A 60,468-nucleotide genomic window follows, 5' to 3' on the forward strand; every position below is an offset into this window, starting at 1 on the left:
GGTAAAAAAAAAAAAAAAAAAAAAAAAAAAAAAAAATCACATATCATGCCAATGTCTGCATGGCAAGGAATCTTGATACATCCGCATCCATCTTGGTATACATGTACCGCGTACCCGGACAATGCACTCCCGTTATAACGAACACGATTACCCGGTAGTATAATGAAACTCGTTGCAACAGAGCAAAATGAGAGAAAAGTTCATATCCTCTTTACATGAGGAACTGGTTGACCATTTTAATAATTTGTCGGGTCCACTCATCTTTTTTCCTGATTTGTTACATTTTTTCCTCTCAGATTCACCTTTGCCATTGGAAAGACATTTTAATGAAATGAAGGAAAACCAGAAAATCAGCCTAATTGACTCTATGATGTAAATATGTCAAGACTCTTTCCGGCGCTCGGCGGTTGGGTCCTCTACGTTACATTTTATTTTCTTCGCTCAAATGTACACACGTGCAAGAATAATCATTTTGGGTTTTTCATCCCTGTTCAATGAGAAATTTCGTCAGTTTGCAAGAGCCGATCCCATCAAGCGTGAGTTAGATGCGAGACAGCAGCATCGCGGAGATCACGTGGGATTCGCAAACTGGTATGTATCTAGGAGGGGCACCATCTTCTAGCTGCAACCACACGTTCCCACAATCATGTCTTCGATTGTTTTCAGCACTGCATTCTCCTCGTCATCAAAGTACAGGAAGCTGATTGGATGGAGCGTGGCGGGTACGCAACATGGTGGTGGCGTCGTGTTATCACCCGCCCCATCCACCATATTCATGATACTCTGGATCACCGCGTGGTTTGTGACAGGATACCCCTCCGGGAGGGGGAAAGGACATCTCCCCGTGCAGCGGTAGGCGTTGTATCTGACCGGCATGATGACCCTGTTCGACCAGCCGATCGCATCCATGTCTACGTGCATGTCTGCCCTCGAGCATTGGCTCTTCTTTTGGGTCGTCAACCCTGAGTGACCCGTCCGAGGTGTCGGGGACACCCACACCTCTTGTTGCTCCAGGGCCCGTTTCCGTCTCAAGATGACCTTGTCACTGGGAGCGAGATGGTATTGGATGGTGGACAGTGAAGGATGACTAGTGTCCCCAGTTGTCGGCGCTTCCCCGTCAAGCTTGTATCTGGCCAAGTCTTTCCTCGGCTCACGTTGAGTAGGACCTGGAAATGAGACGGACGAAGATTACTCAACTTAGATGGACAGTCTTCATATACGGTGCCACTGTGTATGTATGTATGTATGTATGTATGTATGTATGTATATATGAAGAGTTTGTTTGCAAAAACCAATAAGTCCATATTTGCCAAATGGAGATATTTGCGATTAAAGGTCAAGAAAAATAAAGAGAATAATAAGAAAATTTTTGCTTCTTTTGACCATAACTTCAAAAATATACCTTTTACGTAGTGCCCGATATATCATTTAAAAGGTATTATTTTGTACTTTATGACAAAGATCGTACTTCAAAATCTTCAAAAATGGACTTATCGGTTTTTGCAAACAAACCCTTCATATGTATGTATGTATGTGTGTGTGTGTCAGTTTGGGGGAGGGGGACTCCACCTCCCTCCCTAGGTATGTTGACATATTTATATGTAGGGCCTATTTTTGTATGTACTTATAGTGCATTTTCATGGTACACCTGTATGTGTTTTTGTGAAGGGGGCGTGGTTGACGGTTCTCAAACCTCACCCTCCAGTCTTTGTTCAGATGCTGTACATTCCTCATCTCAGAACAACGGACTTGCTCTACAAATAAAGATGTAATTAGTGATGCTCAACTAAATAAATGCCCCGATGACGAAGATCTCTGCAACATGATTAACATGATACACGTATAACTTATTCATTTTCAGAAACAATCTCCATTGGTGGCATAGGGCCTGTATGTGTCAAAGAAATATGTTCAAGACCATAGTAACTGTTGACCTCGCTATAAGAGAACGAACAAACAGCAGAAAGTCGTTAAAGTCAGATAATAAAGATGTTTCTTATTCTTGAATTCCATACAAACAATTACATTTAAATATTTCTGTGCACGAGAATGGAGACTTGTGAGGCCATGAGATACCATTACCTCATGTAATTTGCATGTCTGACTGCGACTGACCGCTATTTTCGTGGAAAATATGTGAAGCGTTACAATGAAATAGCTCCATTCTTTGTCCATTGTTGATAACACTGTCTCAATCGTTGTTGAATTTGCTTTAGTAAGTCAATCTTAAAACTGAGTATTTTCATATTGATTGATCTATTATTCGCTGCGACCTGAACCAACCTTCCTGTGCTGAGGCGATCTCGGGAGATTTCGTGAATCGCGAATCCTCGCTGAAAAGCACGAGGATCGGCTGTCGGCTGTCGTCCTGTCGCCCTCTTTTGACGAAACGCAGTAGAGTGTTGGGGAATGGTTGGCCCGAGAGTGACGTCACGGTTATATAGATGCCATGATTTGATGTGCTGTTTGCCAGCCAGTCTTGGACAGCTGAGGTAGAAATTTCACAAATTGGTAGACATTTAGAAAATAAACCTACTTAATATATTTATTTCCAGAAAAGTAATCGTATTTGGATTTAAGGGTCAGAGTCGTTCACACGTAGGTCAACAGAATAAAGGAAAAACATTTAAGCACATTGAAAGGGGATGGCTAGTAACTGATCAGTGGGAATCAGTGGGAACGCTGGAGGATGATTGTTCCAATCCTTGTGGGATTCATTTAAGAGTACATTATAATTATATCTATTGTTGTATAAAAATTATTTACTTCAGAATGGTCTCATATTCAAGTAATGTGCAGTTTAATGTTTCCAGGTTAGCGAGCCTGGTCAGTGACGGGGCATTAATCTGCACATTACTTGAATATGAGACCGTTCTGAAGCAAATAATTTTCACACAACAGTAGATATATAATGTACTCTTAAATGAATCCCACAAGGATTGGAACAATCATCCCTCAGCATTCCCACTGATCGGTTACTAGCCATCCCCTTTAAACACTAACAAGCAAACCAATATGAAGTTTTAATCCCCGTGTATATATGCTATCAGGACATGATACACTTTTTAAAGACACAACCTCAGTGTCATTGGAATTTAAAAAGCGACTTCTTCTGTCACGTGATCATCTGTGACTTTATCCATTCATCAGTGATAAAATTACTGTCACTATTTCAAGTAATTTGATGGAAATGAAAACCCCAAACAAGCAAACGTCGATCAAGGCCCGATGACACTGCCCAAAAGTCGCGTAAACGCATGAATCACGTAAGAAATTCGAGCCTTACGCGATAGATGCGCGATTTGCGCATTTCATGAGTTTGACGTTGAACCTTCGTATATTGTCCGCCTATGTGCGCCGGATCGCACGTTTTGAGCAGCTCAAAATTCGGCTTCGCGTAAAAGTTTACGCAGTGTTGCGCTGTTTTACGTAATTTTTGCGTAGCTTGCGTAGTTCTTGCGCGAACAATGCGCGAAATATGTGTGGAATATTAGTGATCATTCGCGAAAATGTTGCAGTTATCGCGTTCATGCGCGAATCATGCGCGATTCATACGCAGTTCATTAGTGAAAATGCGCAGATTATGCGTGGTTTTCCGTGGACCTCAGTCGTCGCGCACAACCACGAATTCGCCCTTTTTGGGGCCTTTGCGTGCTTATGCGCTGAAAGTGCATGGTTTGATAGTGATTTTTGCGTGATCTTTCCGTAGTTCTTGCGCAATTAATCAGTGATTTTCATCGCGTAAATCAGCGAAAATTCTCGACGGACAAGCACGCGAAAACCAAATTTCTTGCGTGATTCATGCGTTTACGCGACTTTTGGGCAGTGTGACGGCCGGGCCTTCAAACTTACCGTCTCTTATACTGAAAATCTCCCATCCAGTTCCACGAGCCGACATGAGTCGCAGTCCGATCAGTCTGGCTCCCTCTAGTGACGATGGATCCTTCGACATCAGTTGATACACATGCACCTGGAAATAGCGTTTGATTGGTATGACAGTGTATAACAAATGATGATAACTTGATCTGTTCTTGAGAGTAAGATAAAGAACATTCTATCATTTCACAGATATTTTTGTTTATAGGTTACCTCATATTTTTGAACACAGGTTACTTTTCGTATGACATTATTGACAGACGAACTTTAATTCACTGGTGTAAATGACCGACTTGCCAAAAGATCATAGCCATGTATGTACTGTGTATAGCTTGTTTATATGCATACATTTTGTTGACTATATTATGTATGTCAATATACTAATTTTACGTTTAAAAAATGCAATTTTCAAATAAGGATGTACCGCGAGTGCATGCATTATTCCATGAACTATTAGGCCTATACCGCATTTTATTTAGTTAAGAAGTAATGTCCTTTGCTTTCGAAATATCTGTACGACCCTTCGGGATAATGATGGTTTTTAAGACCTATATTCTGTTGAGTTCACTGAATGTTAGTAACTTTAATTTACAGAACTTTGGATCCAACAGAGCAGGAGGTCGTATAGACGTTCAACTCAAAATGTCCATGGATTATTGAAAGTGAAAGTTGTTTGCAAATTTCTTAATGACTTGATAATTTCTTCATGAAAAAGCATAAAAACCCCTAATTTTTCCATCTTTCAAGTCATTTTGATGGCACGCGTCGTCTTTATGTACCGCATTTTACTATATTATCATCATTATTTTGAAATTGCCTCCTGGTGACTTGAATACATAATTTCTGCCTGTGGTTATTCCAAATAAAAGGAAATGATCTTCACCGCTCAGTTTATATACTGAGCCTATGTTAAACTTGTCCCGAGGGACACATTTTTCAAGAAAAATACACAAAAGCACAAGAAAGTTGTGATCGAGAGACACCCAAATCTAGTATATCCCTTGATGTGAACCAGCACCATACTCTGTGTAGGAATAATGCTCTTCTAAACCAATTTTACTTTCGCAAAGTTTATTCCCCTTTATTGACGACACAGCAAATTTTCCACCGAGTCCTCCAATGGGTTGGAACTAAGAAATTCAAGTAGCCCCATCGTTCGAACTGTTTATCTTTTTCTTCAGCTAGCTCTCATATTCATGAAATAATGATTTTATGGATGTTGTCATGTAAAGATTACTCTAGAGAAGAAAGTTCGTGGATCTTTTCAGTGTTTCCATAAGTGAGTTATTTCTTTTCCTCCGGAGACCTAATGCTTTTTCAAAATTGTTGGGTGGAGGCAGTGTCTGTTACAAGCACTCCCACTGAATAGAATAATATTGATGGTTTAACGACGAGAATGACTGTTACTGCACCTTTTTGGCACTCGCTCTTACGCATGTTTGTAGAATTATGGCTCCCGTAGCAACTTGTCTGGAATCCGGCCAAAATTCACACATCTTCGGTTATGTATTGTTTCACACGTGATCGTGAAACTGTTCGAAATAATGTTCGAGTAATTAAACGCGTGGGGGACATCCAGGGATTTAAAAATGTCTGCTGAGGTTAGGGTATTCCTCTTTTTTGTGTGTCTGCAATGGGAGTTATTCAAAAGTGCAGGTTTCTGACTCCAGACGAGTTAGCTTGAAGGGGCACATAAAACTGTCACGGAAAAACTCAGTTATTATAGTTTCGTGCGGCGCTTTCATTCACTCTGACTGCCTCAATTTCCATGTTTCTACTCTTTCTCGGCCGACACGAACATTGAGAAGTGAAAGATTGTGTCTCTTCCAGTAGATGGTCCCTTCCTCATACTGTAATCTCTAGGCAATGAAAACCACCGACCTCATTGCCTGTTTCGAATAAGATCGACCAAAACAAGTGACTTTGCTAATGCGAATCAGGCGCATTTTACGCACGTTCACGAGCAACATCCTCGAAGAAAAAAGAAGACAGATTCTCTCGCTTTTTTTAAAGTAATTACTCTTGTCTCATTTGTGTCTTATTTTGCCAGATGTTTCAGGGTTGATTTGACGGGAGGAATATTTTGTCATTATTTCACTGTCTACGTGTCGAAATCCATGTACTACAACTCGACATAATTCATTTCCTTTGCTCTCGCAGTCTACACAGGTCCAGGCACTCGCCGCGGGTGCCCCGTAGGCCTACTACATGCATGTATAAGTATAATTCCTTGACGCTACATAAACTCGCCAATTTTACGTGACGCAAGTTTCCAGCCTTGGTCGTCTCGACGGGTGATGTAGCAAAGGAGACAACTGGAGGTTTTACGACTTTCCCTTATAGATAAACTTTATTGCAGCAAGGACTTACATCCTCTTCAAAAGAGCCTTCCAATTACCCTTCATGTTCACCCCGCAAAGACATCTGTTATTATGAGCATGCGCCAAATTTTGAACGCAGACCGCTGCCGGTTTAACAGGGATAATTAGTTTATTTTCCAACATTCTTCTTCAAGTGCATTATTAACTTAGATAATTACCAGTCGTCCTTAGATGAAAATCCCTTGGTAACACACGCAACGTTTCCACTCTCCAGGAGTGGAATACATGAGGTGTATGGAAAACAATTGAGTCCGTTTACTTTGACGTTTATACTTCCTTCTTACATCAAGATTTATAAATGCGGGTTCCAAGCTACAATATTATTTCACTAAGCTGGTTTTGGAATTCAAGGTATTTAATGATCATGGTGATTGCCAAGTATGACTGTGTTGCCCCCTCTCGAAAGCGCTGTCTATATTAACATCCCTATAAATATACGCTCCCCACATACGTTGAAGGTATATTCCAATATTGTTATCATACGCAAACTGGAGTATTGGATTATTTAAATAACGTGGATGTAATGTTGAGGGTTAATTAGTTGATACCAATACATATTGATTATTCATGCTTTACCAATATGAATATATACATAGTTTTAATTTCATTTCCGCTGTATTATTCCTACTAGCTCCCTCACATTGATTTAATCAAAGCTGCGAAAGGTTCTTACATTATGGTCTAATGGTTTTTTAATGGTGAGATTAAATCAATACATACAGCTCTGCCTATCATGTCGATGAATAATAAATGCTTTACTGAAATAAAACGCTACTTTATTGTACTACTGCATTTAAAGGAAACAGGAACGGGGTTAGTGGGCCAAGATATATTTGCAGTTGAGGCAAATGATATAAATAAATCTCACTCACCCCCCCCCCCCAAAAAAAAAGAAAAAAAAAAGAAAAAAGTGTGGCATTCGTGAGAGGAGTGATGTGCAGTCTCCAGGCAACGCGTTTAGCTTACCTGGAAGAAACTCGGCCGACGCCCAGTCATTGTCTTCCACCGAGGCTTCAAGCGAAACAGGTGTAACTCGGCTTGCAGCAAAACTTCAGTACTCTCCACCCTCGAAACGTCAAACTTGAACCACAGTCGGTGTTTACGTGCTGGAAAGAAAAGAATACACGACAGAGAGAGAAAATAATCAGTTATATCATGACTTGGGGAATAATAAAACGAAAAGAAGAGTAAAAAAAAATATCGATATTGCGAAAAAAAAGAAGGATGAATTGATTACCCCTTATATCGACTGACTGTCAACCATACCGGTTCCATTGATCCATGAGGTTCTACAGAGTGAACATCTAATCCATACGCAAGGAATCTGATAGTAAATTCATCAATCTCGTTACAGTCGGACAAATATATCGATGGCATATCTGACTTCAAGTTACAAGTCTTTTATTGTGCTTATTATAGTGAAACCTTTTCTGCCTTGTCTGTGTCCTTAGCATTACCTGAACACGACGTGGAATTTTCCATTCAATGTCGTTCGGAAACACAAAATTGCATTATGACTGAACTAAGAAGAATTATATTTTTGTCGTTCTCACCTTACAATGATGCAAAAAAGAATATACAGAATATGCGCCCCTGCGAACGTATAACGTTTGTCGGGCCGTCGGGACTGCTAATATAATATAACAACTGTTTGTGTGTGTGTGTGTTTTTTTTTTATATAGCTGTTAGAGACCTCATTACTGGTTTTCAGCCTCATGCGAATTTGTCTTGCCAACGCTACACTAACCTCTAAGTGATGACTTTGACAAAATGATATTCATACTCCATTGTATCAACTATTAGACGTACAATAAATATACTTACTTTGTTTGTACATCGTTTTAAGGAAGGAATTGTGGTGAACGCATTGAAAACAGAACACATTAAAGGGATCATATAGTTTTGGTTGAGACCTAATTTCAGGTTTCTAATATTTTTTGGTGAGATAATGAGAAACTTCTTATGAAATATGAAAGAACATGTAATTCTATGAGGAATTCAACGTTTATTTGAAGAAAATTGGTTTTGAAATGGCCGAGATATCCAAAAAAGAGCGATTATAATTAAGTGTGGGACCCACACTTTATTACGATTGCTTTGTTTTACTTTGTTTTTTGGATGTTTCAGTCATTCCAGATCCGATTTTCATCAAATAAATTTTGAATTCCTCTTAAAATGGTATGCACTGTACTATATCATAAGTATTTTCTTGGTATCTCGCAAAAAGTTTAAAGCCGAATTCTCATCTCCACCAATACTGTACCATCCCTTTAAGATATAAAAACCTCTTGGGTGCTAGTCGTTAATTTATCTGAAACTTAAGGATTTTAGGTCTATGAATCTCGCTTTGATGAAAGACATTTTTGCTGAAGACAATAATGTACACTGGAGGATGGATAACTGTGACATGCACACATGTCAGCTCAATTATTTTGTGGGAAATACCCCATGTGTATAGTAGTGTCCATTTCACATTTAAATGTATATCACTATATAGTACATCCCCATCTCCAGACCACAACAGGTGGCAGTCCTCAGGAGCTTGATGTAAGATAAATCCCCTGTCCAGGGACAAACATCTCAAAGGTCAGTTGGTCTTAACCCTTAGGGTAGGAGGCTAGCAGGAAATAGAGATATACATTGCTGGTCCAGACAGAGAGATGATTGGTTAAAAGTAATTTTCTTTTGTGTTCCTTTGAATAGGTTTTCAGACAATGAATAACATAAGTTATGTAAGAATGACCTTCTCTATGATTGGTCAAGAGTGAAGATACTATATAACTCTTTATTTCTTATTCCAGACAAGAGGTAACATAAGTTATGTAAGAAGGGGCAGTGGTGTGATTGGTCAGGAGTTATTTTCTATTTTATGTCTTTGTGTGGAATCGAGACAAAACAAAAGTTAGTAGCAGCAATGTGCTGACTTGACCAAGCTAGTATTCTTTTTGTTTCCCTTAATGTACCCTTCCCCTTTTGTAAATGGCTGACTTGTCCAAATAGGACTATTTTACTCTCCCTTTATTCATAGTGGTTTTTCATAGATCAGCAATTTTGTAGGGGACAAGAAATAGAAATATTGTCTTCAGTCTTCAGAAGATATCTAGACGTCGCTAAGTGCAGACCTAAGAGCTGCTAGGCACCTCTGTGTGATAACTCTTCTCGCAATAATGTCCATGTCGAAAGAACTCTCTCAATAAATCCTGCAGGAATGGGCACCTAAAATCATGAATGGATTTTGCGTGTACTTTATTCTCTGTGCCTATGGGCTTAATGGTGAGAGCGTTTTGGAGTGGCATCTCTTTGTACTGCGACGAAACAAGTTAACTCGAACAGAGCTATAGTTTTCGTCACATCTTGGTGGCAGCAAGTGGGATCTGGAAGCCAAGCGCACCAGTCCATCAAATCAAGTCTGTTAACTTCGAGACGTAGGCTGTGGAGATTTCGACGGAGCCAGCTATAAACTGTACAGTGCTCAGTTCTTCGGTATTGCATCTGGAGCAGTTTGCTGGCTGGAGAAAATAAATTTAATTCTCCAGTCTTCGGTTTGGGAGCAGTTTCAACTTGAACTGATCCATAGAAAGACGCTGTCCCGGAAGCAGTTTCAAGCAAAAAGGGGCAGTTCAAGTTGATCCACAAGTCTACAAAATACTCATATTTAAAGCTGAGTGGAACAATTCATACTGATCCACTGGAGCACGCAATTTTCGTCTGGAGACGAGTGAATTGTTGGTGTACACATCCGGATGCCTGTGGCAGCAGTTCCATTGGAGGGGAGCAGATTCATAATCCAGGAGGATTTGGATGCTTCATTTTGCTGGATCTGGAGCAGATCGACGGACGGCAGGAGCTGTGGAGCTGACTGGCTGCGAGAGGCAGGAGGAGCATTTGACGAACACCAAAAGGAGCTAAGTGAAAGTAGAACTGGAATTGCAAGGGTGTGGCTCAATTTACATTTATTTCATGAACGCTAAAGTAAAATATGATAATTGAGGTGTGTGGCTTAATCTCAGTGCAGGCTAATCACAATACAAATTATCCTAATATCCTTAAGCGTTAGATACATGGGATTATAGTATTTTATGAGCTAAGGTAATTCTATGACTTTAGAGTATTTTGAATTATTGGTCACATTTGTCTTTTGTTAAGGTTATCGCATACATTTACTAGTGAAGTATATTAAGTATGAGTGACTTGCGACAAATGAGGGTGGCCGAGTTGAGGGAGAAGTGTGATGAGTTGGGCTTGTCCCATGACGGGCTTAGTAAGGCAGAATTGATTGAAATGCTACAGCCTCATGTAAATTCAGCAGGGGCGGGGTCTGAGACAGGATCTAGCAATGCTCCCCAAACTGAAGGTAATGTAGAGCTCGAAATGATGCGTCTGCGCGTTGAGAGCGAAAGGATGCAGCATGAACTACGTCTGGCAGAAATTCAGGCTGAGACTAGGCGCGTAGAGTTAGAGAAGGAAGAAAATATTGAAAAAGCTCGTATACAGCTGGAAAGGGAGGTGCGATTAGCGCAAAATGCTGCGCAGAGGCAGGGGCCAGCGACCCATCATAGGCCAGATAATTTGAAAGAATTGCTGCTCAGACTCAAAGAAGGAGATGATGTAGATGCGTTTCTGCGCACTTTTGAAAAAGTTGCGAAACTTCACGGTTGGGAAAAGGAGTTGTGGGCAGGAAGACTAGCACCCCTACTCACAGGGAAAGCACGCGAAGCTTATTCTAGACTAGACGATGATGTGTGTGGCAACTACGATGTGATCAAAAAAAGCAATTCTGCTTAAATATGAGCTAACGCCAGATGCCTACAGGCAAAAATTTCGGAGAATGAATAAACGCGGGGATGAAAGCTACGTAGAGTATGGAACGAGGATGCGCGATGCATTTGATAGGTGGGGAGAGGGAGTAGGAGCAAAGGGGAACGTGAGGAAACTTGAGGACATGATCCTACAAGAAAACCTGCTGGATCACGTTCCTCCTGATTTGAAGCTGTGGTTACTCGATAACCATGCAGCTGATTTTGGGCAATTGATTAGTCTAGCCGACGAGTATACCACTACCAGGAGGAGCCTAAACCATACCTATAAGGGCCCTAGGACTGATAGAGGGAACAGCAATAACCTCCCATCAGGCCAGGCTGGGAAGGAAAAACCAAAGGGGCAAGTTCAAAACTCCCAGAACAATAGAAAGGATCGGGAAGCAGTAAAGTGTTACAAATGTGGTAAGCCAGGCCACATCGCCCCTAACTGCCCTAATAAGCAGGGGGGAGGGCCCTCTGATAAGGGGAGTGGCGTAGCTAAGGGCTATTTATGTCGGGCAGATCAAGTGGACCCTAAACATAAGCCATACATGAGCGAGGCTGATGTGAATGGGAAGAAAATACAGTTGTTACGGGATACGGGTGCGACCCAAACATTAGTGAGGCCAGAATATGTACATGCTAATGCCTACACAGGGCAGAGTGTGAGGATAGGGGGTGTGACAGGGAATGAGGTTGATGTCCCATTAGCCCTCATACATCTTGTGAGTGAGCCATACTCCATCTCGGGATACGTTGTGGTAGGAGTAATTGACACTCTCTCTGTAGACATGATACTAGGCAATGAGCTTTTGAATGATAGATTGCAAGAATTGCAACTGCAGGACCCTGTTATGGTTGTCACAAGGGGGCAGCAAGCCAAGATGGCTGAACAGGAAACAGGGAAGAATGAGGGAGGAAGACCCCAAAATGACAAAGACGTAGGTAGTGATAGGTGTGCTACTCCAAGCCTACTGATGCTCTCAAAATCTGAGCTAGGAAAGGACCAAAGGGAGGATGGGACTCTAAAATTGGTTCGGGAAAAGGCCCTCCCCTCTGACACAGATGCAGGGGACGAGTGCTATTTCTACTGGGAGGGGGGAATCCTCTTCCGGCACTGGAGGAAAAAGGGGGCAACCCAGGGGCAGGAGTTTCGGCAAGTAGTAGTTCCAAAACAGTACCGGCGGGAGCTGCTGGGGATGGCCCATGACAATCTCATGGCGGGGCACCTGGGCGTCGAAAAGACAAAAGATAGGATCCTCCGGAATTACTACTGGCCAGGGCTTTTTAGAGACGTTTCAGAGTATATTCGAACATGTGAGCCCTGCCAGAAGACTAGTAGCAAGAGGGGTGGTAAAGTGCCCATGGTTCAGGTGCCCATCATAGGTGAGCCATTCCAACGAATTGCTCTAGATATAGTGGGGCCCCTGCCCAAATCAAAGAAGGGCAACATGTACATTCTAGTCATTTGTGACTACTCGACGAGGTACCCAGAAGCAATCCCCCTTCGTTCCACCAATGCTGACAAGATTGCTGATGAGCTCATCAAGCTTTTCTCTCGGGTGGGGGTACCACAAGAAATTCTCACCGACCAAGGTTCCAATTTCATGTCAAAACTGATGGTTCAAGTGTGCGAGAGCTTAGGAATCAGGAAGATAAGGACGAGCCCCTATCACCCCCAAAGTAACGGGCTAGTAGAACGATTCAATTCCACACTGAAAGGGATGTTAAAGCCGTACATGGATGAGGGAAAATGCAATTGGGATGAGCATCTTCCTTATGTACTGTTCGCATACCGGGAGGTTCCCCAAGAGTCCACGGGTTTCTCCCCATTTGAACTTCTGTATGGTCATCGTGTGAGGGGGCCCCTAGACGTGTTAAAGGAGACACTGACAGGCGAAATCACTGAGGGAGAGGGAATCCTGTCATATGTAATGAACATGAGGACTAGATTGGCAGAGAACCTAGAGCTAGCACACAAGAATTTGTCGGCAGCGCAGATGCGCCAAAAACTGTGGTATGACAAAGGAGCGCGTGCTCGCACGCTAGAGGTGGGGGATGAGGTGTTGGTTCTTCTCCCAACTTCAAGCAGCAAATTGTTGGCAAAGTGGCAAGGCCCATACAGAATAGTGCAAAAAGTGAGTGATGTAGACTATGTAGTAGAGGTAGGAGAAAGAAAACGACACCAGGTCTTTCACATAAACATGCTGAAGAAGTGGAATGCAAGGCAGGGGGTTGTAATGTACACACAGCCCAGGATAGTAGAGGAGGAAACTGATCCAAGTATACCTGTTGCCCCACTAATTAGTCCAGGCGCAGATAGTGAAAGTGAAGTAGAGATTTCTAACCGCTTGAGCGAAGAACAGGCCAATGACGTGAGAGCAATCACTTCTGAGTTTAGGGAGACCCTAAGCAGTATCCCCGGTAGGACAAACATCTTGCAACATGAGGTTGAAACTACTTCTGAAAGGCCGGTCCGCCAGCGCGCATACCGTTTACCTCATAGTGTCAAGGAAACAGTGAAAAGAGAGTTGGATGAGATGTTGAAGATGGGGATAATTCAAGAGTCTGCATCACCATATGCATCCCCAATCGTACTAGTGACGAAAAAGGATCAATCCATGCGACTGTGCGTAGACTACAGAAAGTTGAATGAAATCACGGTCTTTGATAGCTATCCAATACCCAACATCGAGGAACTTATAGACAGGCTAGGCAATGCCAAGTATGTATCCACCCTTGACCTCACAAAAGGGTACTATCAAGTCGAATTGACGGAGGCAGCGCGCAAGAAATCTGCATGCATTACGCCCTTTGGGCTATATGAGTTCACAGTGATGCCTTTTGGAATGAAGGGGGCGCCTGCGACATTCCAACGGCTGGTAGACAAAGTTTTGCGTGGCGCACAGGCCTATGCAGCAGCGTACATTGATGACATAGTCGTCTTTAGTGAGACATGGGAGGAGCATGTAGAACACTTGAAGGATGTGCTAGGGAGGTTGAGAGAGGCAGGCTTGACAGCCAAGCCAGCCAAGTGCAAGTTCGGCGAGAGGGAGGTATTGTACTTGGGTTTTGTGATTGGAGGGGGGAAGGTGAAGCCTGAACCTGCGAAGATTGAGGCTGTAGTATCATATCCTAGGCCAGTCACAAAAACAGACGTTAGAGCCTTCCTGGGACTAACAGGATACTATCGGAAATTCATCCCGGAGTACAGTGAAATAGCCTCCCCACTCACTGACCTTACGAGGAAATCAGAGCCAAAATTGGTGAGATGGAACCCAAAATGTGAGGCAGCCTTCCAAACACTCAAAAGTTCACTGACCTCTGCCCCAGTTTTGAGGAGCCCAAACTACTCCGCTCCCTTCATTGTGCAGGTAGATGCTAGTGATAGGGGCATAGGGGCTGTGCTCGGCCAGACAGATGAGGAGGGGGTTGATCACCCGGTCGCATTCATTAGTCGCAAGTTGCTCCCCCGCGAAGTGAACTACCCCATCATTGAGAAAGAGTGCCTAGCCATAATTTGGAGTGTCGAGAAATTTCATCCATATTTGTTTGGGCAGTCATTTGTCATTCAGACAGACCATAACCCCCTGAGCTGGCTAAAACAGCTCAAAACCAAAAATGCTCGACTTATGCGATGGAGCCTGGCACTGCAGTCTTACCCGATGGTGGTGGAACACCGCAGTGGAAGAATGAACGGCAATGCAGATGCATTGTCCCGCATCTAGGAATAATACCATCATAGTATGATATAATGCCAGGGCTTATACACATGCTGTGGGTATTATAAGGATCAATGAGTGAATTCTGAAAGAATGTTCTTATCTGAAGAATTAAGTGTGTGTCTTAACGTTGTATACATGTAAAGTACATTCCGATTTCCTTTGGTAGGAATTAAAGTCGCAGTTCAGGATAATTTATGTTGTATGTTATACCTGTAGTGGTATATAGAATAGTAGAACTGTGATTCTGCCCACACCAGTATGAAAAGTGTTAGGATAAAATAATCGCATAGCCACTCACTTGCCTATACGAGTTTGGAGTTTCAATTCGACTGAACAGTAAACTGATGAACTTTATCATTGGATGAGCTGAGAACAACACGAAGGAAAGACACTGAGGACTTCATTATTGAGGACAATGATGAACACGAGAACACTGACGCATTCATACACCGTGCTATTGATCATTGATGCCAGAATGTAATTATCTGTGGTCATCTTGAATCTTTTGATACTGCATGACTTGTACATAATATGCAACAGCCTTAAATGTATGCACATGGCATAGTGATGCCAGAATACTTATTGTTAGTAAGCTAACAAAAATCAAAGTACTCAGATAAAGGGCACATGACTTGTATGTAAAACATTAGAGAAATTATGATGATGAAAAGAAGGATGTTTGCAGAGCAAGGAGGTGAACTCAACCTTAATCTTTTTTTGAAAAAAAAAAAGAGAGAAAGAAAGACAAGTTTACAATCTGCAAGTAATTTCCACGATCCATGTTCAAATTTGTCTAAAGTAAATGTACAGTTGTTCTGAGTTATTATATGTTTTGATTGTTTACATGTGAGCTGTTGAGCTAGAATTGCACAGTATAGACTATTTAGTCTCGTAAGTTTAATAACCAGTCTGGTTAAACAGTGTAAACGCTATAAATTTTGTCTACATGTAAACTATGTTCATAATGAGGTTTGAGAACCTTCATTCTAAACTTGTATAGTTTCCATCTTAGAAGGTTGGGGATGTCTGTGACATGCACACATGTCAGCTCAATTATTTTGTGGGAAATACCCCATGTGTATAGTAGTGTCCATTTCACATTTAAATGTATATCACTATATAGTACATCCCCATCTCCAGACCACAACAGGTGGCAGTCCTCAGGAGCTTGATGTAAGATAAATCCCCTGTCCAGGGACAAACATCTCAAAGGTCAGTTGGTCTTAACCCTTAGGGTAGGAGGCTAGCAGGAAATAGAGATATACATTGCTGGTCCAGACAGAGAGATGATTGGTTAAAAGTAATTTTCTTTTGTGTTCCTTTGAATAGGTTTTCAGACAATGAATAACATAAGTTATGTAAGAATGACCTTCTCTATGATTGGTCAAGAGTGAAGATACTATATAACTCTTTATTTCTTATTCCAGACAAGAGGTAACATAAGTTATGTAAGAAGGGGCAGTGGTGTGATTGGTCAGGAGTTATTTTCTATTTTATGTCTTTGTGTGGAATCGAGACAAAACAAAAGTTAGTAGCAGCAATGTGCTGACTTGACCAAGCTAGTATTCTTTTTGTTTCCCTTAATGTACCCTTCCCCTTTTGTAAATGGCTGACTTGTCCAAATAGGACTATTTTACTCTCCCTTTATTCATAGTGGTTTTTCATAGATCAGCAATTTTGTAGGGGACAAGAAATAGAAATATTGTCTTCAGTCTTCAGAAGATATCTAGACGTCGCTAAGTGCAGACCTAAGAGCTGCTAGGCACCTCTGTGTGATAACTCTTCTCGCAATAATGTCCATGTCGAAAGAACTCTCTCAATAAATCCTGCAGGAATGGGCACCTAAAATCATGAATGGATTTTGCGTGTACTTTATTCTCTGTGCCTATGGGCTTAATGGTGAGAGCGTTTTGGAGTGGCATCTCTTTGTACTGCGACGAAACAAGTTAACTCGAACAGAGCTATAGTTTTCGTCACAATAACATCTTAATGTTTCTTCATTGTTACCGTATCGTGTGTGATCACCCGCGAGGATACCAAGAAAGAAAAAAAAAAAAAAAAGAGAGAGAAAAAAAAATGTGAACCGTGTTATTTTGAAGTTCGGCCAACCATGGTAAGATATAGTGTGCAGTTATAAACAATTTACGATGAAGTCAAGCGCAACATTTCACATACTTGTCACTATTGTTTAAATTCCCATATCCACGCACCACAAACCTCGGTTGATGAGCATGAACATCCTTCTTCACACATTCCTGGAAAATGACTGTCCAGCAACTTGCAATTAAGACACAGGTACAGACAAACCGACAAACACACGCACACACATAGTATGTAGGATATATATATTTAAAAATATATGTATAAAAGTATACTAGTATATATACATTCATGTATATTATGTACAAGTATAATATTTTTGATGATTAAAAAAAAAACATTTTGTAAAAATGGGGCCAATTTATGTTAGTGAAGGATTTATTTAATCTCGATCTAGCGAGTCGACTCTTAAGCGTTTTAGATTGTGTGTGTGTGTGTGTGCGTGTGTGTGTGTTAATCGGCTATCGGGATTATTCTGGTTACTATTAATGCGGATATACATTAAGAAAATGTTCACACCTAATAACACAGACATAAACCAGTGACAACCATTTTGTTAAAGTCTCGGTCAGCACATTTTGTACCCTCTTGTAAGTGGTACGTGTTTATTGTTTTTACTTTTTAATTTTTTGTTTTCTTTTGTATTTGTATTTGTTTTGTTGTTGTTGTTTGTTTGTTTGTTTGTTTGCTTGCTTGCTTGCTTGTTTCAATAATGAACATGTAGACTTAAACTATACTCACCACCATCACAGAAAAAGGAGGAGAAGGGGTGTAAAAAAAAGGGGGAGGGATGAGGCTCGGGTTCGGAAGAGACAATAGGGTTTGATTTTAAACAAAAGGAACAACGATCAATATATTTGCATGGACGAAACACTATAATTATGATCAATACTTTGAATACGTATGTTCGAAAGTGCACGTAATGAGTGGTGTGTGTGACTCACTAGAAATAAAGATTTAGGACACTCAAGGGAGCATTTCTGACAGGGTTTTGTCTCTCATTTCCCCTAATATACACACAAACATGACCAACTGTCTATCTGCCCACGCAAACGCTCAAATGCCTCAATGGCTTGAGATAAAAATACATTTTGGCAATGATCTGAGATTTGAGGAACACATGTCTCTACAGAGACAATAATTAACAGCCGGTGGCGTAGTTTCAGGGACCGGATAGCGCGGCGAGCCGAGAATCCTGGCCACCCCACCACGGCTGTTCGCTGTCGTGAGGGTGTCGGCCTACCTAATTAGGGGTAGGCCCTTGATAGAAAATTTTCCTAGGGCAGTTGTTCCTCACTGTATTTCTCCGGATAGACCTTTCTTTGCAATGTCGATTCTGATATGCGTATTATTAATAGTGATCGGCAAATATCGAATTGAACACAAGTGAGTTGAATTCAATGTCGCTGGGAAAGAATTACATTTCAAACAAAACTAGATGATCCTCTGATTAGCTTGACTCTAGGCCTACTTATTTCTTGCATGCCCGAAGCAAGGCTTTCCACAGCAATATGCAAAGTACTGTATTATGTGCATACATTTTCGGGCTACTGTGAGCAGTAACTCGACGTAGTGACAACGGAGAAGGGATATAGAGGTGTTTGAACAAGTAAACAAGTCTTCTCCCAAATTATAAAAAATAATAACAATAATCTGTGTATCACTCTGCAAATGCGCTCTCGAGCATACGTTTGATTCGGTCTATATATATATATATATATATATAGATATATATGTTTCATTATTTCATAGACATCATGACGAGGTATCACGAAAAATATGATTTCCAAGTATAACTGGGAAGTGGGAAGAGAGCTTTTCGCCTCCTTGACCTTGAGTACTAGTATACCAATATTCCTTGACACTAAAAAAGACGATAATCTTCAGCTTCCCGTCGGCTCGGAAACTTTCCAAAAGATGTAACATTGGAAACTGGAGCGAAAGTAATGCACAAAAACTGAAATGTAAGATACAACCACAAGGTATGCAGTTAGCAACGATGTATAGGTACAAATTTAAAGGACAAATTCACACCATGCTGAAGTTGAAACCGAAGCAAAAAAACAAACAAACAAACTAGAGCTGTTGAGTTTTTGTCAAAATCTACCCACCCACCCCCCTCCAAAAAAAAAAACAATAACAACAAACAAACAAACACAAAAATGTTAACAGAAAAAAAAACAGGAGTTTAATAAAGTCGCATTTTTTAACGGAAATAATGATACGGCTATAACAACATCTGTAAACTAGTTTGAGGTGATGATGTCATTGCCTGACAAGTCTCTCATTGGCTGAATTTCTGGGTGCACGTCACGAGACCGACACCCACGAGTCATACATCCCATGAGTCACACAGCTCACGAGTTATACAGCCCACGAGTCATACAGCTCATGTGTTCGACACTACGCAAACAAGGCCCACGAGACTGACACATTAATTTGTAATGTCGAATTCGTGAACGGTTTTTACCTAATGTTGAACTCATGGACTCCAGATATGACTCGTGGGCTGTATGACTCGTGGGTATCGGTCCCGTGGGATGATCCCATTTTTCCCCTCTTTGACACGTATACAGTGTGTTACAATATTCCAGAAATCAAAGCATCTTGGGGAAAAGGTCGTATAAAGTTTGAAGAATTGTGCGTAGATGACATCATCACTTGAGTCAATTAACAAATGAGTTTGTGACCGATATCAACAATCGTTGGAAACAAGCTCTGAAATTAGTCTGCAGCCACGTGTCACTTTGTTTTGAAGCAACAAAACAGTATGAGTAAGCATTTCTGAGAAAAAAAAGTTTTCTTTCTCCAAATGGTCAGTCTCCATCGAGGTCTGTTTTGGACAAAACATCGGCGGGCTGGGGCAGAGGGAGGAGCTGTTGGCGCCAAATGGACACTGCAGGCTCCAGCCACTTTTTCTTTTTATTTCTTAAACCATAAGTTGATTCGGGAGGGGCCCCTCAGCGTGTAATAGAGCTGATGATGTCGACACAGAAGCGACAGAGTGCATCCCAGGCGCCAGTGAAGTCACAAAGGCCTGCGTGATCTCAAATCTAATGATGCTAAATATTGGGATGGGGTGGGGGAAGGGGGCGGGGGTCCAGGAAAATTATTTCGCATAGTCATGTACTGCAGAGACCCTGGCACTGAGCAATTTCATTTTTATTCGGTCATTTTTGTTTTTCGGTTCGTGTTATGCATCACTCTAAGGGCGTAAGATGAAGTTAAAAAAAAACCAACAACAACAATAAACGATTTCATTTCACTTTTTTTTTTTATACTGTGGACTAATCAGATCAGACTGGGGGAAGACAAAAATATCAACTGATTTTATAATGAAATTTGGACTTCTCTACAATAGGTCTGCACTCTGATGGTGAATGATGATTGATTGTGAAAACATCAAATACTCAATGATTATGTCAAAACGTTCGAGAGTACGTGTGACCATTCAAAGTGTATTTTCAGGAATATTCTGCAAATGAAAAAAAAAATGTGTGATCTTGACTGCACCATTATACTGCTATGTAAGGCATCACTGACATAGAATTGCATGACGGCCAATTACTATGAACTTGAAATGAAAACAATCTACAATAATGAATAACAGACCATTGCCACATTAGTGCATTGGGATCACTGATTTTCTGCGCATTCTCTTTCGACAATACGTCACGTGGTGTCATGTCAACCAATCACTAATCGTGCTTGATAAGTCGGCTATTCCCACTGATCTCTAATAGTTACATACAGATCACTGACTATTCCCCTATGAAAGCTTTCATGTGACAAAATTTAAGGCATTGGTTGTTGATAGTTCGTACCGTCCTTCCTCGATGTGTTTTATGCCTTTTCAAGCCGACAGTCTTGAGAAACCGTTTACAGTCACGACCACAAAATTGTTCCCTATTGGTTCACTTGTGTAATATCAATAAAGGCGCATGTGTCATTTTCACTCAAAGTAGGAATGAATGTCGTGAAGAGTCTCGAAAGAAAAAACAAAATGGGTGGCATTAACTCTTACTTGTACGTGATCTGCTTGCCTGACTTGAGAAAGGAGCGAGTGCAACGATCTCCTGATATTTACGGTGTGTGTGTGTGCTGTTTTGTCAATTGTTGATGTGGGTGTTAAAAGGCGGCTATTATAATTGCGTCTTGAATTTCCGTACTTAACAAACACAATGTACATGCGCACTTCTGAGGAAATTCCACAAAGCCATTGTATCATAATCACTTTCGTTCTTATAGTTTTGTTTGGTTTTCGATGCTCGTCATCAATCTCCTCCTCTTTCAATATAATCAACCGTTTCAGTCATTTTTTTTTTTCATATTCAGTGCTCCCTGAAGTGTTTTTCTTGCTCTGGAAGAAGGTCACAGATTAAATTCATTTATATATCTTTTTTCGTTCATTAGATGGATTAATTATGTCAAAATGGGCCTGTCGTGTTATGAAGCATACGATCATCATAGTGCCCAGTATACTGATCTCTGCACCCTTTCTACGCTGCCTGCCATTTTTAGATAGTTTCAAATTCCTTTTGTAGTTCATTCATTATTTGTGTTCCTTCAGTCCTGGAATAGCTATTTGCGATCGTCCATTGATGAAACAATGTGCGATGTACTGGGAAGTATACCCCCATCCAAGAAGACACTCTGATATAAACACTTCCTTGTAACGCAGGCAAACGTTGATAGGTCTTCTGGCAAACCCAGTGAAATAGCTCTTATGCCACCAGTCTTCGGAACAGATGGTTTGGGATGCCTTCCCCCGTCTCCCATCTTTTAAGCTAAAACACATGTCAGTTGAGAATGCCATGCCTTACACTCAGAAGACAGAGCGCAGTTCTTTCCGTCGTAATAATCGATACGCTTATATTGGACGTGAATAACCATTCTAGCTAACCGAAGCGCACTGATATGATCATGTAAATACTGTGCTTGCCTGATTCGATTTCTCTAAGCAGCTGTGGTGTTTCGGATAAATGAATCATGATGTGTTTTCTCCTTAAAAAAAAAAGACATAATTAGGCAACATGTATTTCTTTCTGACAATTTTATGAGCCAGTAATGAAACCCTAACACGCGTTTCCTTCTCCAAAACGCACGGCATCGGGTATACTAACACACAGCGGGATAGAGTCTGAATAGTATCATATTGATGCCAACATAACAATGTTTCACGTTTGCACAAGAACACTTAAGGTATTATGAACAGTCAATAAAAGGCAGTCGATCCTGTTCATCAGAAATCGATACTAAGGAGTCGCGTCATGTATCTCCAGGGCAGTGCAATGTTTTCTGTGTAGGCCGTGAGCACGGCAAGGGCGCGTCAATCGGAGAGAAAGGCGCGGTCAATCTAAACACTACCGATTGATCTGTTTGGTCAAATTCCCCGATTAATTAAACGTGAGCGACTGAAGTTACTGGGAGAAGCTGCTGCTTGGACCAATGAGTATAGGGTGGATGTTCGGTCCTCCTACAGAGTGGTGCGAGCGAGTAGGTGTACTCGATGTGATGATCTTTGTCTGTTTCCACGGGACTGTTATCATGGAGATATTGATTATGGAATCCACGTGTCAACAAGTACGTCATTACCCTAATGGGTAGGCGTAATGAAGGCGAGGTGATGGTCAAGCGAACTATAACCAGGACATGGGATGGCGGATGATATAATAACGCAATAGTTACAAACTGTTTTCACTTCTCTGTCGATGTTGTTTGACCCTATTAAGGAAGTACGGGTTCCCTCTAAGTTTGCCTATTTTCAACTAATTTTACCGTCTCGTCAAAGTGATTATACTGTAATACAGGCAGAGATTACTTAGTATTACTTTTAGGTTTTACCCATAGGCAACAGGGCTGTTGTTGTTGTTGTTGTTGTTGTTGTTGTTGTTGTTGTTGTTGCTGTTGTTGTTGTTGTTGTTGTTTTTAATGCACGATTACGTAGTCGTCTCCTACGTCATACATCAGAGCACCGTTTCATGAAAGTTGTCAGCCCTGGCACGTTGTCAGTCTCTGACAATCACCATAGTAATAGTCAGCAACCAGAGCTTCTCAGCCAATCAAAACCAAGGATTTTACTGATATTGTCCGAGCCTGACAATTTGTCAGAGCGGAACACTTTCATGAAGCGGTGCCCTGATTAATCGAGATAAAGATAATGTCAACATCATTTGATGATGTGGCAACGATCGAAGCTCCTTCATCAGATGACAGATCAGTTGAGAGTGAACTTCTCAAAAGCACTTTTCAAATTTCAGATCGAAGAAAGAACATTCATTTTCTTCCACGTTCATGTGACCGCGCCTTTTCAAATATCACACTAAGGTCTTTATATAAGGAAAGCCACCTCTAATTAGACCGAACCGAAAACCCAGAATGGATGGACTGTTCGAGGACAGAGAGTTGCCCAATCAATGTCTTATGAGGTTCAAGAGTTAATATGATTGATATTTCTATCATGCCTGTTGTGATAACAGTGTCTGTTACAGTATTCGAGGAAACTTATCTTTTTCTAAATTTAAAGAGAACAAGTTGGGTTTGAAGTTTGAATAACGCCAGAACGAATAATGTCTGACAAGCGCATATTATTCGAGTTCTTTCCATTTGCATGATTTTGCTTCTCTGTATATCAATATCTTTATTCTGTATAGGTTACTGTAGGCCTGTTATGATTTTCATGTTGAACGTTTGTAACTCTGTATCAGTTATTGACCGTTTGAGACCTGTCGACTTCGACCGGCCTTTGCGTGTATGTGTGTTGTTTTTTGGTTGTTTTTTATGTTAGAGTAACAAACTGAATTCAATTATACGTACGCATGAGAGATTTTCCAGGGACTCACCTCTATCCGATAGAGCTCTGACCGTGTTAGCATTGAATGGACTCCGACCAAACATTCGGCCCGAATCAGCATCCGCCACCGAGTTGTACAGGTTGATCATAAATGGAGGAGGGATGCGACTCTCCGTCCCGCCGGCCGAGGACGAGGACGCGTTCGTCGGTCCTAGAAAGTCGAGGATATTGAGAAGGCCGAGCGCCTTGGAGGGCATCGACTCCCTCCGGGACGTCCTCCCCATCTCTAGAAATGGTGTCTGTCTCCACGTGTGCGAGCTGGAGAAAGACTGCGACGGAGAAGAGTTGGGCGTTGCCCCTGAGTCCAGTGATGACGATGATGACGACGATCGTAGTGATGACGGTAACAAGGGATTAGTGGGGGCGATCGGGTAGAGATGTTGGCCCTGATTATGTTCATCAACAGCATCAGGTAATCTGTGCTGAGTTTGAGATTCGAAAGGATAGATAGGGTACGCACGAACAACTGTTAATACAAGACACAACACAACGTCGGCTGCAAATCCAGCTAGTCTAGCCATTTTGAAAACTTGTTGGTTAGCTTCCTTTGTCGGTAGAGGTAGATCCCTTCATTAACTGTTCAAATCGGCGAGGAGTTTGCCACCTAATGCGACTGTGAAATGCAAAAATGATCCTGATTATTCTCGAAGGACATTTTCATATGAGCTGTCTCGGCAGATTTAACATCGGCTTGGCATACTGCTCCCCATACTCAAGTCAAAACGGAGGGCAGCATCTTTAAGCTTTCATAGTCCTGTCCTAGTACTCCAACAGAGCGCAGAAATCGCGGTTGTCTTCCACAGAAAATCTCCACTGTTAAAGTAAGTCCAAAGAATGAACAACTAAATTTAAAAAAAAAAAAATTAAGACTGTATTTATATTGAACACCCCTTAAACTGATTCTTTGATGATAACAGAACCAAGCGATGTGGAACTGCTTCTGATTACTTTCCCCTTGCAAGTTGGTTTGGTAGCGTGCCTCCCGTGGGATAAACTCTCTGTCCGAGCTGCTTATTGTCAGGTGAATCGGTAGCATCTGAAATGATCGAACGCCGGAGTGCACTGAAGGGGAACACGAGGGTGTGGTCATAGGTGTACCAAGGAAACCACTAGAAACGTTCCTCGAGGTCCCTGGGCATTTCTTGTTTGATCTGACACCAAAGAGGGAAAACAATTTCCAGAAAAAGAACCAAAAATATGAGCCCCTACATCGAACTCCCCTCTCCTCCGCTGAGTTGAACTTTGTTCTAAAAACCACAAGGGAGAAAGAGAGAGAGAGAAAAAAAAGTACACAGAATATCAATGCTTGAGGTGGCATGAAATATGATTGTCGAAATTTGACAGTGCGTTTTGCCCTTCTGTAATCGCATCCAACTTAGTTATTCTTCGATATGAATGACACTTCGAAAGAAGAAGATGTTGTACGAGTGATAAATACTGAAGCAACACACACTTGTGTGATTGAAAGGTGACACAGCTATTTTCTCTGTCTTCTTCACCCCAATACAAACACACACACACACACACACACACACACACACACACACACATGTTAAAAATCTTTGCTGGAAGAGGGATACAGCATACAAGAGTTCCTCCGAAACCAATGAGCCTTTTCAAAACTAGAGTTCTTTGCACTTCGCGTTTCTCGAAAAAAAAAATCGTGCAGTCAATGCGCTCGCCAGTGCGTGGTCGACTATTGTGGGCTTGGAAGAAAACACTTATTGTTTACGTTGGGATTTTACATGTGTTGTCGCTCGTTTTCTCCGGCCGCATCGTGGCGTTTGTTTCGAGTGGTCCATGGCATTGATTGACGGCTAAAGCGAGCTCTACGAGCAGTCGCAGGTGCAAACGCCACGCTGTCTGGGCCGAATTGTTTTACAGGTGGGCCTGAGTCGATCTTTTTAAAACTCTTTTGGATTGTTGGCGATTAGGGAGAAAATAGAAAGAAAAGGAGGGAAAGGAGAGGGAGCGAGAGTGAGAGAGAGAGAGAGAGGGGGGGGGGGGGGTAAAGAGTTGGAGAGGAGGAATGGCTGTAACTTTACCGAAAATGATTTAATGACTCATTTGCCGTCGGCTGTGATTAAAGTAACTGTGCGTTCCACCACCGATGGCGGAGTAGGTAACTTCGTAGACATCCAAAGATAAGATCAGAGCAGATGACCTCAACTTAAAGAGATGATCGCATGAGCATGTTCATGACATCCTTGAATGAACCTTGATAATAGTATGATCTTACTTCTAGGTTTTTGATTTTCACCTGTGGGTTCGTCACCAAATTTGATGTAAAATTTGACATTATTTGTCATTCAAACAACAGATTCTGTCAAGTTACCTCACTATGCATATAATGATATATACCATATATTGCGTTCAAACTAAATATGGCTGACAATGAGGGTAAGTGTACTTCGTCTATAAGATTTGTGAGTTTTGATTTGTAAGATTTGTTAGTTCAGTGGCAAGTATCCTAGCATAACGCCAACAGTATAACTTCTACACTAAGGCTTCAGTTAGGCCTAGGAATGGGCGTCATCGATGACTAGCCAATTTAATGCTAAGACCTAATTGATCTGTGGGTTCAGCGATGGACATTGCAGGGTGGGGTAGGAGATACATCATAGGACGATATTCAGAGTAGAAGAAAATTTACGTCTGGCGGCAAACTGCCCCTCGCCTTTCAACAACACGACCATTGACTAGCGTGAGTATTTTTGAAGGGCTGAACGAGGAGAGTCTCTTTAAAGCACGCAGGTGTTGGCGCCACGCAGTCTGTCATGGAGAGCGGTGTCAAAGCTGGTGAGAAAACGCCACGCACCCACTCAGCTACACCATGGTCCTCCACTCAACATACACACACACACACACACACACACACACACACACACACACACACACACACACACACACACACGCACACACACACACACACACACGCACACACACACACACACACACACGCACACACACACACACACACACACACAAACCGGCAAATTCTCACGTATTATCAAGGTGTCAAATGGGTCCAATAATTTGTGTAGTGATAAGAAACAATAAGTGAACTTAGGGGCATAGGCGCCGGAAGTGGGGGGGGGGGGGGGGGCAGGGGGGGCGGCCGCCCCCCCAATCCAAAAAGTGGGGGGGCAAAACGCATTTTTGCCCCCCCAAAAAGCCCCCCCCCCAAAAAAAAAAAAAAAAAAAAAATCATGAATAAATAAACAAATAAATAAAAATAGATAAAATAAGATATCATATGTATATAAATGAATAAACGCGAAAAAACATAGCTACAAACGGCAGTTTTTGGACTGTAAAATGTCAGAATTTCCAAGCTCGCTCGCTCCGCTCGCTCGCATTCAATCGCTATGCCATTCTCCTAATGTACTGCCAGTAATTGCCAGCAGTTGCGCCTGGGCCGCCCCCCCCCCCCCCTTAATTTCCAAAGCTAAATATATATAAATAGCTACAAACGGCAGTTTGGGGACTGTAAAATGTCAAAATTAATAGTCAAATTTATTCGTTATGCCATTTTCCTAACGTTGCAGCAAGTAATTGCCAGCAGTTGAGCCCGGTGCGCCTCCCCCTTAATTTCCTTAATTTCCAACGGCAGTTTTTGGACTGTAGAATGTCAAAATTTTCAAGCTCGCTCGCTTCGCTTGCTCGCATTGAATCATTATGCCATTCTCCTAATGTTGCAGCCAGTAATTGCCAGCAGTTGCGCCCGATGCGCCCCCATTAATTTCCAAAGCGAAAGATATAGCTACAAACTCCAGTTTCGGGGCTGTAGAATGTCAAAATTTTCAAGCTCGCATTGAATGGTTATGCCATTCTCCTAATGTTGCTGCCAGTAATTGCCAGCAGTTGCGCGCGATGCGCCCCCATTAATTTCCAAAGCGAAAGATGTAGCTACAAACGCCAGTTTGGGGACTGTAGAATGTCAAAATTTTCAAGCTCGCTCGCTTCGCTCGCTCGCTCGCATTGAATGGTTATGCCATTCTCCTAATGTTGCTGCCAGTAATTGCAAGCAGTTGCGCGCGATGCGCCCCCATTAATTTCCAAAGCGAAAGATATAGCTACAAACGCCAGTTTGGGGACTGTAGAATGTCAAAATTTTCAAGCTCGCTCGCTTCGCTCGCTCGCATTGAATGGTTATGCCATTCTCCTAACGTTGCCGCCAGTAATTGCCAGCATTTGCGCCCGATGCCCCCCCCCCTTAATTTCCAAAGCGAAAGATATAGCTACAAACGGCAGTTTTGGGACTGTAAAATGTCAAAATTTTCAAGCTCTCTCGCTCCGCTCGCTCGCATTTTATTGTTATGCAATTCTCCTGATGTTGCTGACAGTATATAATTTGTCGTTTCACACCGTCATTCCATAATCCATGTAAGGAAAACTTACAATGTTGCTCAATGACTGCGTTGTTGAATGTATCATTCCGTAATGTATTGTAGTCCCATTATTGCGCACGCACACACGCACCGCATGACATGCATACACACCGTCAAAATCACTTTTCCACAAGGTGCCCACCCCCAATGTTTCTACCCATCGTACGCCACTTTACATATATATATGTATATATATATATATATATATATATATATATATATATATATATACACACACACACACACACACACATATGTATATATGTATATATATATATATATATATATATATATATATATATATATATATATATATATATATATATATATAAAATGTGTGTGTGTGTGTGTGTGTATGTGTATATTGTGTAACATATGTATGGTCTATCGTGAGCCCCCTCCAATGTTTGCCCCCCAATCCAAAACTGCTTCCGGCGCGCCTGCTTAGGGGCACACCGATGCGTGAAATGATTGATTTTCTCCCGCGCTCCCCTCATTTTTTTTTCCGTTTCAGCCTTCTTCTTTTGGCGGAAACCTTGAATAGAGCTCGTAATCGGGCCCGATTCCGAGCACCTGAGCTCATTGTTATCACCATGTGGGCTAGAGTAGGTGTTTGTTTCCCCAGCTCATGTGATTTTCTTTTTTTTTTTCTGTCTGACTTCACAGTCGGGTCCACAAAGAAATTGAGCACAATGTTCAAAGGTACAACGCTTGAACACAGATGTGGTTAGTGAGATTTCAGGCCCGATTAAGCATAATGGACGAGGGAATCCTGGCACTGTTTCCTCAGACCGTTTCCTTTCGGCAATGTCATTTTGGTGCAAGTTTGAGACATTTTCGCACGGTTCTGTTTACTCTGCATACTGCAGGAGTTAAGGCGGTCATTATTCTTTTCTTCTCTTTTATTTTGCAACTTTTCTGCTTTCAACGAAATGTTTATATGCAGTAGACGAGTATTCCCATGGAACCATGAAAAGGTACTCATCCACGCAACATTCTGCATCCTGCTATATCGCATAATTTGCGACCGCAGTACAATTCGAACGTTGGAGGAATTATAACCTACCTAAGTATTCGACTGAAAATAGAACAAATAGATGCCTCTGAATAATTAATGTATGCTCGGCCCCGATGTTATTAGTTTTACATGCACACCCATACACTGTACATACGTACATGCATACACTTTTTATACATTACTTTTATTGCATGAAATGAATACCTATATATGCCCTATAAATCAAACGCAAGAATTTAACAAGTTTAAGAATAAGAATATGCACACTGACGACTTTGGAAAACAGTCACTATTGTTTTGGTTTTGTAGGTAACTGAGTGCATATGGGGAATAACACCACCTACTGAATTTACCATCAATAATGTTAAAATGTTTTAGTTTTAATTTTAGAGTCACGGTAACTACCAGTTTACATCTTTTGCTTGATCATGCTATCTATGACATCTACCCTACTTATCTCATAATGCGTTGCTTCACTTTCTTTCTACTACCGATGCTGAAACACTTCTGCGAAAAGAAGAAAAAATACAGCTTTTTCCAACTAAAATGTAAGAAACAAATAACAGGGATTCTGCTTAAGAGTGACGGAAGGAAGTATGTTAAACTTTCCACACCAGGGGAAGGGGTAACGCTATACCATTGTAACAATTTTTAGAAGCTAAAAACCCTTTGAACTATCCCGACTGTTTTGGAAGAGTCAATATTTTCCTCCCCTCTTTCGACGAAACGCGAAATAGTAGGCCTACAATCTTTTGCGTCATCGGTCACTCGGTCCCGAAGTACGAAATGTAGCAGACTCGTGACAATTACAATAAGCCATACACCAACAGTTGTATTTCACCACGCTTTTTTTTTTTTTGTCTTTTTGAAGTGTACTGTGTGTTGTTCTTGTTCTTGTTGCATTGGGTTTGTTTTATTCTTCTTCTTTTTTTTTTGTACCTGGCAACTTGGTCTCTTTTCTTTGAAACGGTGGTAAGTGTTCACACCTGTTGTTATGGCCGAATATTATGGTAACCAGCAAGTTCCTCGTCAAGATGCTGCAGGTGCTTTATGGATTTTTTTTTTCTAATTGTTTCCCCTATTCTTGAGAGTAATTGCATATCCCTGTACTACCAATTTACGATCTCTTGTAGCCCACCAACCATGGAGCTTATCACTTGCTTATATAACAGTAAAAGAAAAAATAAAAAAAAGGACTGCATGACGTCTATGCACATTTTTATGTGTACGAAAATATCCAAATGCACCGCGTCATTTTGCGGGCTGAGATATTCAACTTGATCTTATCGCTTCTCCGATGTGGTTGCGAGGAATGTGGCTATGAAACCAGTCGGATGGGATAAAGAAGTGACCCCTGCCCGAAAAAAAACACAGTAACAGAAACGTTCTGAAACAAACGCAAAGATAATGACCAAATAATGTTGCTAACAAATAAGAATTTTATACCGAGCAACGTTTCTCTTAAAATGTGATCTTTACCAACTACCCCTCTTTACCGCAGTGCTTATGATACAAGGTTAGCTCTCCAAAAAAGAGCAGGGCTTACACTGGCAAAATCTACACTGAATAATTCAGATCATTATCATTATCATTATCATCGCAATCACTGACATAGGTGCACGTATAAATGCCAAATGAAATACACGGTCTACCTGTTCTCATAGAAAAGATTATTACTATGAAAAAAATGGTGAGTGGTTTTTGTTTGTTTGTTTGTTGTTTGTTGTTGCTATCGATACCAACCTACCAAGAACAGAGAAGAGACAAAGGATTGGAGAACTCTCTTCTTGAGACATGCAATATTAATATATTTTGACGCCACTGGGATATAGAATACCTTCCAGTGGTTCTACAGCTGTCCGTCCTTAGACGGGAGAACTTCGGCTTTGATAATGGTAGAGCCGAAATGATGCCGAGTTTGGAATCCGAGCCAACTCGGCGCGATTAGAACCTATAAGTCCTGAGCCCCGTTTTATCAAAAGATATAATCGATTATAAATTTCCTTAACACACAGGCTGCTACAGACTTATGATAGAAATCAACTATATAATAATCAATTATAACTCTTCATAAAACAGGGCCCTGGAATAATCAACTGTATTTCGTAATTTAATGGACTCGTACGCGACTCAAAATTTTGCAGCTCGTCGTAGCTCCGTCGCCTTCTCCAAGCGATCGTCATCAGCAGAAATGGCGAAAGCGCCTTTAATCCTCGAGCACGAGTACTTGAGTGACAATTATAGCGCACCTTGAGAAGTTTACCCTCGAGAAGAAAAAAAAAAAATGTTGCTCTTGAACTGTGAGAGGCGGGATCTCGTCGTGGTAGGGCCACTTAGAAGGTGACGAAAGCATTGTGTCTCGTGCCAGCCAGAACAAAGCTCTTGAAATGCTCCTCCATAATAATGCAATCCTCTAAAAGTATTCCAATTTTGACGGGACTACCCAGCAGGTGTGTCGAGCCATTGTCGCCGTGACGCAGGTGTGAAAATAAAACACTATTACCTGGCGCCAGAGAATAGAGATGGAAGAAATAATAGGGTGGAAGGGAAAAGCGCATTAACCTTGTGTTTCCCTCACGTGTTTCCAAGTGCTTAAAAGTTCAGGAATGTTACCGGACTCGATAGCTTCCTGTCCAAAATCGTCAAGGGGAAAGAGTGAAAGAAAAGGTTAACTTCTTTTTATGTGACATCTCTCTCCCTCTCTCTTTTTCTTTCTCGCCCTCTCTTTCTTCTTCTTCTTCTTCTTCTTCTTCTTGTTTCCTCTTCTTCTTCCCCTTCTCCTTATTCTTATTTTTTTTTTTTGGTCTCTCTGCCCGTTCCACTGAGTAAAACTGTCATGTATACCAATTCAAAACAGTAAAGATCGGCAAACAAGTTGTTCAGCAGTAAGTAGAAATGCAATTTGTGAAAAGACGGAATTCATAAACCTAATTCTAAACGGAATGTATAAAAGAAGAATTCAAATGCGTAATAGTTCTGTATGTTGTATGCGAACACTATGAAAATAAGACAGATAAGATTTGATGTTCAAATCTATGTGATATTGATACTAATCACTACAGAACTGCTTTTAAGATATTATTTCATTCCATGTCATGCAGGATTTACGAATTCATGTACAAGAATAAATTCCATTTAATATGTTTGGTTTCGTAGTCTTCTCATCTTTGATGAGAGGATATAGTCGTCTCGTTGTTGTATAGACATCCATCAAAGAGATCATTATTCTCATTTGCATGAATCATCATAACTACTTCCTATCCCAATTTGGTTAAAGTAGAAAATGAGGCTGGACCAACACTTGACTAGCCCCGCGAGTTGCATAAACCTGCCTTAAACCGTCGCTACTCGACTAGGTACTATCATGGAGCTATAACACCGTGGTAATTGTACTAATTGTAATTGTTACTATATAAATACTGCAAAACTATATGTTTCGGTAAGCGAGCGACAGAAAATTTTGTTTTGTTGAATCAATCCCATCCGTTTCTCTGTGTTGGCTTCACCCTGGGGCGCAATGAAAATCAGCAGCACATCGAAGCATCACTCCAGCTTACGGGTGGAACGGAAGTGCGCCATCAACGCTTCTCTTACAGACAGTTTCGTTACTTTGTGAGCTGAGGGGTGAGCATTTGGCTCATTTTGAGCATCCTGGGCTTCAACGTAAAAGTGCAAATTGAACACTTCCGCACCGTTTCTTGTTTTGCTTCTCCAATATATGCCCTGGAACATGATGTCTTAGAGCGCCTGTTTACCCCTCTGTCTCAGACTCCTCCCCTCCCCCCACCCCACCTCCATCGAATAATGCGTCTTTTCCATGTCATACCCGGAAAAAAAAGTCTTCAGCTTTTTCATTCATGCTAAAGAATGCCATAATTCATTAGTGTGTTCACAGCGAAGTGTAATAAAACAATCGTGACATCCAGTGTTTGGTAAGGATATCAAATTAAAAAAGGTCGTCAAAGTAGATATATCTTTTAAGCCAACACTGATCATTGCAGGATCTACTTTTCGTGGGGTGTGAAACTATTGTTATTTTACGAATTTCGGAATATGCTGTAGGCTGAAAAAGTTTAAAATCGAAACCGGCATTACGTGATGAAAAATGTAACTGTTGTAAGTTGAATCATATCCCCTATTCCACTGGCGTTTATTTCTAGCCTGGTGACAGACAAAATGTGACTAGGGGAAGCATCATCCAACCGATAGGAGGTTTTGGTTTTGCGGTTGGCAGATGACTAAGGTATCCACGAATCCCGTCTCGATAGAATGTTATACAACGAGGGAAATCCCCGTCCAACGGCATTCTCTTCAGGTCCGCCCAATCGCCGTGCCGTGACGTGACAGGCAAGTCGCACCGGGTCCAAGCGGCGCGGATGGAGCCGCTCTGCGCTGCCCCGTTGATGCCGAATGACATACCAAGGAAGCGCACTGTAGATCCACGGGAGATAGCGACTGAATGTCGCGCTGATGAGGAATCAATGGCCGCGGCTGTTGGACCGAGGCGACTAGTAACTCCTCTGGCGGTCAGTCACCTCACAGCGTGCACCGTTCATCGCTAACTTCTTTTTTTTTATCACTATGTTGCAGGAGTAGAAAAAAGTACAGGGGCCCCCGGCGCATTTATGTTGAAGAGAGATTATTTACAGTATAAATTGAAATAATGGCTTTAGTTTGTGTTTTGAATTGTATTTGTATTGTTTTTATTCATGTAACACCCAGAATGGGTGATTCATGACTGATTGAATAAAATCAATAAATATCAAGGAAAACAAAAAAGTGTGTGTGTGTGTGTGTGTGTGTGTGTGTGTGTGTGTGTGTGTGTGTGTGTGCGTGTGTGTGTGTGTGGGTGTGTGTGCTGGGGGAGGGGTTGAGGGTGGTGCTTGTAGTTTGGTCAGGGGTCATGTAACCCCCCCCCCCCCCACAACTTTAACTTCTTTGATGTTCATGCTTTATTTCCAATTAAGATCTTAAAACTTTTATTCAAATCTACATATTTATTAAGCTTTTTTGACAGTTTTGATTTTGAGCCTATTTGATTTGAGGAACACATTCATGCCAATTTCTTATTACAGTTCGCGAAGAATAAAAAGGAATGTGATTAAAAAAAAAAGTTAAGAATGTGGATATCTATATCTGAGTCTTTTTTTTCAACACAATTGTATGCAACTAATTCAAAATGAAAAACGACCATGATGAAAATGGTGTGTTATCGTCTGTTTAAAAGTCAAAAGCTTTCTCTGTCAAACTCTGTTAGATCAAAGACGATTTCAACAAATATGTTATTAGGAGGGTGTGCACAGAATTGTCTTTATTATACCCTTAATTCAAATAAACAAAGGTATATAATTCAAAACTGACATCATTTTCATCATTTATAACTTCAGTCGCTGAACGAAAAAAAAAATATTCGTAGCCTAGTTGTCATTCATCTTGTGGCTCAATCTGGCGTCATACATGAGAACGGTGTACTGGATCTAGAGAATGATAAACTCAAGGTGGACGTGTTCTCGAGTTGTGTCGTGGACGAAAGAGACAACGAGACGCGTGAACAATGCCTTGAAAAGACGCAATCACGAAGCAGTTCAGACGTGTAAATCTAAAAGCCCCTGATGCCAATCTTTAAAACAAAGGACCCGCACAATCAATTCTTATAAAGGATAATCTTTAGTTACCCTCATTTACATAATACAAGCGTTTCTATATAGATTTGTACATGTGGCCCACATTAGACCCAAAAGCATGCAGAGCCCCTAAACAATGGCCCAAGATCCCAAATACCGATGCTGGACATAACAATCTTCTCCAAATTAAGTACAGGTCTCTCGTGTGGTACTGTGTGATGGTGCCTATATGCAGGGGAAAGGATAATGAATGTCATGACGGCTCCAGCGATGGGCCCACTGATGAAATTAACCTTGTCATCATTTCCTTCAAAATGCATTCCCATCAAATTTGGCAGGGATCATCCTCAGGGGTCGGAAATGCGGAGTAATTCAAAAGGTAACTGCGGTCTCCACAGAGGCCGCGTAGAAGGGTCGCTAAGAGCCAACACACTGTGGAGTTTCATTATTGTATGTCTATATTCAGGAGACAGATTTATCATACTTTGTGTAGATACTCTGATAGCCATAAATTGTAATATTGTCTGTGAGGCCCCTAAAGAGGTAAGTTACAATTAATTTACTGACATAATAATCAAAGGCGGGGTTGGGGTGAGTGAGCATTTACTCAACCCCCCCCCCCCTCCCTCCCAGCTCCGATTTTCTTTCCCCATCAATCGAACAGAGCGTTATGGCAATTCGAGACTAGTTTTCAAGCTGATGTGCGATATGTGATGACAAAGCCAACCCAAGAAGATTTAGTCTGAATGGAGTCGAAATTTTGCCTTATCATAAACTTTCTGTGTTTCTCCTTCATCATATCATCCCATTTCTCATCATCGGTAGCGTGGATTATCATTCGGCAACTCATGTTTAAGATAAGTCCTTCTGCGAATATCACTTCATTTGCTTTTGTAGCGGAAGATGCATTTGAATAAGCATAAATAGGACAACCATAAAAACGCGTGACGTTTTGCATTTTTTTAATTCTTTGTGCCTGTGTGTGTGTGTATGTGTGTGTGTGTGTATGTGTGTTTTGTTGTTCCTTTTCGAGTTACAATAGATATACAATTTAATCCATTATTATGATTAATATACATTACAACAATCATGTTACCAATATGCAATTCAGATTTCAACAATATATATGCTGGTTTAGTGGGTGCATTGTTTGCATGCTCGTGAAAAAAAAAAAAAAAAAATCAGCGCATTTCAAAGCATGCCCCTGATTTACATTGACTATAACCATGCATGGTAACCACCGATAGAGCGCAATGCACAATCATTAATCACAACGCCTTGAAATGTATAAGTAATAATCTATTCTCTTTATTTTGATGGATCTTATTACATGAAGCTTTGCAGACGTTTTGCGTCGTAACTATAACGAGGCAAGAATACACGACACATAGTGTATACAGGAAGAAAACATTTGATAACATTCTAGATGAAACAGAATCAATATTGTCAAAGCATGTACTCGTGCACGAGAAAATGGCTGCATACTGTCATAGAGATAAAATGGTTTAGGCAAAAATGTTGTTTCCACCATGTTATTTTGGGGGAATCTAGTCTCACTCTTTAAACTGTCAATCATGTTATCTTACCTTTCAATGAAATGTTTCTTTTCATGTACATCTTTAAAAGTCACCAAATTCAGTTTTCATAAAGAATTTAGAGAAAACAGATGGCTTATGATCAACTGTACAGTTTTCCTAGTTTCACATCTCATTTAAACAAGGGAAGAGAAACGACCACAGTAATGATATTTTGCTGTATTTCTGAGAATCTGATTCATTACATCTAGACTCTTCATGACTTTCAGAATGCTGATATAAAACCAATATCCATTCTACTTCAACTGGGTGTAGGGGAACTGTCATTTGCCTAATGTCTCTCCGTAATACAATATCATCATAAGCATGATATACGAAATTATTCATTTTGTATAATCATATACAATAATATGATTTGAATCACCAAGCTAATTATAAAATACTTTGTGTATATATTTACACGTATATCTCAGGGCTCGACACTACCTTTTTTTTTTCCTGATGGCCCGTTCGGACCAATGAAATTTTTAAATCTGCAGTTTTGATGGCCTGGAAGAGGTATGTGGTGGTCCGAAGCAAAAGCAAACGTAACGATCCATTTGAAATCTTAGTTGCCAGATCGGACCACCAACAGATACTCGTCTTCTTCTTCTTCTTCTTTTTTTTTTTTTTTTTTTTTGAATTTGGTGGCCCGACGTAAATTTTTAGAGGTCGGCCAAACCACCGTTCATGTCGAACCCTGTGTGTGTATGTGTGTGTGTGTGTGTGTGTTTGTTTGTTTGTTTGTTTGTGTATATGTATTGTTGCATAAGGGAGAAAGAAGGCTGCTTTCGCTTGCCTATAATCAGTGTCGAAATTACTTTTCAGTTAACGTGGTTAAACAAACAACAAAGAACAAACTGATACACGGAACGATTTGATAATAATATAATATGCTATAATTATTCAAACTCCACATTTACATTTTAAACCTCACTATGCAAGTTACTCATATGATATCATTATGTGATACACTGAAATGCGATTGAATACAACCTGCTTTTCTTAACTTTTTCTAAAACAAAAAAGTAAAACGGAATTGGACAGGTATTGCGTCACAATGCATTAATTCATGGCGATACAGAATACTTAGGGGGAAAAATGAAAATATAATTAAGTTCAGCTGTGAGCTCCGTGTTGAATGCACGTACGCGTACGTACATAGACATACCTGCACACACGATCACACAAGCATACACATACAAATATGTACACACTATACATACATACATACATACATACACACACACACTGCATATAAATACACTGTATCATGTTCTATAATGCCACTGCTAATCCTTCGAATGCCAATAGACAATAAAGTCACCAGAACAATTGCACATGCCGAGTGTAACCTTCTTCTCAAGAATGTTCAAATCAGGACTTACTACCCTGGCTACTTTTTACAACAATAGTCCTCTCTTTTGCTATTATACAACTATCATACATGTACTTCATACTCTGTTGTGATTTAATAAATAGAAACATATATGTCAAAATACACATAACACTATTACATTCCACTGTATAGGTCAATTCTATAACACCAATGCTCGAAATATACAGAATTTACACTCACGGCTAATCATACTCTGAAAACCACGCTTAAAATAGAAAGTACATAGAGTCTCAAAAGAGGGAAAGATTTGTAGAGTTTCGAATGAGACAGTTACTTTACGCCGCGTTCTTTACTGTTAGTAAGTTCATTAGTGTCTCGTTCTTTTCTCTGTCAGCGACATTGTAGGGGAAAAAAGACGTTCAGAAGAATCATTAACGTCAAAATCGTTAGCTCACAGATTACCAGAAGTGAGAAATTAATGAATGAAAACAAAAATAGAGCATTTCGAGGCATCCCCTATCTTCTTTCCATTACTAACCTCATCCCAAAGAAACAGGTCGACCATGAAGCTCGTGTCTGCCTTGTATCCTTTTGATGCGTTTTAAAGCCGAATGCCCACTGTTCGATCTGCGCCTGGAAATTAGCGCGATTTGATAGCGACCTTGGATGTATGTGAATGGCATAAAGAGATTAGTTTACCATCTCTTTGGAATCACACCAGCTCGCCGCGAGTTAGCCCGATTTCATTGCGATCTTTTCATCGTCAACTCCTAGCACGTCAAGTGATCACGCGATCTAATTGCAGACACTGTTTTTTTTTTTTCAAAATTCTTACCGTTTGAAAAATATGGTTAAAAAACCAACGTTCCCACCAATTTCCTGGGGTTTTTATATACCCTTTTGACTCTTGGCCGAAAATGCGGAAGCTCCCGGGGAATCACCACGGGATCTTGCTGAAATCGGGCTCACTCGTTTTAAACTCGGGCACCTTCGAGGGTCGAGCGAGTTGGCTCGGACGTGCGATTGAGGCCTTGCGAATTTGTCCGACCGAAGCCGGAGGTCGTCAAATATTAAAGATATCGAAACTCGGCGACCGCCAGCGACACCACCTTTGCGGACGCGAGTGACGTCGACAAGGCACGGCCTTTGGGTGCCCACTTTACGCGACTTTTCCAGGGATCGGAGGGGGTCGCTCCCACTCTTGCAAGATCTCTCTGTCGCTAGGCGCAAATTGCACAGTGGACATTGGGCTTAAGAAACAGATGCAACCAAAGCTAATGACTATGACTGCTGTTGCCAATTTATTCACTTCCTGACGAAAGAAGAATCAATTCTTCGAGCACTGAGCGTAAATATTATAGTACTCTTCGCTAGAACGCACGTTACATGTTTGATGTACTTCTAGCTCATTCTCTGACAGAGAAAGGATTTTATTCTGGTTAGTTTATCTTGGCCGTGTAAGATGTTAGCTGTAAGACGCTGTACCAACTTAACTTGACCCCTGATAAATGCATAATTCAACCATCTATGCGTCACAGTAGTAATGGTTGGTACGATATCTAAGGGCAAGGCGGTGTGATTGTAAAGGATATGTAGTTTTTATTCATCTGAGTTAACTGTTCCCTTAGCAAAGGATCTTTTTTTTCTCTCTCTCTTTAGTGCTCTGAATAAAACTTGAATTGTGAAAGAAGAAGCCACCAATGTGATCTGACTTCTGTGGTGACATTCAAATTGCCAGGAACTGTGATAACACACTGCGTGGCAAAGGTAACTTATGAATTTATCTCGCATTGCCAAAATCTGCTCATGACGATTATTATGGTAAATCATGCGCGGCCCTTGACCTCAAAAAAAAAAAAAAAAAAAAAAAAAAAAAGCAAAAGCAAAAAAAAAAACACAACAACAACAACAACAACAACAAAAATCCGACGTCATTCCTGGACCCTTAAACACGCCCTGACCCGGAACAAAAACAGCTTTTGATGGAGTAGATTGACCTCGGGGTGCCGTCACGGAGTATGACGGAATGCTTTTGCCGTGATTTGGCTTGACACGATGATGACTTGGATACCAGACTCATCTTACACTCGCCATCTTCCCCTCTGAATGCGAACAAAAACAAGAAATAAGGAACATCAGGAATATAAGATAATCAGAAATATGGGATTATGAGATTTTTTTTTTCTTGTCTGAATCGTGGACGGAGGATGCCGCCAAAGTCTGCAAATACGAATAAATTTCGACACCTAATGACTGATCTAACAGCCTGCCTCTACTAACCAAATTGATGCTTGGCATGTGGATTGATATAGGGGTTATGCACAATGGGCAAGTGAGTTTAGATAGTGTGAAGTATTGACGTTATTGTGATCTATCTATAAACGTACGTAGTTATCATAGATTGGTGTTTCTTTATCATCAATTCGATTATTCTTTAAAAGAAGAAGAAAAAAGTTGATGCGTATAAAAAGACGTCTTTGTCCAGTGCACATAAGAAGGATAAAGGTAGAGCGTAGAATGAATTTTAATTGGGAATGCTAACATGGTCTTTTAGAAGCCTATGTATTAGTTGATGTTACGTTTTAAAAAGAGTATGATGAGTAGATGAGAACGGAGTCCAATATGTTATCAGCTTAACTTACAAGATTGAATAAAATGACTTACAGCATTTAAGTTGGAAACACCATGAACGACAAGTATATTTGAATATATTTGAATACCAAAGAGAGACACAAAACAACATTAATTAAAATACAGAGACAAGTTGGAGGAAAAAAGGGTTGAGCATACATGTATTTTGGAAAGGATTTGATCATAATCATGCAAACGATGATTGTTAAGGAAATTAAATGCTTCAAATTGTGTTAGGAAGAACACAAATCCCAAATGACTGCTCCAGATTTCAAAAGACAACCACGTTAAAAAGGAAACTTTTGGATGTAGAGGTAATTACCTCCGTGCAAACTAAAATGAAAGTAGGCTCCATTATTGTTCTTTGTTTGCATGCGTGTTGTGATGTGCTAGTGTTAGATGAAACATAAACTCTCGATTGATTCATCGATTTTGTCGAGTTCTCGATGGATTCTATTTTCGGAGAACCTTTCTGCTCGAGGAACAATTCCAGCTTTCAACGTGAGAATCATAGGTACTTGAAGACAAGAAGTGTAAAGTCCATCGAGATTTCGTATCATAATGAAACAACCAAAATACGACGTCTTTTAATGAACTTGATATGAGATTTTATACTTACGTTAAAACGCAAATATTGGTCGGTGGACATACTCCCACGCACTTGCCGACATCAAAAAACTGTTGGAGAAATAGAGAAATGATAGAAATTACATGACTGGGTATGAACAATATAAATTTTATGTTTGTTTGTTTGTTTGTTTGTTTGTTTAGAATAAAGAATAAGGGCACATTTTCGGTACAAGGAAGAATGGAAAAAGGCGGGGCTGAGGAAACTTAATGTTTGATTTCGTTCTTGGCACTACCAGAAAGTCATGTTTTCTGGGGATAGGAACCCAATCACACATTCTCAGGACAATATAAATAAAAAATTATGAAGACCACGTCATTGTTATCATTATCATTATTATTTGTTTCAAAGAGTGGCAATAATAAACTTTCTTACCGCAGTTGTGACCTGGGTTTGATTGGTTGTCGAATTCCACGTCCGCGTGTAGAGAGATTCAAGGTGTACCGCTCTGTAGCATTGCGCCTCACAGCTGCACTCTTCAATTGTGTCCACTACGCGCGCACCTAGAATGCGGAGGACGGGAGAAGAAAGTCGTAAGTAACTCAGTACCTCCTCATCACCGTAACTCTTTCATGGATGATTACTAGAAGAGTAAAATGAACAACAACAACGACGACAACGACGACGACGGCGACGACGGCCGCCACAGACGTAACGAGAAAAGATAATTTTAGAAGACTGGAAAAGTTGTCTTCATGTGGTCGTGTAGTTTCAAACTGTTCATCATAAGAGGTACGTAAAAGAGACTGAAACATTTTTACCATTCACAAGCGATTTTAGACCTATGAAGTTCAGCTTTGATATAGCTAAAACGTCGATATTGGTATCCATGACGCCACTAGAACATCTATTTATTGATTGATTTATTGATTTGTGTTTTATGTATTTATCTACCAATTTCTTTCTTTCTTTCTTTCTTTATTTATTCATTTATCTATCAATCTATTTATTTATTTATTCGTTCATTCATTCTTTCATTCATCTATTTCGTGGGCAGAAGATCCTTACATACTGCCACACAGCTACAGAATCAAAACACCATGACTCGTGTGTCAGCGCTAAAAGAAAAAAAAAAACCAGCAACAACAAACAAACAAAAAACATACTTTTCCCCTGTTTGGTTGGCTTCACTTTTCAGCTTGCGAAAATAGCATGGAGACATAAAGATAAAAAGGAGAGAATCGAGATCAGATGGCATTCTGCAACAATCTCAACCCCATCGAGAAACGCCTCCCCTCCCCCCCCCCCCCCCCAAAAAAAAAGTCATCTAGTATCTTGCTCCGTTCCTCGTCATCACATAAAAACACCCGGTTGGAAAAGAAATAAAGAAAAGAATATCGACTACTACAACTGACTACATACACGCGTTCCATGGGGAAGGCATTCCCGTTCACCTCGAGCCGACTCACCATTTGGGCCTCTCAGTGCCACCGTCCTGTTTCTGATTGGTCGACAGGCGCGTTCTTCAGGTCCTGTAGATACAGGTGACATGAAAGAAAAGAAGATGACGTCACTCGCACAACATTTTAACATTTGTAAACGTTTTTTAATGTCAGGGAAAGCATCTTACTTTATAAAAAGAAACACTTAGTTTATATTTTATAAAATCTTACTTAATAAAGAAAGTAAAGTACTGATAATGATGAATATCAATGTTGATGGTAACAACGGTGGTATATAGTATCAAAGTGTAAGGCATAAATATCAACATAAACATTGGAAAAAAAACCCAGCAATGACAATTATCTCTTTGTCACTCCCGTTGTTATCATGAATATGAACATTAATGATATCGTTACTCTGTTCATCATAATTGATATCACAACGTCTCTATCACTACTTTCATATCAGCTCTCGAAAATAAACAAAAACAAAACACAAAACAAAACAAAAAATCGAGAACAAATTGGTATGAATAAGTTATATTATGAGACACTTTCCTCGGGTTATTGTCATTATCATCATCACGAAGGAACTTATTGATAAATATTATTATTATTATTATTATTATTATTATTATTATTATTATTATTATTATTATTATTATTATTATTATTATTATTATTATTATTATTATCATTATTATTATCATTATTATTATCATTATTATTATCATTATTATTATTATTATTATTATTATTATCATTATCATCATCATCATCATCATCATCATCATCATCATCATCATCATCATCATTATCGTTATTATTATTTGTTTATCTACCCATTCAGTTATTTGACATTTCAACATGAAATACAAATAGAAAATCGGGGTACATGCCGCTGGTTTCCTTTTGATAATAGTTACCAAGCGTTGTCGTGTGTTCAAGCGCATGATTTGGGCCAGGATTGGACGGCTACACCAGTCCAGAGTGAAATAATATTACTGAAATCGTGAGAGTTGGGCCTGTTTTGAAAGGACTATTTTTTCAGAGCGAAATTTTGTTGCGGGTTTAATGATACTCGTTAAATGCGGTCACAAACTGATCATGATAAAATCATAATAATTATGCATTGCTGGTGCTGATGTATGTTAGAATGATAAAGGGCACGCTGAGTTTTGAAGAATGTGAATTGTCTAACTGAAATGAAAGAACTAGCAGTAATTGCAAAACAAAGATGATTTGTCATTTAATTCACAAAAAATACCTTCTTCACACCGTCCTTCGCACATCCCGACATCGACCAATGTCTCATACGGCGAATGCGGTGAGAAGATGACGTGTTTAGGTCTCCGCACACAGTGGGCCGGGGGCCTGGCGCGACACGAACAGTTGACTATGACGCGGTGAACGTTGCTTCCCGTCGGTAGATGGGTCTGTTCCATTCGCACCACACTGGGAACGCACACGTCTCCCGTGCTGCACTGTGTACACTGGGAAAGAGATAGAAGGGGGGGGGGGGGGGGTGGCAATGAGTTCATTTGCGGTATAATCTCCTGGCGACAGGTTCAACATGTCTTTCGATGATTTAAGTAGGTTCAGTTACGACATTGCAGTTACCATTTTGATGTGGGTTTTTTTTTTTCTCGTCATATTTCAGGGGGTGAATATAATCCCACGTAGGTTGTAGCACATCAAAAATATATGTATGCTTTATATAATCATGCACATATTTGTTTCTGAAACGCTGGAGAAAAGATATTGTGTACGTTTATAAGACGCTCACTCACATCATTTACCTTCAATGACGCGCACGGTTACATTGATGACGAGGCACCGAGGCACTCGGCGGATCTTTTGAGGAATAGCCACCACAAGAAGCTATTCGGCAGCATTATGATGTTTTGAAATATATATTTCATTTTTCTGCAAGTTTTGTCTATGGAAATGACACGCGTAGGCGCAGTCGTGAGATTTTTTGATCGTTTTTGTTACTCATGCGATACACCCCCCCCCCCCCCCCCCATCCTCTCCCTCCGCGAATAAATAGTCTTTTATGATCAATTTCTCTCGGGTTTTTTTTTTTTTTTTGTGTGTGTGTGTGTCTATCTGAACATGCAACCAATCATCGGCCAAATATTCTCTCAAGATCCAATTTGATTTTTCCTATTCTTGGAGACACAAAAATAAATGTCTTTGCGAATCAACGATCATCTTGTTGGTGATGATCATGCGTGATGGGGCAATTCGTGCAGACATTTTTTTTTTTTTTTTAAACACCATGGTTCCTCTAATGATCTCTGAGGAGAACATGCAGAGGAAAAAATATCGTCAGCTGAATAGCGAAAGATGAAACTAAAGAAGGACAGCGCTTTCTGAGCTTGTGGAGTCATGATTCTTGAATCCATAACTTTTTTCTTCTTTCTTTTTCAAACTTAAATTGGTTACCAAGTCAGTACCCTTAAAGTGCAATTTTCACAGATTTTAACAAAGTTTTCATACTGGCTCCACGTGATGATGTTTTGATAACTAACTTCTTATAACCCAGTGCTCCGTGCTAAAGCTCTGGGATAAAGAACAAAGAGGCAGAGCTTCTTTTTCCAATAGCTTGTCGTGTAATAAGAAACCTCTCTTATTCATTCCAAGTCAATCTAAACACTCAGTTTGCCATGTATGCCCTGCAAAACTACTGTTTATCAAATATACCTGAAAGGACAATGTGTGCTAACTTATCTGTCAGCCTAATAATGATTTTTGCCCATTGGTGCATGACTTTCTTTGTTGATTTATATAATTTTCAGCATAAAATATATCCCTGTCGGAAGATATTGTCTTGTCTATCTTAGTACTCACCAGTCCCCCGGGAATTCCCTCAGGCCATGCACGCTTCGAGAAAATAGTATAATCTCTTTGGGAAATATAACTCCCGCGTGGATGTCAAATGTTAGAGACATGATGATACCCATAAAAATGCCTCTAAAACACTTCAAACTACATCTAAAAATAAAAGACAATATCTGTATGATAATAAATAGTGTACAATATTGATACACATGTATTATGTAAATAAGCTATCGCATGCGAAAACTACCAAAAGGTATTATAACTGAAAAAGAAAATCACAGAACAGCAAAGAAACTTAAAGCAAACTTCATTACATCTATGTCGCCCACGCATCGGATAATAATGTTGTTGTGGCTTGTGGCACCGACAAAATAACAACAACAACAACAAACAGATAAAAATAAAATCACAAAACAAAGCACAAGTCATTTTTTTCTATGTCAACCAGGCATAAAGTAATAAAGGCTTTCCCAAAGTAACTGGGCATTAATATCTTTACATGTAATGTGTCGCGATTTTGTAAAGAGGCTAAAAATAGGTGATGTAAATCGACTCATCTTGATACCGCTCTCCGCGGGTATAAATCCCGAATAACCCCAACTGAATACCGTGAACGACTGATTTCACAAGTGTGGCATCTAGCATTTTGGTCTCCCTATTATTCGCATATTTGTCTCGTTCAACATCTCGTCATATTTCACATGGCTCCCAATATGGCGCTGAAAATAACTCGCCAATTACTGACGCTAAGAATAAATGATCAACACCGCTTTTCCATCGCGCTCAGGGATTCCCTGGTTTTATCACTGGCAGACACTGATGAGATTAAACTGTGGGACGGTAAAAACACTGGGGAAATCGACATGCACCACTAATAATCATTTTAAAATGGCAGCGAATGACTGGTAATTACTCATATTAAGCTCGGTAATCAGTTGTTCTAACATTGCTCATTCGTAGTTTCAATCGACGCTGACATGATTTTTTGAATATTTGATATATAACACACACACTCAACAGGTATTGTTAAAATGTAATAACTACATGACAGTATATTGTAAGGGATACGCCCACGCACTTAAAGGCGATTTCAGATTATCGGCGTTATTACTGTTTGTGACAATTTTGTTAAATATCGTCTCGGCGACGGCAAGCATGTACATCAGTTTAATTAATTTTGCCCGAAACACGACTCTCTACCGCAACGTAAAGCAACTCTGAAGTTCATGACATTTCTAAACTTAATATCTGAAAATAAAAATGATCTAAAATCAATATGTGCACTTCAATTGAATTAACTTGCTTTTTTATTCATATTCTTATATAGTACTGACGCTGAATACTTATTCGATAATCCTTTTCATGTTATTCTATATTTTTGACTAATTAAAAAACACCGATATTTCAAATTAATGAATAGCTTGCGTAGAGTTGTTTTTATTGTTAATCAGTTGCAATAAAACTCCGATAATTGTGACTCTAGTATAGTCCCGTTCAATAAGGGTCATTGCCCCACAATACCTCACACTCTCTTCCGCCTGCCCCCCTTTTTACCAGTATTTATACAAACTTCATACATAAAAAGTGACCTTGACTTTCCATCCCATACACAAATATGGTAAATTTCGGTTTAACCTTCAATTCTTTTTTTTTCTATCAATTTCCTATTTTTTTTTTTTTTGCTTTGAGAATGAATCTATATTGTTACATGAATAGTGTAATTGTTTTATATTTTTATATTTCGTTTCATGAAGAAAAGTGTAGCAAATAAAAATCCAAGAAAAAGCTTCAATACTCATTTCATTCTTTTTATTCCATAATTCGAGACATTTCTGCTTTTCTACCCTGTAAAGGGCTTGTTACGATTTGTAGAAACTGTCGTCACAACGTCTGCAATAGAATAATTCTACGTATCAAATGCACTGGAACGTATGCTGAAATGCTCTGTTCAGCACGAAATGTATTTGTATGGTAGTAGTATTGGTAGTATAGAAGAACAGAGCAGAGAGAGACAGACACACTAGACAGACAGACAGACAGACAGACAGACAGAGAGGATCCGCTTACCCGATTACCGGACGACCCCGAGTTTCTCGACCTCTTTTTGATCCGTTTTCGACATCCACCAACATCCATAGACACTGGTGCTCCTGTTGAATCTGATTTCATAGGAGGAAGATATTAAATAAGAACATTATGAAAGACATATTTTCATGAAACACATTTCATTATCATTATTTGACCGTGGTGTTTCTTATCAATTAGGCCCTACGTTATGATTGTTTTTGCTTGAAAAACATACCGGAATTTTGAAGTAGCATAATGACGCTTTAATAGTTAATTTGTGTCTTCTGAAAATGAAAACGAATTAACAAATACAGGCATGAAATCCCTTTTTTAAAAAGAAAATATTACAGATTTCTACTAAAAGTCGCTTGTGAATTATATTTGCAATATCTAGCTTCATTTCATTCAGACTTGCCTTATGCAGGGTTCTGCAAAAGGTGTTTGCATTGCATGACACTATGTACACATCACTTTGCCTGGGATATTAGGTGCACGTCACGAGACCGACACCCACGAGTCATACAGCCCACGAGTCACAGAGCTAACGAGTCATACAGCCCATGAGTTATACAGCTCACGAGTCATACAGCCTATGGGTTCGACACTAAGCCAACAAGGCCCACGAGACCGACGCCTGTTGTATCTGTCGAACTCGTGGGCTGTTTTTACCTAGTGTCGAACTCGTGGGTTGTTTTTACCTCGTGCCAATCTCATGGGCTTTATTTGCCTAGTGTCAAACTCATGGGCTGTATGACTCTTGAGCTGTATGACGCATGGACCTGTTTCCAATGTCGAACTCGTGGGCTGTATGACTCGTGGGTGTCGGTCTAGTGGGATGACCCCGGGATATTGTCTTGGATGCTATTGACATCAATAATGTATGACTGACGTAATCAGCTGACATGTGACAGTGCGTATAGAAAAGTAATGTGGTCAGTGAACATGGCGTCAACTTTTGCCAGTCTGCGTCTTATCGTCTTAAAGGGTCTTTATGAAATGAGTCGATAGGATACGGAGAGTACTCAACTTAATCCAACTACTCGATACGTAAATCTGCTGACATTGATTTCGATACGTAAATCTGCTGACATTGATTTCGATGCCTGAAGCGAGAAACCGTAGACACAAAATAGGCTGTAAGCCAATAGTAACCCTAGAATGTGTACTTTCGCTGTTTTGCTTTGCCCACTTCCATCTTCTTTTGCGAGATGTCTTCTTCGTTTTGCGTGCCTCGGCAAATCACACCTGACCTGTTTATTTCCTCGTGAATCTGCTCTGATTTCTCTATCAGGAGTTCAGTTGCTATCTTTTTTGCTGCTGTGGTAAACGTTTGAAGTTCGTTTGTCCCCATTGATTTTTTTCATACGCTGGTATATTGCAGAGGTAGTAATTCGCATCATTCCTCGGAATGATAAAACTGGAAACTTCTTTATGATGGAGGGGGGGGGGGGGGACTAGTATCGCTTTCCAGGGAATTTATTCGGACCCTCGAAAAATGACATGTATTTAGATTGGTTAGTTTTTCAGTTCTTTTAACAAAAATCTAAGGTGTATTACTGTAAGATTTCATAAATGATGTTGAGGGATATCATTTTTTTCGTGACGTTTTCAAAAGGGATATACGACCTTTTAACAATTGATGTCACAACTAAACGGGTTCGGGTCAATTTCGCAACGTCAATGTGGGTGTATGAACTAATGCGACTTGCGCGTATAGGAGTGCATGGGAGTGGACTTTTACAGGATTTTGAGCTCATACCAGCACACAGCATACACGTCACCTCCAATACAGTTCTGTTTCCAAATAGGCGCCAACCAGCCACACCATTCAATTTAAACGGAAAGTGCAAGTAGGGGTCAAATGAGATAATAAGCTAGAAATAAACATGCGACGCGTTATTCGGAATACTAGGGGATATTCACTATTTGAGAGCAGCTGTACCCACTGCGGTAGTTCGAACAATTCCTGTAACATATGAGGAACATCAGGAGTAAGAGAGGGTAAGTCTGTTGCTCTAGGGCAAAAGAGAATCTGTCTTCATTTTCGCGATGGCCGAACCCGGCTGTCAGCCGATGTCCATTATCATGCATCTTTTTTTTTTAGAGAAAATTATTCTTTTGATGGGGAACTTTATTGTCTCGTGTTGGTGGACAGTTTCTTCTCAACATACGATTTTTTCCTTCTAATTTAGGGGAGATGTATTTCATTAAAATGTACATTTTGTCGTCCAATCCTATTATTTTTGCAAGTTTTAGGATGTTCCTTCCATCCTGGTCAAGATCATATTTATCACAATCGTCCTTCCCTTTAAGTTTTCTATGGAGCTTTTATTGATTTGCATCACAATGAGAAAACAGCGTAAAAAGTAAATGAAGTGGCGTTTAAAAGCTGCAAGAAATTAGACCATGTAGTAGTCAGGGCTGTTCTGAGCAACTCTTGTTAATGTCTATGCTGATAAAATTGTACTTTGCATATGCAAACTATATATATGTATATATATATTATATAGTATTTTATCATATTTCATTATATCATATTATATTGTATTATATTATATTATATTATATTATATTATATTATATTATATTATATTGTATTATATTATATTATATTATATTATATTATATTATATTATATTATATTATATTATATATTTCTTATTTCAATCTGAACTTACAGCTACATTACGTGCAATGCGGCAATACGTCGCCAAGAAATGTTTGCTGATTAAAACAAACTTTATATCATAATGGTATCTTTTCCCAAGGACTTTAGTCTACTTGCAGCATTAGTTAACAAAAAAAAAAAAAAAAATCCGTCTGTAAAAGATGCATGTTCATGGCCTCTAATGATGCCAGGTCTATACAACTCACGTGGTATCGATTTTAAAATAATAATTTTGTATCACTTTGCACGTTGTTTACCTATCAATATATGCAACTCGGTCTTCTCTCGTTCTTCGCAAGCTATGCACCGTCAAACTTTGTCAATCTGTCTTTCTTTTTTTTTTCTTCTCTGCGACGAGAATGCTTTCTCATTGTTCACTGAATATCTATATTCCTTCACCTAACTTTTATCATGTCTTCCCTAGGCTCGATGTCCCTTTTATTTTCCCCCCGTTTTCTTCCATCATCATACGTCCCCCAGTCCCAAAACAATAATTAAACATCTCATTTAAGAATCTAAATATGTTTTGTCTATCAGTTTCAATAATCAGTTATTAACTCTTTAGACACAACTACCTATAGTAGCTGTATAGGTGGCTGCAAATTTACAAACTAAATTTTGTTGTTTGTTTGTTTGCATTTGTTCTGCTTCTAAAATCGAAATAAAATATAATTTCATATTATAGAATTAAACAAAATATAACTAAATTTAAGGAATAAGGCAAAAGTGCAAACTCATGTAATACTACAACGTAATCAGTATAAAAAAAAAATGATAAATGTTTCAGATATGATACTCCAGTATGATTAGCTTTTTTCACGTGTTTATCGTGTTCGTTTTTAAAGATCACCTTATATTCAATCTGTATTCTTCAATTTTCATTTACGACTGTTAATGACACCATACATATGAAAGTGACATTGAACCAACGCATTTATGCTGAATGTGAGTGCATTCTAAAGAGTTGAACCCGGTGATACGCAGACAATAATCTCAAATGCGTTAACTTTATATACGATGATTAAAACCTTCTGACGGACCATAATCACGCTAAAACCGGATGGTGAATTGAATTACATGATGAAAATTGGTAACCACGCGAATCCTTCAACAAATTCTGGTCCTCCAGTGATCTATGTCGACTTTATTAATGACATTCAATGTCTCATTTCTTACGGTCCTTTGAGGAAGGACAAATATTGCATTATCTTATCCTCTCTTGAAAAAAAAAACCCACCAAAACTTATGTATGTTGTCAAAATACCATAAATGATCTAAATTTCAAATTGTCAAGCATTTTAGCCCATGAATTCATATTTTGTTTTGAGTTTGAATGCAGAAAGAATTAGAAGTAGTCCAAAAAGCAAAACCCTTGGATCCGGATCATGAGCCATATCATCATTAAAAACCAGCCACTTCTTCCCTTTACCACAACCTAACTACTAAACATTTCGTTCAAATCCATTTATAACTTTAATAACTTTAACTTAAAAAAAAAAATACGAGTAGATATGCAATAATGTAAACGCCAATAAAAACACAGCTTCCTTGGCAGAGATAGGTATATATTATCAGTCAAACAAAACGGAACTAATCAAATTAAACAGACTTACATAAAATACTTACCGTAACCTATGACTTCTGACCTTCTCCTTCGAACACAGTACGCACAAGATGAACTCGATGATGAACCAGCCATCGAAAGCAATGACGACGACCCCACGCTCTCCCTTGGAGGATTTGATGACGTCGGCACAGCGAGCTCGTGTTCGGCATTTTCCAGCATCTGCATGAGCACCGCGTTCCACGACGGGTTCCTTCTTGTCAAATCACCCGTCGTCGTCATCCTCGTGTAGGACGATGGCAAGGACGACGGCGATGTCGACACGGGGTATGGGTTTTGTAAAAACGGCGGCAGACTATCGCCCGTGGCAATCGTCCGTTTTGTTCTGTCATTATCCTGGCTGAACAACAATTGCTCTTCCCTGTTTATTTGAGTATGCCGACGTTCTGAGGCCATTACCGCCAAGGCGTATTCTGCCGAGAGGAAAATTAAACAAACACACTTACAAGCACCAAGGAAAAAGTTTGATCAGATGCTGATTTAATAGACAACCTGTGCATAAGAGAGAAATCCACATAATTATAGCACGATAAATTGATATGACGGCCATACAAATGACAGCAACTAGATCGAGCCGAGGAGCTTTCGGTAGCTGTAAAGCAATTATGAAAGTGGAAATAAATGAAATGAAATGAATGGTCATTCAAGATGTTTACCCAAAACTAAATGTGCAGATTTTTTGAGAATTTTATCAGTCTTGCTACACAAACACAAAAGATATACATGTACATATATTTAATATCCAGCATTATCGAGACATTATATGCCCACAACTACCTTATGAAGGAAACACACGACCTTAGGGGACAATTTTGTCTCCATAACGTTTTCAACTATATTATATCCCAATCAATCGCATGTTATATTGCTGGCATTACTCGTCTACATAATGTCTCCATAAATCTGGATCGAGAGTTATTATATATATATGTTTATATATATATATATATATATGTTTATATATATATATATATATATATATATATATATATATATATATATATATATATATATATATAATATATATAAGTATATATATATATATATATATGTTTATATATATGTATATATATATAAATATATATATATATATATATATATATACATGTATATGAACCATTTGCAATCTCTCTTAGCCAGCACAACTTTTGAAATCCTAATTTCTGCTCGTCAAACATACATAAAACTACACAGATACACACAGACACAAACAAACAAACAGAGGCAAGAGGTGCATTCCTGGTTACTGAGCTTAGAAATCTGTGATTAGCAGTGGACACTGTCACGGGAAAATAAATAAGAACAGTGCGAGCTAAGTTGTAAACGTGACTAATCTACCTCCTAGGTCGGTTCAAGTGATATTGACGTAGATACTCTGTAATTGAACGCATTTGTGATTAATAAAAAGATGAGAGGGTTCAGATCAGTCATTTCATTAGAATATAATTGAGCAATCTATTAAAAAAAGGAAAAAATAGACAGACATACACGTGACCTTGAGGTCTTCTCGGGTATCTGATTCCAACCGAAAAGCTGCGGAATGCCCATGAAATTTCAATGTCAAGATGCAATCATTGAAGAAGATCTCCTGCAATCCTCTGACATGGAACAAGGTTTAGCAAGAAGATTAATGAACGCATTGTTCACAAATTAGCTCAAATGAATTAATGGCTTGAAGTTGGCTCACCGAGCAATAAAAAGATAATTAATTAGCATCAAACAAATTGTGTGTTATCAGTTATGATATTGATATTGACATATTGTCCATTACGGAAGATTTGTTTTCTGATTGTTCCTAATCCAAGCCCATGACCAAACGTGCAGTTTCGAAAACAAACATGACAGACTTTGAAGGTTATTGCATATTGATTATAGTTAGTGAAAGGGAAACAAACGGTAGAAAACGCGGTAGCCTCGTTTGCTACAAGAAGGGATGCATGGACATTGAAATCTCCTAGTACAGATCACCTTCTACCTGAGCGGAACTTTAAGAGTCAGCCTAATGGCATGATTTTCGCTCCGAGTTTCACTTTTATTTCCGACATATCCCAGGAGGCTACGTTGTTTTGAATATCAATAATTAAAGGATATCCATTATGCAGGACCTTCACGAACTTTTGCGACCCGGAACTGACGCATTTAAACAAAATCTACCTGAATATTGTCATTGCTCTCAGAAAACTCGAAATTGACACCCATTTAGATTCAATGTCGGACATTCTTTTTGATGACGTACATTGTGCTCAGTGAGATTATAACTGACATTTCGTTGGATCATCGATTTACCTAAATTCGGACTGTTGGTTAATTTGAGTAAAATTTTAAAGGATTAAAACACCGTTTGTCAACTAATTGTCACATATCGCTAAAGTCCATGACATTTTATTGATAAAGTCCATATTGCTAAACAATCGTGGGCATATCTCAATTACATTATTGCAGATCTGTTACGGGATGCAATATTCCACGAAGATACTCATTTCATCAATTTATTGAATTGCCCTTTTACTCATTTTGCATTTAACACGCAGGTGAAGACAATTTGATTATAAGTCGGTGTTAAAGTCAGAGTATTCGCTGTCCATAAAGTATACCTTGAAAACAATAAAACCTGTTTATATTTAAGAATCCTGATACGGCACAAGGTGTCACGGCATTGATAATTCTGCTTTCCTTGTGTGTAGGTCTTAAGCGACCACCTGTTAATTAAGTTGGGTTGCATGAATGCATAATCATTATATTTTTCTACTAATTGAAACAAGTAAAAGCTTATAAGTTTGGAACGAAGTTGATGAAAAAGCTGTAGATGTCTAAAAGCAAGTGCAGTTACATTCTTCGGAAGTAAATGGTCGGTTATCATCAATCTAAATCTGCTGTGGTCATTATTTGAAGAAAATGTCTTTCTATTCTGACTACACGCGAGTCGACTGATATGCAGTCACATTGATCGCAAAGACATTTGCCAGATTGTCGGAGTTATTTTTTTTCTCTCTCTCTTGATAAATCAAATTCCTTTCTCTGGATATTTCCAAATAATACCTCGACTTTAAAATCAGAATTATTTAAAACTTTATTAATTGAAATGTGCTTTCAAAAGTCGAGCGACACAAAACCTGTACGTTGTTTCAATGCGGGGGTTTTAATGGTCCGCATGTAATCATAATAACTCATCACAATCATGTCACCTTTTAGAGATTAGTGGCGGTGTTTTTATCATTGGAATTGCTCGCCCACCAGTTCTGACGTGAATCATTCATATGACTCATGTTCTCATCCATAGAATGAAGCTGATAGTGATATTTTGTTTGCCTCTAACCTCCCACTCCTCTCCATCATTAATTTTCGCTCCCTGATTCTTGTTTAGGCGAGAGAGGATGTTCTCCAGAGAGGAAAACGCCTACACAAGTTCTGTTACTCCGAAAACTATATCTACAAATAATGACATGATATAAGAAAACTGCACGGGCAAATTAACGTGTGTTGAAAAAAAAATCAATTATCATTATTATTTCCAATTTGTCTTTCAACAATAAACCCTTGGTCGCTATTTTGTGTGCGATTCCAAGCTTCAAAGCCTCTATAGGAGAAAAACAAAATCTCTCTCCTCCCGCATTATAGTGAAATGTCTAGTCTATAGAAAAAAAAAAGTTAATAGTTCTTAATAGTTCTATGTAAATTTCACTGAACTTACAAAGAAGATATCTTCAGAATATTCATTGCAATTTGTGGTTTGCTTTTTACTTAATCTTTCTAAGACAATTGTCATTTTTACATGCGGTTGCCTCCTAACTTCAGGCACATATAATTTGCTGGTTAGCATGTTAAAGACTTTTACACAATGATCAATCGATCAGTGCTATTTATACCTACATCTTTACACATAGGTCGATTCTCTAGAGTACCGAATAACTATACTTCTAATGATTTAAGATGAGAGACTGCTGATTAACATATCTCGCAATGTTATGACAGCGTTAGTTCTTACTGTCAAACAACTAGAAAACTTAAATCTTTCTAGCGCCCCACCAGGCTCGTGCAGAGTGAAGGTACAGGTACATCTCATCCCTGGGTCGCTGGACTGGAGCATCACTACACCATGGATCACATCCCTCCTGACTTGGCACCCAAGGGAGGTTCACCATCGAGATGAAATGCTAAACTTTTGGTCACACTTGCTTCAGTCACATCTGAAAGGCCAGCCACCTGACAGTTGCAGGTTGTGCGGCGACTGTGTGGAGAGCTGTTTAAAGGTAATACATCTCTTTTGCAAGCTTTACGAAATTTTGCATGGTTGAAGAAGTTAAGTCTCCCAATTTAATCCATGAAATACTCACGGTAATACACCTCAGCGTTTTTAAAACAGAAATGAAAAACTAACCCTGTGCCATTCGAGAATACGAGCTCCCCTTTCGTATACTGATTATGACGGTTGGAATTTTTTTCTTCGGGATTTCGCTGGAAATCTATGATATTGTGTTCTGCTTCTCCATCATAAAGAAGATGCAAGATTTGTTATTCTGAGGAAGATTTATAAAAGCCAATGAAGGTAATTCAGATCTAAGGGTTGCTAAAGGGACACAGGAACTTTAACGGCAGGCCCAATCATTTTCGCGCTGATGAGGTCAACCAGGAGCATTGATTAGTCACCTGCGCCATGGGTTGAGGCTGGCGCTCACAAAATGGTCTAATGAAAAGCCTCCCTGATGTGACATTAGAGACGGGGAACAGGCGGGCGCTCTCTTGGCAGGCTGTCACCTCCTATCGGAGCCTCGCCGTTGGGCGGCACTGGTCCATCTGCTTTCATTGTCGGCACCTGCTGCGCCGCTGGCAAAGGGCGAATGATGACAAGATTTGAGGTCCAAACGTCAAAAAGATCCTGCCCATTTCCTTTTGCTTCGCAAAGTTTTCCTACAATTTTCCCCCAGTTCTACTCGGTATCAAATGTGTTTTACCTTTGTGAACTTTGTTTACGTTTATAAGGAATATCTTCCCAGGGTCAATTGCAGAGATAAACGTAGCCCAAGCAATGAGTTCAGGGGCCATATCTTAATTTTGATGTATAAGTGCTAGCTTTAATACACAAAATCAGACCTCTTCCATGCATGATGCACCTGTCTCGGTTGAGATGGTGTTGCATTTTATGGAGTCACAATTTCCGCTCTCGTTGAAAACGAGTAAAAGAATGCTGAGAAACTGGGAGATTACAGAATGTTCAGCAGCGTAATACTTGGTTGGCAGTGGGTTCTCCACGATCAATTCTTCAGAGTTAGCCTACGTTCACTGAAGTTAGTGCCAAATGTGTGTCACTATGATTCAAGGAAAGTGCGAATCTGTACAGTTTGAAGAAATCCGCATGCAGAAAGTGACATCAATGAGCAATTTTAAGATTACTGATGCTATAAAATAATGGTCTCATTTACCGATGGTACTTTCTTCTGTCAGTTCTTCAAGAGAAACTCAACTTCTGTATCGGCTATTATCACGGCATCGCCTGGTATCCATTCATACATTCCTGTGGATCAAGAGAGTTATAACGGTTACAAGAGCTCATCAGAAATGCAGGTGTCAGGACTCCAATCCAAGATCATCATTTTGAGAGTCTAGAGTCCAATCGACCGTACTACAGTGGTCATGTTGCGTCTGAAGAGACACCATCAACGACCCATGCAGAGCGAGACTTGGAACACCGAGGGAAAAGCAGATTAGACTCTAAACCCTTACACAAGAGATCCTGGGGTTTTGAGGACTACTGGTGTGTAATCCATGAACAAGTCATCTCTTGACTCAAGTAAAAGTAAAACAGAAAGTACCCGTCGATTCTGGGTGACGATACTTGCTCATCCTTCTTTACAGACACCTGTAAGAGGGGATCCAGGAGGCTACCCTGTGTATAAGATACCTTGTCATTGGTGAAAAGACCATTCTGCCGCTGAAAATCGCGTTGCCTAGGGGTGTTTTCGCGCTTCAAATGGTAACCTTGACAGTGGGAATTTCCCCCATTAAAAAAACTTCATAAGCATTCAGCCCAGTTGCTCCCTACGCAGTAGCGCAGGATGAGCCTGGCTAGGATTCGCTTTCAGTCTATTAATTAGTGTCTGTAGTTGTCACCTAACCCAGGTCTTAGGCTCAATCCCCTTCTTCCTGCATGCTTGGAAGAGACCACCCGTGGTATTTAACCGAACCCCTGTGTTCTTTGTAATTTGTCGCAGATCCGAGGATGTTTAACGTCTACAACAAAGTTATCTTCATTCTAATATAATTGCTGCGGTGTATGTATCATCCACTGCAGGGCTGCTGACTCCTAGTGTGGGTCTTTCGACAAGATAATTGATTATTGTTTGCTGAAGGCATTAGCCATCCTGTAAATATAAGATCTCTTCGGCTTTGATGCAAAATCGAAATTATGATGCACCCATCAGAAATTTTAGGGTATTTCAGTAGATTCTTATTAAAACTGCACTGACCTCACATTTTTCTTATTTAAACCACTTCGTTAATACCCCCACAAGCATGGATTTATCGTAATTTATATTAGAGTTCCGTAGAGCTGACGTGTCATTTTATGACAGAAAGTCACACGCATTTGGCGGTTTATTTGTAGAAAAACTTGAAAACATACTCAGCAACCGCAATTTTGAAAAAAAAAAAATGGATGAGGATTAGTGTGTGGTGTCAGGTTTGGGTTAAGACTTAGGGGTAGCGTTCAGTATTACATACGGTAATGTCTATACCTGGAACACCTGGCTAAATATGCCACTTGCAACGCTACAACGGGCAAGTCTTTAAAAGCTGAGAGTCAGACATTGAATCACACTTTGAATATGTACAACATACAGCACACACACACAAACACACACACACACACACACGCACACACACCACACAACACAACACCACGTACACATACACAAATATCTGAATGCAGTGGGATGACGCACTGTAAACAACCAGTTTGTAACACTCGTTTTTGCATACGAGAGTAACGTAGGACGTACTAATTTTTCAAAGGTGTCTGTAATCCTTTGTGTACTGCAGTATTTGGAGTGCCGATCAATTGGCACAGAAAACCCGATAGGGTTGTACACATTGTCTAAAGTCCCTGGCACAGAGAGTGTTAAATTTGAAATGGGCATTATGGGAATATATTATTCGGCTGCAAAGATGGCGCGCATTGCTTTCACAGGAATTAACTTGTGAATAACGATTTACACAGAAAAAACGTCGAAGATGGGACTAAAATCGTAGTAATGTCGCGTGCAATGGTTACCAATGGGCAAAGTGATACTGAAAATGCAAGTATCCCAGCCATTGGAGCCTAGAACACCTTCAAACTTACTTGACCCTTTTTAGATACATTTCAGAGAGGAACGAATGTTGGCGAACGAGATAAATCATCGTCAATAGATATGTAATCTTTACAATCAACCACTCGACAACACGCGGAGTGTCTATGTTAAAGATAAATCATGATGATAATATTAAACAGTCTCTGTAAAGCGCATTTCCGATCAAACTGATCGATGCCCGTTTCATGGTCAAAATCGTCTCAATGAGGAGGTCAAAAAGAACATAGGAACTTAGGAACATAGGAAAAGAATTCTCAGCATTGACACTGATGGTCCACAAAATGAGAAACTACGTTCACCGGCCTTATTTCTTTTTTCTTTTTTTTTTACACGAGGTATCCGAAGCATCGTAGTATCCATGGTGGAGCGCAATTTATGGAGTATGAGTTGAAGAAAACAATGTAGTTATTCTGTGGAGGCATGTAAAACTATTTGCAAATAGCAGAGCAGCTCCTTGCGCAGAAGGAAGGAAAACATAATGACATGCAAATCAGACTTAATAATTCGCTTGCAGGGTTAGTAGCAGACATAATATATATATATATATATATATATATATATATATATATATATATATATATATCATTTGTTTAGTCGCATCGATTCATCGTAACGTGTCCGTTGCTGACAAGAAAGATTGAGTTTGTCTCTACAATCTAACCCCACGCAGACGGGCAGAACGGTAATTGCGCGCTAAAGCTTGCGCCATCAAGAATTACGAGACAACTGTCGACAACTTCTCGACTTCTCTGGTCCAAGGTAGCGAGAAGGCGAGGTATAAGACTATGAGATATTGTCTTTTTGTCTACCGAAAAGACGAGATCTCACAAGTCGCCTTCTCGGACCCGAGAATATATCGGATTTCGCTTTCTGGGACCCCTAATTCTACTTTTACACCATGTTCGCGACGGGAAAGGCAAATCATGTTTGAGGCGACCGTTAATACAACGGGTTGGACGTGAGACAACGCGGGGGACGGGATGAGCAAATGTGACAGACCGTAATCCGATTGCAGTGGATTTCGTGCCAGATTTTTAAACCGTCAAAAAATGCCAAGGCAGTCACGATGCGGACGAAAAACCTTGTGGGCTGTAGTATAATGGGTGGAACGCAAGTTTAACGTGACAGTACGTTATAGGCCGTAACGAAACGTGGAGGCGGTATGGAGTGGAGGCATGTGTAGGCCTACTAGTATTCTAGCCTGAATATAGACGTCGTTCTGACACCTAGGTCTACATGGTTATTGTGGCAAGGATACCGTCGACTACGAGGATGATGTGGTCTATTAATCCCTGTCCCTTGTATTTATTTCATGAAGTTTGTTAACTGAAGCTTTATCTTACCGATAGCACCGAGATACTCCTGAGGTTTATAAACTCCTTGACTTGTATGGGCTTTCACCAACCAAAGTCCCAGACTTGAGCGAGTTGTAGAAATTTTCTGAAAATTGGAGGTTTTTATCAGTATTTTTTCGTTTTGTGAATGGTATCTAAAATTGTTTACATTTTCATTTTAGATGGATAATAAAGTAGTTGTGGGATAGATGGTGTTCAATTAACCATGCTACGAATATGTAGAAGTACGCAGCGCTGTCGCAA

The 60,468-nt window shown here is 39.9% G+C and overlaps 2 protein-coding genes across 2 annotated transcripts; both read right to left on the bottom strand.

Moving 5' to 3' along the window:
* Window positions 1-618: 618 nt before the first annotated feature.
* On the bottom strand, window positions 619-24,255 carry LOC140228423 (bone morphogenetic protein 2-like). Its single transcript, XM_072308642.1, has 5 exons — window positions 23,724-24,255; window positions 7,224-7,363; window positions 3,853-3,970; window positions 2,284-2,487; window positions 619-1,166 (listed from the first exon to the last, which is right to left on the bottom strand). The coding sequence occupies exons 1-5, from the start codon at window positions 24,253-24,255 to the stop codon at window positions 619-621; spliced, it is 1,542 nt and encodes a 513-aa protein (XP_072164743.1).
* A 15,370-nt stretch (window positions 24,256-39,625) lies between these two features.
* On the bottom strand, window positions 39,626-51,920 carry LOC140228424 (uncharacterized). The gene is made up of 7 exons (XM_072308643.1): window positions 51,527-51,920; window positions 47,233-47,324; window positions 43,589-43,814; window positions 42,349-42,411; window positions 41,315-41,442; window positions 40,931-40,989; window positions 39,626-39,782 (listed from the first exon to the last, which is right to left on the bottom strand). The coding sequence occupies exons 1-7, from the start codon at window positions 51,918-51,920 to the stop codon at window positions 39,626-39,628; spliced, it is 1,119 nt and encodes a 372-aa protein (XP_072164744.1).
* Window positions 51,921-60,468: the final 8,548 nt, after the last annotated feature.

The sequence above is a fragment of the Diadema setosum genome, chromosome 5 (genome assembly GCF_964275005.1).
Source record: "Diadema setosum chromosome 5, eeDiaSeto1, whole genome shotgun sequence".
NCBI classification, from domain to species: domain Eukaryota; kingdom Metazoa; phylum Echinodermata; class Echinoidea; order Diadematoida; family Diadematidae; genus Diadema; species Diadema setosum.

Excerpts from the sequence above, each read along its gene's own strand:
- LOC140228423 (XM_072308642.1), bottom strand. The coding sequence starts at position 24,255 with ATGGCTAGACTAGCTGGATTTGCAGCCGACGTTGTGTTGTGTCTTGTA. Across the intron at positions 3,971-7,223 it reads GTCGGCCGAGTTTCTTCCAG|GTGCATGTGTATCAACTGAT; the intron begins GTAAGCTAAACG and ends CGCTATTTCCAG. Across the intron at positions 2,488-3,852 it reads GATTTTCAGTATAAGAGACG|CTGTCCAAGACTGGCTGGCA; the intron begins GTAAGTTTGAAG and ends TTTCTACCTCAG.
- LOC140228424 (XM_072308643.1), bottom strand. The coding sequence starts at position 51,920 with ATGGCCTCAGAACGTCGGCATACTCAAATAAACAGGGAAGAGCAATTG. Across the intron at positions 40,990-41,314 it reads AAACCCAGGTCACAACTGCG|TTTTTTGATGTCGGCAAGTG; the intron begins GTAAGAAAGTTT and ends TTTCTCCAACAG. Across the intron at positions 39,783-40,930 it reads ACCAATATTTGCGTTTTAAC|AGGGGAAGATGGCGAGTGTA; the intron begins GTAAGTATAAAA and ends GTTCGCATTCAG.